Here is a 72,089-nt window from a genome sequence, read left to right as displayed (position 1 = left end):
CTCCCAAAGAAGTTGGATAATGGACTGAAAATTCGAAAGCAGGGTTTTTCGGTTATTGCATTTACATTATCGAAGTACATGCAAACACATCAAAATTAATTCATATTATTATCTGATTACTCCCAATTATTGGATGTTTGAGGTAATATAAACAGGCTCAGTGTAGCATTTCCTGGAGTTCAGCAAATTTCACTCATTTTACTGCTGCTAAATTTATAGTTGGGTCAATATAAAACTGAGAATCTTTTGAAGTCCGTGGGATATATCTTGTATATATCTTTATTAAAAGTAAAAAAAATAATAATAATAATAATAATAATAACAATGAGGTTTTTTTATGTTCATTATGATCATGAATTTAAAAAATCACTTTATTAATAAATAATTAATAAATGACTGGATATGCTAAAATGTCAACTAAATAATCATTCAAATTTAATAACAACCACCTTCTAATTAGATAAACAATAATAAAATGAGCTTATTCAAAAATTGTTTTGATTGTGTTTTTTATTACGTTGAGATAATCATGACAGATATTTCTTTTTTAGCAACATATCAAATTTTATATGGATAATAACAAATTGTATCTGTGTCCAAGGAGTCACTTTCATCTAAGTGACCCATTAGAAAAACAGCTGTGAAGGAAGTGTGTTAATTCCAGATCACATGACCTGCTCCACATGATGTCATTTCCTCCTGAAGAAAACACTGGACAAGACTCTGACATATGTTCTTTCTCCTCTTTCTTAGTTATTTAATATAAATTAATGTGTGAGTCAAGTGTGTATTTATCACACTCTTATGTCAACAGTGTTACTACAATATCTGTATAAATAACGTTCACGTTTTCTCAGTTGTACATATGATATTTAGAAGAATCAATCTGTAAAAGTGTCATGTGGTGTTATAGTCATGTTGATTTTAGGCCTGAAAACAGCAAAAATGTCAACTATACCTGTCAAATATGTTACCCTTTAAAGGTAACTCAAAAAGTCCCTTAATTATATACTGACCCAGTTTCAGTTATGAAACACTTCGTCACGTTTGGAGAATATGACTCGTGACCGTTAAATGATCTGGTTTCAGGCTTGAGCTCATTTCTGAAGCTGTGCATTGATCAAAACATCCATTTAGACCAGCCAGAGGCATCGCTATCTTGTGAAATATGAAATATATGCACTGTTATTTGTTTCTCTTGCAGAAAGTCATATTTCTTCTTCATTTTCTACCTTTTTTTAATATCAGGCCTATATGTGCTTTGATAGTGTGTACATATTGCTTTTCATGCATTAAAAAAAAAAAAAAAAAACCTGAACCCTTATTTGTGCTTTGTGCTGCAGCTCATTGTTCTTTCAGTGCTTTAACACCTGAACTGTCTCAGAATTCTAAGCAGATGTTCACAAGCCAAGTGCTTTTCCCTCTCAACACCAGACTGGGAGTATTTCTGACAGAGTTTTACTGCAACAGATCACAGATGACAGAAACACAGGCATATGCTCATCCAAAACTATAACAGATAATTTTAACAGTCATCAGGATTTATGATCAGACTGAGCATATTGTGTTGTCAGGGGTCAACAGGACTGGACTACAGTTTAATATTCTAGTTTTATATTTGGAAGAAAGAAGGTTTTATGAAGTAAAAACTCAACGTGAATAAGAACTCTTCCCAACTGTCATAATTATAAGCTTGTGGTCTACTTTATCACATTTTTTTCTTTTTCAGGCTGAAGTAATGCATGATTATTTTTGTGAATGTTGCCACAGTTTAATCATGTATTTTATTTAGAAAAAAAATGTGTTGGTTTGTAGTATTTTCTAGTTTTACCTCAGATTTGGTCTTATTACTCTCACCATAAAACAAACACTAAAGTATCCCATTAAATAGAGTGAATACCCATACAGTACTTTAGTAAAACAAACATAATCATGATACACTAATATATTCTGGAAAAAAAGACACACACCTGCAGTGACTCTAACATTATGTAAATTAATTAAAAATATATTACTGAATATACTTCTTAGTAATAGTAAAGCTTTCTGTCATACTAACATTCAAGTTCAGATGTTTTACATTCAGATGCTGAACTATTTGTGACTACTGTCTGAGTTCTGTTGGGGAGAATACATTTAGGTCAACTGATCTTGGGAATTTCAATGATATTAACTCTTCAAGAGCGAAACAGTAGTGAACCCTGGGTAAAGAATGAAACCCAAAAGCACGACTCTGAATCAAAACTCCAAATTAACAGTCTTTGTTTTAAAAGAACAAAAATAGGAAGCACCAAAATGCTGCATTTCCACTATGTGGAACTGGCTCAACTCGACTCGGGTACCAGGTCCTATTCCTGGAGACCATTTCCATTACAGGATACTACTGACTTTAGAGTGCCTGAACATCATAGCGATGTGGCACGTTACTCCGTGTCGTCTGCTCAGAGAGTTGCTGATAAACTTGCTTGTTGCGTGTTGTTTCGTCAAGTTCATGCTGAATTTGTACACCGGCCACCAAAGACTGAATCTCCTCGACCGACCATGGTGTACTTTTGGGCTGTCATCATGTGGATTAACCTACCGCTATATTTACTGTCAACTTCTGCATCTGTTTTGTGTAAAATGGTGGCTCACAGAGACAACTGTCTGACCAATCAGTGGTCTGCAGTGTTTACACGTCACGTTTTAGTATCTGTTCCCCAGTCTTGGAACCTCGGCGGAGGTGATACCAAAAAAATAGTACCAGGTACCAGATTCCAGGCCGTTTTTCAAAATGGGAACGCAAAAAGGCTGAGTCGAGTGGAGTGGAGCTGGTACCACATAGTGCAGTGGTTCTTAACCTTGTTGGAGGTACTGAACCCCACCAGTTTCATATGCGCATTCACCGAACCCTTCTTTATTAAAAAATAAAATATGATTTTTTTCAAATTCAAGCCACAGGTATATGTTTTACTGGTGCACAAAATGAACCGTGCATTAATATCACTGTGTTCAAAGAACAAAACCAATACAGTGCATGAACTCACAACAAATTACATACCTTTTCACAAAGACATGACCTTTTTTAATACTACCACACTGAAATGGTTTTAATTTGTAACCTTATGTATTCCAATAATGAACTTATTGTATTTATGCTATTTATCATTTTTAACATTTTAACACACACCCGTCACCTTATTTCCATCAGGCTACAATAATAATGAATATTTACTGCAAATCAGTGTGACTGATAATACAATTTCTCCATCCGCAACGGTGCGTCGGTTGTCACATGATTGTAACTGACCAGTACGGTGACCGAAAAATGTAAACAAACGCTACACATGGCTGCCTCCGTGGTTAACAGGAAGTAGCAAATGTCATAACAACGATGTGGAAAATACTCAAATAATTCATCGTCAGACGAGTGGAAGAGATTATAAACACTTCTGGATGTGTTGTAGTGCTATAAGCAACAACAATACACCACGTATATTGGATGTCAATCAGAGAAAGAGTCTCCGAAGCCATTTGTTTACATACACGGACCTAGCCCGACACACACACCCGACTAATGAGTCGAGTGTGTGTCTTGGCCTCTGCCGACCCCTGAGACTGACTCACCGAACCCCTAGGGTTCGATCGAACCCAGGTTAAGAACCACTGACATAGTGGAACCTCAGCAAAAGAGTCAAAAAGTCTAAAAAACAAAAGACTACTAAAACACAAAATCAGTACAATACCATTTTGAATGAAAACACAAAATCACAAAAACAAACAAAAAAAATCACACCCATGATCATTTAAAGGCTGGATGATCGCAAAAGACCAATTACCTCAACCTTCGATAGCTTGGTTGGTAGAACAGAGGACTGTAATGAGAATGACAGGTATCCTTAGGTTGCTGGTTCAAATCTGGCTCAAAGGACAATGTTTTATGGGTTTAACTCAGCTGAGACGCAGTCAAACTGAACTTCTGAATGTCCTTTGAAATCTCGTAGGGCCAGCTCGTCACACCTGTTTGAGCATCCGAGACAGGATTTCACCACCCACCATCATTCCAAAATAGTGGGAAAATCTCTGTGGACTCTTTGTTTAGCTTGTATTTTCCTGAACAAATCACACTTATGTGGGCAGCACTAAATGCAGGATGTAATCCTTTAAGCAAGTTTTCGTTGTGGTATTGACATGACTGAATCTCCACAAAGGAAAATGCCACAGAAATAGGTGCAGTCACATTGGCCATAAAATCTGAACCTTTCCAGGAACGCTTGAGTCCCATACCAGGGTCTGGTCACATACACAATATATAAACAACAAGCAACCGCTGCCAGAGACAAGCCACGGGTATGGCCACGACTTCATGCCACAGGTATGCTGCGGTGCCTGGGCAATCCATGCCGACACATCGACTTTGGCTTCTGAGAGCGAAACCCCTGTCTTGTAAGCGTCTTAAGTTTCATCGTACCTCAACCCCCCCCTCCCCATTTAAAATAAAATGGATACAGCAAAATAACAAACACTTGATTTATTATTTTTTTTATTAGTCGAAAGATTAGTTGTTAGAAAATTTGTTGTTGGTGGCAGCACTAATTACAACCAGTCCATTTGTTTACATACCCAACCGAAACCTAAACCAAACCGTCACTCGGCCCTTTTTGGAATTCCATACAGGAGCAAGAAGCAATGAAGCAGTTTCCATGTTTGTTGCTGCTGTGGCCATACTGCAGCTGTGTGGAATTCCAAAAAAGACCGAGTGATGGTTTGGTTTAGGTTTCGAAGGGGGCACTACCTATGCAACGGATATAAGCTCAATCAGACCCACTCCTCCTAGACCCTCCTCCTCCCCCAACTGACTACATATCCCCCCCGGCAGGAGGGTCATGATAACGTAAAGGGGCATTTCCTCAAAAAAATGCTGAGAAACACTGCTTTAAGTACAAGGTTGTGACCACTTTTTACCTCTGCCAAGGAGGTTATGTTTTTGCCAGGGTTTGTTTTTTATTTGTTTGTCTGTCCGTTAGTGTGCAACATAACTTAAAAAGTTATGGACAGATTTTGATGAAATTTTCAGGGTTTGTTGGAAATGGGATAAGGAAGAAATGATTAAATTTTGGTGGTGATTGGGGGTGGGGGGGCCCACGGGGGGGGCCCATTTCCAACAAACCCTGAAAATGTCATCAAAATCTGTCCATAACTTTTTGAGTTATGTTGCACACTAATGGACAGACAAACAGACAGACAGACAAACAAACAAACAAACCCTGGCAAAAACATAACCTCTTTGGTGTGGGAGGGCCCACGGGGGGGGGCACTGATCAGCCTTGGTGGAGGTCTGCGCTCTCCAAGTGCTTCTAGTTTGTATATATTTTTCAGTATGCTGTTATTACTTTTACTTGAACATTCTGAGTAAAATGTACAACTGCTGAGACGGAAGGAGAAAATATCGATTCTCATAGTAGACTGTGGATAGATACTACTGTCGGAAATGACTGACACAAAGAGTGAATACTTTGTATTTACATGGGAAAGGGGTTTGATTATAATTGAAACTGTATTTTCCAGTGGAGGGAGTTGTGTAGATAAACAAACAACTGAGCAGAGGGATGTCAGACACAGAAAATGGGCCCGATGGCATTTCTGTAAACATGTAATGGTGTGTCAGTGTCACAGTCCCATAATGCATTACAGGGTGAAGATACACACCAGGGTCACTGACAGTGTTTTTATTACCACCAATGATGAAAATGAACATGATTAGCCAAACAAAGACAGATGAAAGATAATGGCTGAGAGGTGATGACTGAAGCCACAATCATCTTCACTTCGGAAAACTTTAAGAATACTTTGCAATTGTACGGACTTCAAAGACAGTATTTACGGTCCGGTCCAGTTGTCAGTCTGTCACACTCACACATTCACACTTCCAAGACATGACAGTGGTAATTTCCATACTTATTTTGCAGTGTCAGATACATTTTTCATGTTTTATTCTGTGAAATGATCCTCGAGGAAGCACGAAATCACGATTATCAAATCCAGAGACAAAACTAACGCTGATGGTTTTTATTTGTTATTTATTACATTCATGTTGTGTGTCCACACTTATCAATACACAATATGAGTCTTTGGATAAACAGGTGAGACACTTTTAACAGGTGCTTCTTAGTATATTCAACTTATCTTAGCACTGAAACGGAACCGAATTGGCTGAGAATTTCCTGGTACTTGTCCTTTTCTCTGAAACATGAATGGATATGTAAGTGGACCCTGGGGCGCCGCCAGCAATTATGGGCCCCATGAAAGCCAAACATTGTGGGCCCTTCACAAAAGAAAGTATTTGTCAATCTGTTGGGAGTTATATACGTGTTGGTGCGTTCCGTTAGTGCCCTATCTAACTAATTATCCTAACTAACATAAACTGAAAGTGAAACTTAACCCGCTTTGGATGTCAGACTCCCAGCTCTACCTCTGTTATCTGGAGCTTAGGCTATACGAAATTTTTAGAACTTCTAACCTGTATCCACTGAGCCCCCTCCACTGCTCTATGAGCCCCCCCAGGAATGCTTGGGCCCCATGAATTTGTCATGTGTACCCCCACTTTACGGCACCCCAGAGTGGTCCAGATCTGGTGTACAAGTCATTTACAGGCATTCTGACTTGTCTGGGAACAAATTCTATAGCTAAAGTGGGCCTGAGCTCCGAAGTGTTCCTCACAGACCAGTGTTTAAGACATGTTCCAATGATATACATTTGCATGAGCGTTTCCACAAACTATTCAGTCCTTTTCAGAAATGCCTTCAGTCCTTCAACATCTTCCTCATTGTGCATTAGTTCAGTTCAGCTCTAGCTGCTTCAGCCTTCTGCATTCACAGTATTCTACTGGTAGAATGGTCTGGTTCCTGAAGGATAGTTTAGTATCCAGTCCCCCCCCCCAACATGAACATTCAACTCCATCCAGAACCATTTCAGTCTGACCTTCCAAAGCCCTTGGTTTGGACTGAACCAATGCTCCAAATCAAACAGATTACCCACGTCACAGAGTTAGCCCTGTGGCTAATGTCCCAGAGCTAGCCCTGTGGCTAATGTCAAAGACTTAGCCCTGTGGCTAATGTCACAGACTTAGCCCTGTGGCTAATGTCAAAGACTTAGCCCTGTGGCTAATGTCACAGACTTAGCCCTGTGGCTAATGTCAAAGACTTAGCCCTGTGGCTAATGTCACAGACTTAGCCCTGTGGCTAATGTCACAGACTTAGCCCTGTGGCTAATGTCAAAGACTTAGCCCTGTGGCTAATGTCCCAGAGCTAGCCCTGTGGCTAATGTCAAAGACTTAGCCCTGTGGCTAATGTCACAGACTTAGCCCTGTGGCTAATGTCAAAGACTTAGCCCTGTGGCTAATGTCACAGACTTAGCCCTGTGGCTAATGTCACAGACTTAGCCCTGTGGCTAATGTCAAAGACTTAGCCCTGTGGCTAATGTCACAGACTTAGCCCTGTGGCTAATGTCACAGACTTAGCCCTGTGGCTAATGTCAAAGACTTAGCCCTGTGGCTAATGTCCCAGAGCTAGCCCTGTGGCTAATGTCAAAGACTTAGCCCTGTGGCTAATGTCACAGACTTAGCCCTGTGGCTAACACAGAAGTGTTTCCTAAGTGTTTGACTGAGCTACCAACAGACACTAGCGTCCAATCCAATGTTCACATGCATCTGTATAAAGAACAGAATCTCTGTGGAGAAGGAAGAGGGCTAACTGCAGCTCTGGTTTCATTCCTTTAACTCTATCCTTAGTTCTATCCATCGGTTCAATGCACAGGTTTCCCTCTGTTTTAGTCGGTGCTCTATCACTGTCCCGTTTAGTTTTCTTTTTCTTTCTGCCAGTCCAGCTCCAGTTCCAGTGTCCACCATTACAATGAAATAAATCCAAAAATCCCTTTCTTTAGGAAAAAGGACAGATCTGACTCCTCACTCGTTCAGCTTACGTCTCACTACTAAACTCTGCCAGTCACTGTGTTGTTGTCATAGTGACGGAAGTCTGCCGTAAAGCAGTCCAGTCTTGTCCAGCCCAAACAGGGAAGCTTTAAATAGCATTTGGAAATAACCTATTTTCGTGCTGATAATCTCATTTTAAATTGCAGACTACGATCAGGCATATATATAAAAATGAGACTTTTTCAAGATCGCACAAAGTCTGTACAGGACCTCTAAGAAAAATAATCCTAATTTCAAGAAATTATTGTGAAAAGATACTCTATACTGCAAACATTTAAACATTTTTTACAGTACATTAAAGAGAAAAATGTGGCGTTTTCATTATTTATCGATGATTATGATCTGATGCACTTAAGACTGAAATTGGTCTGAACTAAAATGATTTAACACTCTTCATTGTTTAATACCTTTTTCATTTTTGCATTTCACCAAATCATCCCACGGGCTGGATTTGATCTTTTGGTGGGTCGTATGTTTGACACCCCTGCTCTAGGGTGTAAGGTGGACCATATATCAGGAAAAAAAACGAAGATCTGAGGATGACTGTTCTCATGTGGGAGATTTCATAGGATTCTCAGCAGGTTTAACTCTCAGCCTTTGTTCCATCAGCTCCAAGAAAAGTATTAAGTGAAATCATACAACCTCTTCTCTTCTTTAATCCCATCGGTCCATGTTTTGGCCTGAATCTGATCTGTAATGTGACAACAATAAGAACACCAACAACAAAGCCTTGTGTAGAAGATGGAGGGTTTAGCTTTTCATGCCAGAGGCCTGCATGCTGAATTTTGCTCTTCAGTTTTTAATTGGCGCCTCGGTTCGGTTAACAGCACTTTCCTGGGTAATGTCTGAACTTTGAGACAATCACGGTGACAATGACCTTTTCTAGATGAGATGGGAGAGCAGGTTTTAGAATCACACACAGAGTTGGAATAACACATACACTGAAGCATGTTCACACATACAGAGAAAGATGATATTTCAAAGGTTATTGTCGTTTTGACCTCATTAGGTGATTAATACTCTGATTAGCTAAGTATATAAGTGTCAGTCTGACAAGCTGTTACACTGAATAAAGGAATATATTTAATTGCAGTTTAACCCTTAAAGAGCCAAACAGCCACTGGCAACCAAACGCATCTACTGATCCAAAATGTTTAATAACTTCTCATCCACTAATCCTATCAATACATGTCAATAATTAGTGTCAAATACAGTTTTTCATCTTTTCATGGTCATCAGATATGACCATATTTGGACGCTCAGAGGGTTCGTAGTTACCATGGAAACAATGTCGCTGATTTATCAGTAAACCTGTTGAGTTTGATGAATGACAGTGGATGGATACACTTGTTTTTTACAAAGAAAGTCACTTTTTCTGCACTTTTCTCTGTTTTTGATATAATAATCCTCAACTTTAATCTGAGCTTTTACCAACATCTACATGATCAGTAAATGAAATTAAAGGAAAACACCTGATTTTCACTGAAAAACCACAAAATACAGAAGACAATATTTGAATAAATAGTGATAAATCACTTAAGGAAAGTTAAATATAGGGGTCAAAAAAACTATTTTAGAACTGCTGCACAAGTAGCAATGGGTCTTGATGGGTTAAGATTGCAGGGAAAATATTAGGTAAGGTTCAGCTCACAAACATTATGACTGGTCCGGTGAAAAAATAAAAAAAAAATGAATGTCTTTGTAGTCATGCTCCAGAAACAAATTGCTGACGTGCAGAGGGAAAATAACATCATAATAAAAATCAATCTTGAAACTTGCAAATAGGTTGCTTGTATAATCAGATCACATGTATTTTATTTACACTTCCTCTGCTTGTTTTTGTCTCTTGCGGGTGCACTCTTAGCCTTCTCATTTGGTTCCATTGGATTTTCACACCATCAAACTGACATCTTTGCCTGGGAAGTCCAGGGTTATTTCAGCAGGACAATACCAGGCCTCATTCTGCACTTTCATCAGTGTGGATTCACAGACTTCATGCACTAGACTGTCCTGCCTGTAGTTCATGTCTGTCTCCAATTGAAAATGTATGTAACGCAATGAAAACCACAGCTAGATAATGACAAGTCTTATGTACAGCAAGAGCATCTGCAAAAAACATATATATACTGTATATTTTTTCCAAATATCTATTAAAGCTGCAGTGATTGATGGTCTTTTAACATCACATTTGCAAAACTTTCATAGCCACCTCATGACAAGCATTTGGCTAATCACAGGAAGGGGGCTAAATATGTGATTGACAGCTGTAATTACCAATGACTGAACTCGACCTGGATGTGATTCTACTGTGTCTCAATGTAGAAGTTTGGAAAAGTGGCTTCAGTTTTCTATAACAACTCAAACTGCTACGAGGTTCATCTTCAGGTTTTGTTTTTTTGTTTTTTATCTAAAATGAGAAAATCAAGCTGCAGGACTGTAATTAGTTCCTGTATTTTTGCAGATTTTTAAAAATTTTTTTTTTATATAAAATACAGTAAAATCAAAGTTATGAAAGCAGTAAAGCTACCAATAAATGGTTTGTAATAAATTGATGTAATTTACACAGCGTTGCAGAAAAATATATGTGATTTAACATATTTTCTGAAACTGCAGTAGTTACATTTACAATAATTATACAAATTTAATAATTTAATATTTGTATTGCCATATTTTGCCTATTTTTTTTTTTTTACATTACATTTCATACATTAGCTTGTCTGACCACTCATATGTAAACTGCTTGGTTCACATTGATGTCTTGACATTTCTTCAGATAGATTTACTTGTGTATCAGCCAGCATTTGGGGGTGAATTTGTGGTGAACATTGGGAGAATTCCAATCTCACATTCTTTCCCTTGAATTTCAGGTCTTGCAGGAAATTGCAGTTTAACACAGTGGTAAACTTCTTGTGAGTATTTCACCCCCTGGGGATGCACCGATGTGACTTTCTCAGCCCCAGTGCTGATAGCAGTGCTGGGGTCTTATTGTTCGGTCCATACCCGATACCGATCCGATATCACTGTTGATTTAGAGCAGAGGTTCTCAACCAGAGGAGACGCTCTCCTGGGGTGGTGGTGGGGGTGACATCATTGTATGTGCGTCGGTGATTACTGTTGGACGTCACAGCGGTATAAATCACTCTGCACATACCCCTCCCATTGTCCGGCACATCTTTTTAGCTTTATCTACAGAGCTGTATAACCCCCACATCCTCCACATGCAGGCCCATCCGTTAATTTTAGAATTACCTTTGGCATGCATGATGTAGCCGTATCGCAAAAATTTAAAGGGGAAAGATCGTTCTTGTGGATCGGCTGCTTTTACCGATCCCCGATCTAGTTAAAATGTTGATATCGGGGCTGATGTCAGATCCCAATATCAGATCAGTGCAACTTTAATGTGTTCATGAGGGAGTCAGTAGAAACACTGAGTATCTGTCATGGTTCCGTGTTCAGTAAATCACAGATTTTAGAGTTTAGTACGAGGCAAGAAGTGGAAGAAGTGGAGTCTAACGAACTGATGCATGATATATTCTGAAGGAGACAGTAGTAGACTGTAATTTACTGCACATATTTAGCTCTATATTCAGTAAAATGTACTATATACATATAATATGTGTATACTTTGGATTCACAGACACACACATCCTGCTCACTGTGACTGAATTTGCATAAAGAACGCAGACGCTGCTCCATTCTCACATGTACAATTACAGAGTGCTTCTGTTCTAAATGAATGACATACTTGACAGCTCTGTGTGTTTTTACTTCAGGCCTGTCTAATGTTCCCATTTGAAGGAAAAACTAGTTCAGTCATGTATTGCAATATGAATGCAAATTCAGAGCACTAAAATCACATGGTGACAGGGTAAAAGTGAGTCAACTGCACGCCATGCATGCATGTTCCACAGGCAATTTGAAGATGATTATGTGGGTTATTAGGTGTTGGGTTGATTTGGTTTGGAAGGTGTGGATTATGTGCTTTATATAAGTAGTTCTATGTGCAGCAGCATCAATAAGACAATATTTCACCTGTTTCTTAAACCATAGAATATGTTTACTTCAGCACCACAGACTGGAGGTTTTAGATTTACGCTTTAGCTCTGGAAACATTCTCATTTGTACTAAGTTCTGGTATGTTTTCTCAGCTCTAACCAAGTCATTGGTCATCATTTAATTACACATGGACCTAATATCACATATTAGACAACTACATTTCCAAAATGATGTGTTATTAGCACAAACTTGAAGTCCATTTTACATGCAGATTTGTATGCAAGTTTCAGTCTTCAGTGTCAAACATTGTTTGAGTCATTGTAAATACCAAGTTAGATGTGCACAGGTTTATTGTAAGATAAGATAAGATAAGATAAGTTAAGATGAGACAACATAAGATAAGATAAAATAAAATAAGACAACATAAGATAAAATAATATAAGAAAAGTTAAGATAAGATAAGATAAAATAAGATAAGATAAGATAAGATAAGATAAGATAAGATAAGATAAGATAAGATAAGATAAGATAAGATAAGATAAGATAAGACAACACTTTATTTATCCCACCGTGGGGAAATTTCACAACAGCAGCAAAAATACAACAAACAAAGAAAAGAGAAAAGACTGGTGGAAAAACTACGAATGAGTGAAAAATTTAATATAGCCAGAAAAATAAGAAATTTGGTATTTATATAAATATTTGTGAAAATATTTAATTACAAGTAAAATCCAAATGAAATATTCTTTCCATATTTACATTGTGGTTGCACATGCTCATGGTGTGATACAGGGGCTGTTGTACTTGTAATAACAGCAGTGAGCTAATCCAAACAAAGACATGACTTCAGGGACATAACATGAATTATTCATCTCAATCTCAAACTTCCGATAAAGTATACTTTCAGGTAAATCTGTAGCAGTAATTAAATATAATGTTTTTCATGCTGATAAGTTATTCTAAGTCTATAATAGCTGAAAAAATAACACACAGTACAAACTGTTTGTGCATCTGTTAAATTCTTTGGGTTTTCTGGACGTTTCGGTCAGTTCTGTTTGTTTGGTTTTCTGCCGTGTCTCTAAAAAGTGTTACTGTTTTCTACAATTCATAGAATCATGTTCGGTATTTGACTTTTATGAGTCCATAGTGAAGGTAAAATGTTTTATCACATGACATTCACACCTGTTGGGTTCTGAATATATTGTTCATCACAGCAACATCATTAACTTATATTCAGAATAAAGACTTTTGTAACTGTTCCTTTACCTGCCAGGTGTAACACACAGATACCAGACATGAATCCTGTCACACAGATGCCTGAGTCACATGTTCGCTGGACTTCTGTTCTTTTCAGCCCTTTCATCATGGTCCAAGATGAGACTTTGATGATCCCCTGGCCTAAATAGGTTGGTAAATTGCAGCACCAAAGTGTCCACATAAAAGCAGGACTGGACACACACAATGCATCCAATCATTTCAAACCTAGGACTTAGTGGTACAGTCCTTCACAGAAAAGCGGAGATTTGGACCATTTTTGTTTCCATCATAAATTTCTAAATGAGCTGAACTAGAGGAGGTGGCAGTCGGTACTGCATTAGAATATATCACAATGGGATGTTTAGAAAATACTGAATGCACATGTTGAAGGGCTCATGTTCATATAAATCCACTTTTCTTAGTCTGTGCTTCATTTCTTTGTGTATTTGACTCTAATAGTTCAGACATTTTGAATTGGAACCCTCCAGCTGCTGCAAAGCTATCTTTAAATTCATTCTGGCAAAAATCCAGTGGATTTCTACAACCTGTTTGAATTCCTGCTTAATTTGCTATGTTTTATAAGTAGTTATGTCACTACATTTGCACATTTAAGGTCCAGACTTCAGACGAACATTTCTCTGAGTTCGACATAATAGTTTATCAGCAGCAGCTTTTGTAGTTCAGACTGAAACTATGTCCAAACTTGGAGCCGATTACCTAAAATGTTCAGTTGTTGGTTGTATTAAGTGGCTGAACAGGACAGAAAGCACAGCCAATAACCTGCAGGGGGCGGGGCCTGAAGTGTCTCCTGTGCATTTAAAGGGCCAGCGCTCCAAACCACCTTTGTGGTGTCATTAGTTAGAAATAGGGTTGAAGATGGACCTGTGGAGTTGAATGAATGAAGAATTCAGAGCCAAGCAGAGCATTTACACTTTATGGAGACCACAGGGACATGAGGGAAAAGGAAGAATTCAGAGCCAAGCAGAGCATGGTATGGCTAAGAAACAACCAAACATGTCAACACTAGCACTTTAAAGGGACAGCTGGATGTTTAGTTTAATCCTTAACATGAAGGCACAAATGTCGTTTTGTACTGTATTGTAGAGTATTACACTGTCCTGTTTTGTAATCTATTACACTGCCCTGTTCTGTTCTGTGCTGCACTTATTCCACTCTATTTGCTTTGTATTGCATGGATCACTGTTATTTATTTAAGTGGGGACTGCGGATGAAAATTAGCACTGACGCTAACTCTGGCATATTTATATGTTTATACTGACATGGAGACTATAAATACAGGGTGGGGAAGCAAAATTTACAATATTTTGAGGCAGGGATTGAAAGACAGTGTATGACCAATTAGTTTATTGAAAGTCATGAGAATTTATTTGCCACAAGAAAATTTACATCATAGAAAATGTTTTTATTCTATGTGTCCTCCTTCTTTCTCAATAACTGCCTTCACACACTTCCTGAAACTTGCTCAAGTGTTCCTCAAATATTGGGGTGACAACTTCTCCCATTCTTCTTTAATAGTATCTTCCAGACTTTCTCGTAATAGTTTTGCTCATAGTCATTCTCTTCTTTCCATTATAAACAGTCTTTATGGACACTCCAACTATTTTTGAAATCTCCTTTGGTGTGACGAGTGCATTCAGCAAATCACACACTCTTTGACGTTTGCTTTCCTGATTACTCATATGGGCAAAAGTTTGTGAAAAGGTATGGATAATAGTGTTAGGTATGATTATGACATCAATATATGTTTGGTTTCAAAACAACTGACAAAGTGCCTGCTGAGAAAAAACAACTAAATGTTCATTATAAATTTTGCTTCCCCACCCTGTATGTTCATTAATGTGCACTGCCCCGCCAAAATAAAGATACATAATAATATAGTAATGCTAATTTACAGTTTATGTAGGTCACAGGGAAATGTTTTGAAATGCATAATTCCATTTTAAAAAAGCTAAATATCACTCCTTTAAAACAGATCATTATTTATCTGTGCTCAGCCATGCTGTAACATCTGCTGTGGAGAAGAAGGCCAACACGAAACCTGGTGACGTTCACTCATGTTCGCTTAGAACAGGGGTCAGCAACCCTGGTCCTAGAGAGCCACTATCCTGCATGTTTTAGGTGTATCCCTCTTCCAACACACCTGCTTCAAATGATAAGCCTATCATCCAGCTCTGCAGAAGCCTGATAATGACCATCAGGTGTGCTGGAAGACGGAAACATCTAAAACATGCAGGATAGTGGCTCTCTAGGACCAGGGTTGCTGACCCCTGGCTTAGAAAAAAGAAGCTTTACTTGGTGCCTACTGGGAACCAATTTCCAGTACTTTAAAAGAACTTAAGTTGCTCCTCTGGGATGTTTTAAGTTGATTCTGAGCGGTTACTTTGGATGAAAGCAGTTCTCTGAGTTAACCTTTTGTCAGAACTGGTGATGGAATAAAACCTCCACACCTGTTGAACTTTGGATAATTTTGAGTTTTTTCAAACAGTCCCATATCTTACCCACTCAGGAAAACCTCGCATGATGTTACCATATAAATCCTCCTGAGACCCAGGAAAGTGAAAGTTTTAGCTTTTTTTTTTTTTTTTTTACATTGAACAATTCTCCTTATTGGAAACTGTATAATGCAACTGTTTGTTCAGATACATTTGTAAAATTATTTGTGTTTATTCATTTTTTAATGCAAAGTACTTTGCAATGGACTGATGGTTTTTTTTTTTTTTTTTAAATTAAAACTGTCAAACTTTTGTCCCCTATAGAAGACAAAAATGTATTGCTGGGTCTCAGGAGGATATATCACAGTATATGTTGTTTATGCAGGACAGATTAGTGCATGATTTACTGCACATACTTGACATTTGAAGGATTATTGCACATTTTGGCAAGTAATTTGAGGGTTTAAAGTAGCGTATGCTGTTTTGCTACATGTTCTTCTGTCTTTCTTTCAGTCTTTAACGCTGAGTGACATTTGTCAACCCACCAATCTTACACTAGTAGTTAATCTAATTGTGAATGTATGGTGGTTTTGCTGCTGTAAAGGTCAAACAAAATGAAAATATAATTATTTGTATCCGAAGTTCCCACATGTTGGAGTCAACCTTTCCCACGCTGCTCATTTACGTTGACTCTTCTTTAAAAAGCAGGTAATGTACATCATTACATTTAAGGGATAAGGTTATTTTAAGGGTTAGGTGTGTGTGCATGTGAGTAGAGACTAGAGCATTGTGGGAAATGTCTCCTTTGAAGTTCCTCTCCTTCAAAATAATGAGACTCTTGAAGTGCTGCTCACTCTTCAACCCACCCTCACATGCACACACAAACACATCTCATTCTCAGTTAAAAATCCATTTTTCTTGCCTTTATTCTTAGTCCCATTTCTTTCGGTCTTTCATTCCCACCTGGCTCTTTGTCGTCATCGCACATCCTGGTTTCAAAGGCATCGTTTCGTTTCATTGTCCTACTTGAGGGAACTGCGGAGTGGAGGCTCTTCACTTGTGTGGGTTGAACCTGGACGGAGCCTCCAGTCGTCTATCAACTCTTTTCTCTGTTTGGGTGCTTCTATGAAACTGGGTTCATTTTATTATCTGGCACTTTTCCAGCTTTTTAGATCCAATAATAATAGAGAAATGTAGACTTATTTCCCCCCAGGATGGACCTAATGATGACTTCAGATAAATGCAAAAAAACATTATTCTCCTGCTCTGAGCCATCCCATAATTATTGAATTTTTAATAAAATATTGGGGCCAAAAATAGGACCAGAATTGGGACAGGAAAAGCTCCCTAGGTGTCAGTGCATTCGATCTGGAAAACAAGGCTGTGAATGGTCTTATATACCACTATAACTAAAGATACTGTGTTCAATTTGTCGATCCTAGTGGTTTTTCTAATCAACACGTGGGATTTTCATGAATCTCAGTCTCATTCCAGATTTTGTGTGTAACCCATCGTGTCCACTGGTGTTACATGCAGAACCTGCCCATATTTTGTTCAAAGTGTTTTTATTACATAGAGTCATCCAGAAAAGCATAATAGCCATGCTTTATGTTTTGTTTTGTTTTTTTTTTAATCCGAACCCATGAACATTCCCACACTGTTGCACCATAAAAAAAGATAATTGACAATAATAGTAAATAAATAAGGAACACAGATATTAGTCACAGACTCGTATTAAAACTACGGTGGAATATGTGAGGGATCGACCTCTTTTATGTGATTCAGAACAGGTTGCCAGGTACTGATAAACTTATTGGCACATCCTCTTATAGAATATCAAATTTTTTCCAAAGTTAAATGATGGAAAAGATCCAGAAACCAAGATTTAAATGTCGGAGCAGAACCTGCCCATTGAAACAGAAATAAATTACACATGATTTTACAACAGTGGTCATTTTTGTGAAACACTCTGCTTTGCATAATTAGTTCAATTCCCAAAATGTACCTATAGATATATATGAAAAAATAGCAGCGTATAATTTTCATGTCCTTTTTACCATGTTACATGCAGATTTTTGTTTTAAATATAATGTGAAATAATATACAAATGTGTTTAATCTGAAAAATAGTTTCTCTTTTATCTCAGTAAATATGTATTTTTAAAGTAGACCCAAAGTGCTTCCAAACTTGCTTCCTAACATTCGTCTACATCTGGTTTGAATTTGTAGCCCCATGCCCTGTTTTTAGGAGCAGTTTCATAGAAGAACCCTTTCAGGTCTTGTCACCTACCTGGGCCCTGTTTTCTGAAACTATCCGTACTATAACTGAGTTCCCATTCACCACAATGCTCACAAGTCATATTTTGACTCTGGATTCTGTTATTAAATTGCACGTCATAATGCTGTCTTTGTTTTAACCCATAAAGACACAAACACCCACTGGTGACCAAAATTAAATAAATAATAATAAGCTATTGATCTAACTCTGACAGGATGTTTTCTTTTTAGTGCCATATACACTGATGCTATTTCTAGTTTCTGGTCAAAGGTCCTTTTTTCAGACTTAACTCATAAAGAGCCAGTTCTGCTTCTGTGGCTGTTCCCAAGTGAATTTTTCTACATTTTTAACCTTTCCTAAGTGATTTATCACCATTTACTCTAACATTATGTTCTGTATTTGGCATTTTTCAGTGAAGATCCAGTATGTTCCCATATTTAATTTATTGATCATGTAGATGTTCATTAACCCATAAAGACCCAAACTACCACTGCTGACTGAAATCATGTACCAATATGAAATGTTCAAAAACTTCTGATGCATTAATTCTATTAATACATGTAAATAATTGGTGTAAAATACAGTTCTTCATCTTTTCAGATATGATCCATTTGGACATTCAGAGGCTCCGTAGTTACCATGGAAACACTGTCATCTTCTACAGCATTGATTCACCAGTAAAACCCATAAATGACAGTGGACAGAGACACTTTTTTATGTTCAGTCACTGATATCTTTGCTGAAAAAAGTCTTTTTTTCCTTCAGTTTTCTCTATTTCTTATATAATAACCCTCAACTTTAACCCATAAAGACCCAGTGCTACTTTTCTGGCCATTCCAAAACTAAAACTGGACCTTCAGAGGCTCCGTAGTTACTGTGGAAACACCAACAGTGGATGGACACACTGGGTTTATGTTCAGTTATTGCTATATTTTCCTGAAAATGTCACTTTTTCTGCAGTTTTATCTGTTTTTGATAAAAATGACTTTCAGCTTTATTCTGAGCTTTTATGAACATTTTCATGATCAGTGAATTAAATACAGAAAATTCTAAAATAATAAAATTAATTCCAAACATTGATGAACATTTATGCTTTTTTCTCTTAATTAGGCCTTTCTGAAGAAAAAATACAGGCACTAAAACTCATACAGACTGATGATGATGCATTAGAAGAGAAGAAAATCCACTTCTCTGCATCCTGTATCTTTGTTCTCATTTCACTTTACATCTATTTACCATAAAAAAATATTCCTTTTCATTTATTTCAACCTGCTGCAATTACCACTAAAGACCATGTGAGAGTAGCCTGCATGTGTTTATTGAGAGTAATTCCAGGGAATAGGTAATGGAGTTTGGTGACCTGTAACTGAAGATGGAAATATTACTGCAGTGGAGTGATGCTTTTAAGGACGTGTTGGTGTAATTATTAATGTGGTCTTTGATGAGAGTTTGAGTGGAAAAGTTGCTTTTATTGCTGAAATACTAACAGTCCCTTCCTCAGATAGTCCGTCCAACTGTTCACACTGCATTAACAACCTGAACACACACATAAAAGCACATATCAAACTCCTTAATAGCTTCGGACCATTTTCCAGGTGGATGTGGTGTGTTTCTTACAGAAGTACAAGGCTGTCTGAAGAGTGTCTGAAGGTTACGTCATCTAAACGCTGATGTTTGTGTCAAATGTAAATTGCTGAGTTTGTTTCATCAGTTAATACAGGACATGAAAACTGAAGCTTTTTATTTTTTTTTACCATTTAAAGTTAAATTAAAGATCTAAATATTCAGAACCTAGCACTCGCTGTGTTGTAACATTGTATTTTAGAAGAGCAGCTCATTACCAACATCCTTTAAAATGCAGTTTTAATTCTGTGTTCACCTTTACTTTATGAGTAGAATTTGTAAGATTGTAAGTCACATTTTGTCACAGGTCTCAACTTTTGCAGCGTAATACTCTTTCAACAGCAAATTCTTCATTTATTATTATTATTATTATTATTATTATTATTATTATTATTATTATTATTATTATTATTATTATTATTATTATCTAAAAGTAAGAGTTCATGGATTTGTATATGGTATAGTGTTATATTTGATATTTTGCTGCTAAAGGTCTGGAAAGAATCTATGGTTGTTGGAAAAAGAAGAAGAAGACCTGAACTCCTAAAAGTAGGTACATGGTAAAAACACAGTTAAATAAATAAATAAATGAAATCACAACGATGCAAACAACAGTAAAAACAAAAAGCAAGAAAAATGGTGTAAAAAAAAAAAAGTCAGTCTCACTCACCGCTTTGTTTTACCCCCCCATTCTACAGTCTTTGGGGGGGTGCACTGAGCATGCTCAGATGTCTATGGAAAGAACCAGGTCTATTCTATCAGCATGTTTTGAAACTTTTCCTACTGAGCAAACGGTTGAATTTTTATGAATATTTAAAATAACTCATACATTCAAAGCGCTCACCACAGACACGTCAGGGTTAAAGGGTTAATTAAAAAAGTTTGTGAATATAATGTACACTCTTGATGGTTCCATTAAAACTTTATAATTTGAAAGTTTTGTCCAGATATGGTACTTTAGATAAACAGATGCATTAAAGAGACTGTAAAGTAACAGAATAAAATCACAAGTTTGTGTTTTTTTAATGGAACAATGCAACAAATGAATGTCCTTCTGCTGTCTTTACTCAGCTCCATCAGAGATTCTACCTTGAACTGACGACTTTTATCGCAGTCGTATTTTTGTAACGGTTGAATCTGATGATCACTGAGCTCCTGACTCATCTCAAAAGACAGAAACCAAAAGCCAGTGCAGGATTAGAGCAGAAGTGGAGATGACCATTATGACAAGACCCTGTAGACCACATGTGACCGCAGATTGTTCGTCATTGTAACTGTTGCTGTCACTGTCTTGTAATGTATGCGGAAATGATCAAAAATAGTCACTTGCCCAATAAAGAACACATTTCTAAGACATTTCTGGTTTTTCATATTTGTTCAGGTTATTCACTATTCATGTGCGTTATTGAATATTTTGGTATCAATCCGATACCAAGTAAATACAGGGCCAGTATCGCCGATTTCGATACCGACACTTTTCAATAATTAAAGTGGATGTATTATCAAATTGCTAAATCTCTATTAATTTTCATGACCTTTAAGTGTTTTGTGATGTTTCCTTTTTTATTATTAAATAGTTAAAACCCAAAACAGAATTAGGACAAAGTTTATAAGTGAATAGAAAATACTTAATAATCAAAATAAGTTTTTTTTTCACAAACAGAACAGTAACAAAACATTTTCCCCGTACATTGTCATGTCTGGAATTTAAAAAAAAAAACAAAAACGAAGTGTACAAAATGATCACCAGAAAACAAATTATTTTTCTCCTCAGGTAGTGTTCAGAAACTCTGATAGAAGACAGATACAAACCCACAGCGATCTCACCACACTAGTATCGATCTGACACCGATACCGACTTGGTGTCAATACGATCAATATTTGGATCGATCCGCCCAAATTTTTTGTGAAAGTTTAGTTTGTAAATATAAACATTTTCATGTAATTTTACTTTTTTTACATTAAAACAAAGGGAAAAGTTGGAGTTGTCATTAGGCTCTTTATAGGTTTCTTTGATAGTATTCTACTGGTGCGACCCAGTTGGTCTTTACGTGGCCCTGGACCAAAGTGATTTTGACATCTTTGAGTGTTAATATCTTAACCTTTTGAGACCCAGGTCCTCTTTAGGGGGCAATAATCTCACAGGTTTACTTAAAAAAAAGGATATCCACGACAAAGGAAATTCAATCAATCAATAAAAAAATACAGAATAAAAAAAAAAGGTTGCATCAAGCTGTTTCCTATCCAAGACAATTATTCAAGGTAAAAAATCCAAAACTTTTCCATTCCAAGGTCTCAGGAGGTTAAATGTGATTTTTACATTTCACAAATTCATCCCGTGGTCTGGATTGGACCCTTTAGAACCCTTTAGTCCTATTAGAACATGCACATCTCAACTACTTCAACACTAGTTCATGGACTGTGGGATCAACAAAAGCTTAACTGAAGCTGTTGGATTCTGATGGACTGACCCTTTACTACGACACTGTCACTGGTTTTTAATTTAAATTACAACCTGTCTGCATTTCTTGTGCTTTATTATCGCCGACAGCTACAAGATAAGTGTGACAGCGTTACGCTCAAGGCGAGGCTGGAGTGATAAACTTCAGAATTTCATGCTGACAATCTGTAATTAATTAATAGACCAAGAACAATGTCTTCCTGAGCTGTGGAGGTGGACGGACCCTCATTATTCTGTTCAACTGTGATGACAGAACAACCAGAAAGAAGAAATACACCTGAACAAACTAGTGCAGAGTGACGTTTATCATCATCCTGTGGGAAAACAAGTGTTTTACCAAAACTCTGTATATTATTGTCGTAGGATAAGCTGTAATTCAACTGCTCAGCCATACTGCGCAATTATTCTTCTTACGTAAATATGTACAGTATATGGTTTGTAAACTTTATGTATGTATGTATGTATGTATGTATGTATGTATGTGTATTTACACTATCTTTATGCTCAATGCGCATTTTCTTTACCCTACACTTTTTCCTATTACTTTATTAATCAAGTTATTGTGAATTTCCTAGTTGTGGGGTCAATATAGTACAGTGTTTTTCAGCCTTGGGGTCAGGACCCCACATGGGGTCGCCTCGAATTCAGATGGGGTCATCTGAACTTTCTAGTAATTCATAAAAATAATAATTAAAAAAAAAACCAACTAGTAATAAAATTCTATGGTGAGTTGAGAGAGACAATCCCAGTCCATAAAAGACAAACTGAAGCTGAAACTGCAGCACTGTGGTTCTGTTTCTGTGTGGTTCTGTTTCTGTGTGGGTCTGTTTATTTGTGGTTCTATTTATCTGTGGTTCTGTTTATTTGTGGTTCTGTTTATCTGTGGTTCTGTTTATTTGTGGTTCTGTTTATCTGTGGTTCTGTTTATCTGTGGTTCTGTTTATTTGTGGTTCTGTTTATCTGTGGTTCTGTTTATTTGTGGTTCTGTTCATCTGTGGTTCTGTTTATCTGTGGTTCTGTTCATCTGTGGTTCTGTTCATCTGTGGTTTTGTTTCTGTGTGGTTCTGTTTATCTGTGGTTCTGTTTATCTGTGGTTCTGTTCATCTGTGGTTCTGTTTCTGTGTGGTTCTGTTTATCTGTGGTTCTGTTCATCTGTGGTTCTGTTTATCTGTGGTTGTTTCTGTGTGGTTCTGTTTATCTGTGGTTCTGTTTATTTGTGGTTCTGTTTATCTGTGGTTCTGTTTATCTGTGGTTCTGTTTCTGTGTGGTTCTGTTTATCTGTGGTTCTGTTCATCTGTGGTTCTGTTTATCTGTGGTTGTTTCTGTGTGGTTCTGTTTATCTGTGGTTCTGTTTATTTGTGGTTCTGTTTATCTGTGGTTCTGTTCATCTGTGGTTCTGTTTATTTGTGGTTCTGTTTATCTGTGGTTCTGTTTATTTGTGGTTCTGTTCATCTGTGGTTCTGTTTCTGTGTGGTTCTGTTTATTTGTGGTTCTGTTTATCTGTGGTTCTGTTTATCTGTGGTTCTGTTTATTTGTGGTTCTGTTTATCTGTGGTTCTGTTTATTTGTGGTTCTGTTCATCTGTGGTTCTGTTTATCTGTGGTTCTGTTCATCTGTGGTTTTGTTTCTGTGTGGTTCTGTTTATCTGTGGTTCTGTTTATCTGTGGTTCTGTTCATCTGTGGTTCTGTTTCTGTGTGGTTCTGTTTATCTGTGGTTCTGTTCATCTGTGGTTCTGTTTCTGTGTGGTTCTGTTTATCTGTGGTTCTGTTTATTTGTGGTTCTGTTTATCTGTGGTTCTGTTTATCTGTGGTTCTGTTTCTGTGTGGTTCTGTTTATCTGTGGTTCTGTTCATCTGTGGTTCTGTTTATCTGTGGTTGTTTCTGTGTGGTTCTGTTTATCTGTGGTTCTGTTTATTTGTGGTTCTGTTTATCTGTGGTTCTGTTCATCTGTGGTTCTGTTTCTGTGTGGTTCTGTTTATTTGTGGTTCTGTTTATCTGTGGTTCTGTTTATTTGTGGTTCTGTTTCTCTGTGGTTCTGTTCATCTGTGGTTCTGTTTATCTGTGGTTCTGTTTATCTGTGGTTCTGTTTATTTGTGGTTCTGTTTATCTGTGGTTCTGTTCATCTGTGATTCTGTTTATCTGTGGTTGTTTCTGTGTGGTTCTGTTTATTTGTGGTTCTGTTTATCTGTGGTTCTGTTTCTCTGTGGTTCTGTTCATCTGTGGTTCTGTTTATTTGTGGTTCTGTTTCTCTGTGGTTCTGTTTCTCTGTGGTTCTGTTCATCTGTGGTTCTGTTTATCTGTGGTTCTGTTCATCTGTGGTTCTGTTTCTCTGTGGTTCTGTTTCTCTGTGGTTCTGTTCATCTGTGGTTCTGTTTATCTGTGGTTCTGTTTATTTGTGGTTCTGTTTATCTGTGGTTCTGTTCATCTGTGGTTCTGTTTATCTGTGGTTCTGTTCATCTGTGGTTCTGTTTCTCTGTGGTTCTGTTTCTCTGTGGTTCTGTTCATCTGTGGTTCTGTTTATCTGTGGTTCTGTTTATTTGTGGTTCTGTTTATCTGTGGTTCTGTTCATCTGTGATTCTGTTTATCTGTGGTTGTTTCTGTGTGGTTCTGTTTATTTGTGGTTCTGTTTATCTGTGGTTCTGTTTATTTGTGGTTCTGTTTATCTGTGGTTCTGTTTATCTGTGGTTCTGTTTATTTGTGGTTCTGTTTATCTGTGGTTCTGTTCATCTGTGGTTCTGTTCATCTGTGGTTCTGTTTCTGTGTGGTTCTGTTTCTGTGTGGTTCTGTTTATTTGTGGTTCTGTTTATTTGTGGTTCTGTTTATCTGTGGTTCTGTTTATTTGTGGTTCTGTTTCTGTGTGGTTCTGTTCATCTGTGGTTCTGTTTCTCTGTGGTTCTGTTCATCTGTGGTTCTGTTTATCTGTGGTTTTGTTTCTGTGTGGTTCTGTTTATCTGTGGTTCTGTTTATCTGTGGTTCTGTTCATCTGTGGTTCTGTTTCTGTGTGGTTCTGTTTATCTGTGGTTCTGTTCATCTGTGGTTCTGTTTATCTGTGGTTGTTTCTGTGTGGTTCTGTTTATCTGTGGTTCTGTTTATTTGTGGTTCTGTTTATCTGTGGTTCTGTTCATCTGTGGTTCTGTTTCTGTGTGGTTCTGTTTATTTGTGGTTCTGTTTATCTGTGGTTCTGTTTATTTGTGGTTCTGTTTCTCTGTGGTTCTGTTCATCTGTGGTTCTGTTTATCTGTGGTTCTGTTTATCTGTGGTTCTGTTTATTTGTGGTTCTGTTTATCTGTGGTTCTGTTCATCTGTGATTCTGTTTATCTGTGGTTGTTTCTGTGTGGTTCTGTTTATTTGTGGTTCTGTTTATCTGTGGTTCTGTTTATTTGTGGTTCTGTTCATCTGTGGTTCTGTTTATCTGTGGTTCTGTTCATCTGTGGTTCTGTTTCTCTGTGGTTCTGTTTCTCTGTGGTTCTGTTTATCTGTGGTTCTGTTTATTTGTGGTTCTGTTTATCTGTGGTTCTGTTCATCTGTGGTTCTGTTTATCTGTGGTTCTGTTCATCTGTGGTTCTGTTTCTCTGTGGTTCTGTTTCTCTGTGGTTCTGTTCATCTGTGGTTCTGTTTATCTGTGGTTCTGTTTATTTGTGGTTCTGTTTATCTGTGGTTCTGTTCATCTGTGATTCTGTTTATCTGTGGTTGTTTCTGTGTGGTTCTGTTTATTTGTGGTTCTGTTTATCTGTGGTTCTGTTTATTTGTGGTTCTGTTCATCTGTGGTTCTGTTTATCTGTGGTTCTGTTCATCTGTGGTTCTGTTTCTCTGTGGTTCTGTTTCTCTGTGGTTCTGTTCATCTGTGGTTCTGTTTATCTGTGGTTCTGTTTATTTGTGGTTCTGTTCATCTGTGGTTCTGTTTATCTGTGGTTCTGTTCATCTGTGGTTCTGTTTCTCTGTGGTTCTGTTTCTCTGTGGCTCTGTTCATCTGTGGTTCTGTTTATCTGTGGTTCTGTTTATTTGTGGTTCTGTTTATCTGTGGTTCTGTTCATCTGTGATTCTGTTTATCTGTGGTTGTTTCTGTGTGGTTCTGTTTATTTGTGGTTCTGTTTATCTGTGGTTCTGTTTATTTGTGGTTCTGTTTATCTGTGGTTCTGTTTATCTGTGGTTCTGTTTATTTGTGGTTCTGTTTATCTGTGGTTCTGTTTGTGTGTCAAATGTTCATTGTGGTCAGTTTCAGATGCTGCAGCTCTTTCATAATTCATAGTTTCAGTTCTTGTTTGTTCAGTATTCATTGTCCTCCTTGTAAATCACAGCTGGACTGACTGGACAGATCCTGAGCCTTTAATCGACACCTGGATTTACTGCACCTGTCCGTGATAATCGACGTTAAATAGACTAAATGTCCTCTAAAATTAATGTTTATGTGCAACATAGTATAGCAAACTATTACATGATCAAAACCAAATTAATTTTACCAAAAAAAATTTCTCCATTCTGGGGTTGCAAGAAATTTGTGATGTTAAAATGAGGTCATGAGCAAAAAAAAAGGTTGGGAACCACTGGACTATTGTAATGGATTGGCGGAAGGATACGGTGGAGAGACAAGGTTATGTGACAAGGAGAGTTGAAATGTAAGTGAGAGCTGTGGACGGCTAATAAATATTCATCCTGTGGAGTTATTCCCTCTCCAAATATTGCTTCTCTATCCACGACCTCCTAATATTGGGTAACAGCTAAACCCACAAGTGTTACAATAGTTTCATCTTCTCTCATCTTCAAACATGGGCCTGCCAATGAAAACAACAGAAACTTACTGTGAAAGTCAAAAGAAAAAAAAAAAAAAAAAAAAAGAACCTCACTGCCCTGGAAAATACAAATATACATTAAACAGTCTCATTACCTATTCGTTAAAATGTAGATGTGATTAAAACTTTGCATGATTTACATATATGAGTGAATAAATACATCAGAGATAAACTGTTTATTTCAAAGAGGTTTTATGGGTTACATCACAGCATGAAACAGTGGTGTAGTGGTACTCTCAATTTTTGGCTTCTTCTTCTTTTTTTTTTTTTTTTTTCTTAAGTTCAGAAAAATGCCATTTTAGAAACAGTGACATGTCAGACTACTCTATTTAGTTTACCCACAAATCCGTCAGTAGTATTTGTTCACTATTATAAAATGATCATGACTTGATCAGGAACAGTTTGTAGGTTCGACTGGAAAGACAAGCAGCTGCAGGAACGGAAATGGATTCAACATGAGGCAAACAGAGGATAACGTTAGCCTTTCATAATGTTAGCCTTTCATAACGTTAGCCTATCATAACGTTAGCCTTTCATAACATTAGCCTTTCATAACATTAGCCTTTCATAATGTTAGCCTTTCATAATGTTAGCCTTTCATAACATTAGCCTTTCATAACGTTAGCCTTTTGTAACGTTAGCCTACTGGCATAGCTGAACTACTGGCGACAAAATCTCTCGTCTAAATGTGCACTCATATGGTCAGTAGTTTAAAACAGTGACTCATTCTGAAACCACCTTCAAACTGACCTCAGAATTATGGATTCCATGAAAGTAAGTTCTCTCCATATGTGTCTCTCACTTGAAATACGTTTATTCTGCCTTTATGTTCGCATTTCTAATAATCGCGCATCTCTCAATGAGTCGTGCAGTGACCTGTCAATCAACTGGGGTGGCACTGGGACCTGAGGAGGTGTCCAATCAGGTTCCAGAGGTAGACAGCGCTAGTTAGCAATATTTTCCTCAGCATGACCCGCCCTACTCTGCCTCTGATTGGCTCATCAGTCCTCATGCCTAAAATTAACCAATCTAATCAGTGAAGGCAGCAAGTTCTAGCCAATTAGAGGCAGAGTAGGGCGGGTCATGGCTTCACCATCCTACAGGAAAAAATGGACAATTTGACTCAGATATACGACTGAATGGTGCACATCAGGGGGTTTAGAAGTGGGTATACACAATATGTGGGTATACTCCATATACCGCTGTATACCCTGGACTACACCTCTGATGAAAGAAACACCCAAACAAAAAAAAAAGAAGCTTTTACAACACAACAAACCCAATGACGGTATGCACTGAAGCAGCACAAAAATAAATCAAACCTGTGACAGTCAGGAGAAGCAAAAGTAATGGCAGAACTTGGGACAAACACATCTACAAGACAAAAAAAAATACAATGATTATAACGGTGTGACTTCTCTGAGCAGATTTGTTGGGAAAAGCACAGATCATGGCGTTCATAACAGCTTATTTGCAGCTGTGAGGATAAAACCTCACAGACATTTTTTTTTTCATGCTTACTTTTCTGACATGTTGTCATGGTGTTTGTCAGGCTTTAGTTTGTAGTGTTGAAATGTCTTGTAATTCCTTACTTGGTGCTGCCATTAAAGGCTACAGAATACTTTTAAGAAGAAACAGACATTAGCCAGTCATGTGCCTCAGTGTGGTCCAGAAGCATGTTGGTTTTTATCACACTACAGTGATTCAGAGACACTTTACAGACTGTAAATAGCAAATATGAGTGAGTTTTGTGCTGTTTATGACCTGATAACAGTTGGTTTATTGGGTGTGTTTACTTTTTTAGCAAGTGTGGTTTAGATGTTTTATGGGAAGAAGTAGGATAATAACACACTAAGGATGAAATGTTGAATTTCAGAGAATTTCAACGAGTGCCCTATAAAGGGTTAACAGTGATTTTGGAGTTTTTGGGTCAACTTTGTCAGATGGATGCATGGTCCAGTCAGTGTTTTTCTGATTATTTTGCTTTAGTTAGAGATTTGATGGCATGAAAACAGCTGATAGACAGTTGTAAAAGCACAGACTGTCATATTCTGCCTTCATTTCTACACAGTATTATTTAACTGTATACAGTTTTCTATCCACAAACCAGAAGGACACATGGTTGTGGTGTTTGGATAAAAGTAAATGAATACATCTATAAAAAGCAGCATTTACTTAGTAATACAATCAAACCTGTTCTAGTATATCTGTGTGTGGTGTTAAATTATGGGATAGATTCATTCAATTCAAAACCACTTATAAGAGAATGCTTTATTTATATTTTGCTAGCACAGTTAAGAAACGCATAGGTAAGAGATTATATGTGTATTTGTATGTGTGTATGTGTACCGTATAATCATATGTATGTGTATATGGATGTGTTATTGTGCTGTTCTTCTGTCTAGGATTGTCTGGGTTGTTGATTTTTTCTATTATTATTTATGTTTGACTTGTTCACATATATGTTAAATTTCACTGCATGTTTAGAATAAATCAGTAAATCAAACCTAAGAGGAGTATACCATGTCTGCATTACTGTTATCTTTGCATCCCTGTGATTGGTGGATGGTTATTTTTATTATCATTAAATTTTCAGTACAGCGTCTGCAGCCTATATCCAACCTATATCCAGTTTATAGTTCCAGCAGATGTGTCAGTATCTGTTGGAACAGGTTGAAGCACATGAACTGAAGCACTTTGTTTACAAGCTCCAACATGAGCATGTGCCCCCCCCCCCCATCCCTCAATTGCTGCAGTCATTATGATGATTGCTGCTGTTTATTTGGGCCAAACAGCAGCAGTTATGACAGCGCTCTTCCACAGAACATGGTTAACTACTTGTCCAGGTCGAGTATTGAAGAGCTTCTATTTTCATGCTGCCCACTGCTCTGGAACAGCCTCAGCCTCGGCCATCGCTACAGTTGTGGGAACAATTGAAAACAACACTGAAAACACTCTAGAAGTAATCCTATAGGCCTATGCAGCAGTATGAGTACAAAACAGGAGCTATTTAGTGTTTCAGTTCATATCCATATTCAATATTTGTGCTCAGTCTGACTCATTTTCCTGTTTTCTTTCTTTCAACCCCTTCTTTCTCATGAAGTGGATCTTTTGCTTTCAGCAACAATAGATGATTTATTCAGCAGGAACATGATATCAGACAAAGACAAGACACAATGAGAGGGATGTCAGTCTTCATCTGAAAAAAAAAAAAAAAAAATTATATTTACCCCTTGCCTCCCCGAAGCAGTTTGTTTGTTTGTTTGTTAACACTCTATCAGCAAAACTATTGGTTGAATTCATACTAAATTTGGTTTGTAGATTGCTGGTGACCAAGAATAGAGATTATTAGATTTTGGGAACAGTAGGCCAAAGTTAAAATTTTTTATGAATTTTTAAAATCTTTTTTTTTTTTCCATTTACTTATAATGGGCAAAATATTTAAATGTCTGTAGCAGCAAAACTATTAGTTGAATTCATACCAAATTTGGTTTTTAGATTGCCAGTGACCCAGAACAGATGTGGTTACATTTTGGGAAAAGTAGGTCAAAGTTCAAATTTGTTATGAATTTTTAAATCTTTTTTTCCCCATTCACTTAAAATGGGTGAAATTTCAAATGTCTATAAAAACATCAATTTTGTTTCAATTTACTTCAAACTTGGCACATATATAGAGGTAACTGATACATTGACATCAGCACATGCATAGACATGATGACATCAGCTGGATCGATGACAAAATAAGATACAACACGTGTGAGGGGCGGGGCTTGTTGTGTCTGGAACCACTTGTTTTCCTATTTATCAGATTCTGCAGTAGTTTTCTTACAAAAACACAATTTCTGACAGTAGAGCACTGCACACAAAAGTATGAACACAATATATCATATATCCACTGTAAAAGTAGGTCATTCAAACCTGTGTAAACGCTTTTAAAATGACACTTGACCCAAACAGCCATAAATATGTCTGTACACATCAGAGTAGAAAACAACATGAGCCTTTTTCCTTTCATGTGAACACAAATACAATAAGGAAGTGTGTGTCTGTTTTCAAAGCTCATACAGTCATAATAGTATCACATGCAATTACTTTGACCCTATATCGGGCAAGTGGCTATATTTGGTCATTTCCACCTGCATTACAAGACAATTACAGTTCCAGTGAGGACAGTGAGTCCACAATCTGAGGTCCAATGTGGTCTCCAGGGTCTGTCAGGTCCACCTCTAATGGGGTACTCATGTAAGGACTGATGTTAAAGGGGTCATGTGGATGTGGACAGGGGTCTGGACCAGCACTAGTGTTGATCTGATGTTCTAAGTACATGTTCCTTTCCATTTTGATGTGTTTTTCTTGTATTTTTTATATATAGCCTACTTCTTGTTTTTGTCTTTTGGCACTTATGGGTAAGGAACCAAATATAGTAACTTCATTAACTTTGATTTTCTACATGACAATAAAAAATTGAGAAAAATTTCACAAAACTAATAAAGTCTTGTTCTGTCCTCCAATAACACGCTATGGTTGACATGTTGTACAATGCACTGTGCTATTATAACACTGTGCATAATGTGAGAAGTCTGATTCATTCATTTGTGATTAAAGTCTAATTTTCTCATAAAATCTTTCTTGTATTAGTTTTTTTTTTTTTTTTTTTTGAGAAAGACTACAATACGTTTGTGTTATACAATATTTTTTACTCAATAGTCTCAAATGTTCTGTGTGATTTCATCATTATACAGTTTATAAAATATTGACAAAACTTCCAACATCACCCTTGAATTTTACATGTACAATAACACACTTGTCCTCAGTTATTTCACATCAAAACCATTCACAATAATAACAATTTGCATTAGTGACAGTTTTGACATTAGTTCCATAAATGAACTCCCCCCTACTCCCCCCTCTCCCCCAGTCTCTATCTATATCGCTCTCTCTTTTTCCCCTTCTCTACCCTCTCTCTTTAACCCCAACTGGTCAAGGCAGACGGCCATCCTCCAGGAGTCTGGGTCTGTCGAGGTTTCTGCTGTTAAAGGGAAGTTTTTCCTCGCCACTGTCACCAGTCACAAGTGTTTGCTCCTGGAGGATTCTGTTGGGTTTCTGTAAATTGACTTAGAGTCTGGTTTTGACCAACTCTATATATAAAATGTCAAGAGATAATTTTTTTTGTGATCTGGCGCTATATAAATAAAATTTGATTGATTGAGTGATTTAATTGGTTTTCCCCTGTAAGTCGCTTTGGAAAAAAGCGTCTGCCAAATGCGTAAACATAAACATAAATGATGCAAATACATTCCCTTCTACATAAATAGTAATGAATTTGAGTCTCATCTGCGTCTTGTCTTTTCTGGACCTCTGGGTCCATATGCACTGTCCACACATAAAAAACACTGTAAAAGTAAAATGGGATTTCTCTAATGTTTATGTTACAGAAAGTCCTCAGTACCCACACACATACAAATGTAAATGCAGATGAGAAAAACATAACATGCTGTTCACTTTTAATCCCCCTCGGCCAAATATAGTGTAAGTTTCTGTTGAAAGTCACTGCCCTATAATTTAGATTAGATTGTCTTTGTGTAAAACTTATTACATATATATTTATATTTGAAAGTACTCAGATATTATAACTGCATAAGGCCATTTGACCTTGAAAACTTAGGTCGAGGTCATCTATTTTCAATAGGCTTCTGCTCCATGCCAAGATGCATCCACAGGATAAATTTGGTGCAGATATGTCAATGCATTCTTCAGATAATGTGATTATGGACAGACAGACAGACAGACAGACAGACGACACATGGATTACAATACCCCTTTGGCCAGAAGAAAAACAAGCCATCATCAGTCTATCAGTTACAAGTACGGTACTGTAGAGTCTGATGGCAGTGGCCATGAGCTCATTTTCACCTCTCTTTTAACTCTGTTTTAAGAAAAAGCCCGTTTTTAAACCTAGGTCTTCCAGTTGATAACTTTCCTAAAAGTCTCTCTTTGCATTTTGGGGATTCTGAACTAAAAGATAGTTAGAAAAAACAAAAACAAAACAAACAGTTTTTACCGAGAATCACCATTCAGTCATTTTGACTTCCATTACTCCTAATGCAAACATGTTAAATAGACTTCATGTATTGATAAGTAATTTATACTAACAATAATTGTACAGATTAGACATATAGGACAAGGTATAGAGGCTGGTGCAGACCTAAGAAGTCTTCAGTGGACAGGAGGATGAGGGACGAGTGAAGAAGAAAAAAGGTATTCCACACACTGTCCAATCCACTTGCACAAAACTGTTATATAAGATAACAGCGTTTCAGTCCTCTGAACCAAAACCTTGTTAACTTCTATTACAGTTTTTTTAAGTGGATTGGACAGTGTGTGGAATACCTTTTTTTCTTCTTCACTAGATAAAACATATAGACATTTATTTATTGTTATTTATGCACCGCCATCCTACTGTAAAGTGACATTATCTATCTGTCTGTCTGTCTGTCTGTCTGTCTGTCCGTCCGTCGTCCTTCTGCAGTTGTGTAATGAATAATGCAACAACCACATGCAAATGAAAGAGGAAATGCAGTATTTTACCAGTGACTTCATTTTTCAGTCCTGCAGCTGCTGCTTGGTCTTCATCAGTTTCTGACAATATGATGGGTAGTTTTTCCACCAGTCATCAAATCAATACAGTATGCACTGTGTTGGACAATCAGATATGGGATTCCTAAATGACTTTGTAATTTAGTTGAGTTTAATGCATTTATTTGTCAGTAGCCATACATGAAAGCATCAGTCTGATAGAAGAAGAGAAGCATTGTATGAGAGTTAACTTCTAGATAATTCACATCTGCAGTCACTGAGAAAGAAGACAGAAACACATGTGCCTTTAGAGCATAAAGGTCACATTAGGAACAAAATAACACTAAGTTGAGTCACTTTTCATAATTCTTTGTACACAGAATGAGTAACTCAAATGAACAAACAACTGTCTTTTAAAAATATTAGCCAAGATTATAACTTTTCTATCCTGTCTTTCTCTGGTTGACAAATTAAATTAATTAAATTACCCCAAATGTATAATTTTGCATGTGTTCAATAATATTTCTTCTGCAGAGAAAAACGGAGGTCTTTTTCCTCCTAAAGTCTTGACGTTGTTCAGTCATCAGCTCATTAGTTCCACTCAGTGACTTCGTACAAAGCTGTGTCAAACTTCTCTCTTCAGCCTGTAGTCTGCCTGTCAGCGCCTCTAAAACACCAAACTGTTATTAGAACAACAGGACGACTGCAGTCAGAATTAGTGGCCTGTCAAACACCATTACAGCTGTTTATTCAGAACTGGAGAAAAGCTGAATGTCTCAGAACATCTCAATGAATTTAGCAGAAATCAAAACAGGAAATGAAAGTTACTCTGTAGAATTTAGTGTCATTCGTATTAAAGTCTCCCTCTAAACTAATACTTGATTGGGATTGTGGCAGATTTCTGATTTATTTTAACTTGTCAAACGTGTGTTTTTTTTCTTTGACATGAAATGTATCATGTAAGTGGCATTTACATTACGTTAGACATTCGACTTAATGTCTTTCATTTATCAGGTTCTGTTCTTTTGTCATTTTTCAGACCTGGAGGTTCCCATTTAGTCCATGTCCACACGAAACTGCGTCTTTTCCTATCCGATCTTTTTCTGTCATTTTCAAAAAAAGTGCTCCGTAAACATGGAGTCGTTTCAGGAAATATCTGCGTCCACACTAAACCACTGGAAACGACTGAAAACAATGTCGTACAAATGCCAGGCCTGTATGTGGTGTTGTAATGCTCTCGGAAAAAACAGAGAAGACATGGAGCATGTGCATAAAGCTGACTGGGTTCCAGCATTTCCTCCTGGTTTCCCCTCTCTGTGGTAGATCTAAGAGCATAGAGTGAATGTTGTTGCTATGGTTGTTTGTTGCACACTGTAATGAAAGAGTAGCCGAAGATTTGGATTCAGTATTGCCAAAAACATTAATAGCTGTTGTAGCACCACTGGCACTACTCTGTAGTCTGCTGTTGTTGTTGTTGTGAAGTGGGGTGAAAGGTTAGAGAGGCGGGGCTATGACATCTTCGTGTTAGAAAAGTTGCGGTTTGGTCGTACGGACGAAGACACGAAACCGATGATTTCAAAGTTCTCCACTCTGGGACCTGGTTTCAAAAAGTTGCATTTTCAGTGACTGTACTGTATCCAGTACAAAACTTTTACAGATATGACCAAAACTGTCTTCGTATAGACAGGTCCTTAGACAGGAAGTGAATTACACTCTATGGAAAAGAAATCTTGGATTGTGTCCAACCATCATCTCGACTCCTGTCAACTGAGAAAATGCAAAAAAACCAAAAAGAAACAAACAATCAAGATCAGCCCCCCCCCCCCCCCCCCATCACCACCAAAATGTAATCATTTGTTCCTTGTGCCAGTATCAACATTTCCTGAAAATTTCATCCAAATCCGTCCTTAACTTTTTGAGTTATCTCGCACACAGAGAGACAAACAAACCCCGACGAAAACATGACCTCCACTGTCCTTGGCAGAGCTAAGAATAATCCTAAAAAGAATAGAATAGAATAGAATAGAATAGAATAGAATAGAATAAAATAAAATTAGAATAGAATAGAATAGAATAGAATAGAATAGAATAGAATAGAATAGAATAGAATAGAATAGAATAGAATAGAATAGAATAGAATAGAATAGGCTTTATTGTCATTGAAAAATACTATTGTATAATGCAATGAAATTTGGTTTTACATTCTGTAAGGTGCTCAGGTAAAAATACTCACATCAATTATGCAGTCAAGAATAAAAATATAAGTATAAAATAGTCAAGTGAAAAAGACACACACACGCACGCACACGCACGCGCGCGCACACACACACACACACACCCACATGTGCGCACACACCTACACACACACACACACATACACACACCTACACACACACACACACACACACACACACACCAAACGTGGATAATGGATCATGCTGAGGTTAGCCCTTGTTTGACGCGTATAACATCAAGTATGTAAATATAATGTGTAAATGTTGTTTGAAAGGATGTGCAAATGTATTTTTTTTCTCTAACTTTGTTCGAATGATGATGATTATTCACAAAAGGAACTCTTTTTAGTTTCAGTCAGATGCAGAATACCCAACATTATAATGGAATGAGAGTGAATGAGACAGAAGAAGCGTGAATGCAGAGCGTGTTGGTCTTTCAATCAATTTGTTCTAATGCATATTCATTATCTTTTCCATTTACAACGTGTATAATTTTTATATCTTAAATAAGGCGTGCGTTAATATCTCAATTAATGCATGTGAAATGACTGCGAGCCAAGCTGGGAGACTAAAATGTAAAACTGAGAACAAAAAAGCAAAGCACTACACTGAAATGGAATTTGCAAAGTAAATAACTAATGTATATATGAAAAGTTTTCTTCTATGAAGTGCTTTTGAATCAATCTCTGCCCCACCAGGAACCATTCAGAATAATGGAACTGCACTCCAAACAAATGAGGAAAATAAATGGTGGAATTCTCCAGGGGATGGGCCCATAGCTGAGGGTTGTGTGTTTATGAGGAGGAATATTTCTGATGCTGTGAGTCTTTCAGTCCAAATGTCAGAAAACATACATCGTACCTTTAGGCTTCGTGTATATGTGCGACTGACTGACAGGTTAGTGTTGGAGGCGGCAAACACAAACTGGTGCAGGTTAAATATGTGTGTTTAGTTGAGTGAGTGTTGCCGTAGGGCTGTCTAACACCTGACTGACAGAAAATACAGATAAACAAACAAAAGCACCACCTCGGGGCCCTGTCTGTTGGTTGTCACCTATAAAGCAGGTCTGTTCTTGTTCCTCCTGAGCCCTGGGAGTCCGTCTGAAGCTTTGACTTTCTGATTGACGCTGCAGATTAAAGTGCCACTTGTACCCGAGTACCTGTCCTGTTCTGTGAAATCCAAGCATCGGTACAATCGACCACACAATGGAAATGAAAAATTGGTTTTGAATGTGTTGAAAAATAAAATCCAGTTGGATTTCTACTGATATTAAAGGGGTCATATTTTGCTAAACCCACTTTTATTATGCTGCGCTTCCACTACGTCAGTATTTTTCAACCTTGGGGTCCAGACCCCATGTGGGGTTGCCTGAAATTTAATTGATAAAAATAAAAATAAAATGTACTAATAAAAATATATGGTGAGTTGACAGAGACAATCCTGATCCATAAAAGAAAAAACTGTGAGTGTGAAACTGCAGCACTGTGGTTCTGTTTGTGTGTCAAATGTTCATTGTGGTCAGTTTCAGATGCTGCAGCTCTTTCATAATTCATAGTTTCAGTTCTTGTTTGTTCAGTATTAATTGTCCTCCTTGTAAATCACAGCTGGACTGACTGGACAGATCCTGACCCTTTAATCTACACCTGGATTTACTGCCTCTGTCCACAATAATAGACATTCTATAGACTAAATGTCCTCTGAAATTAATATTTATTTACAACATAGTATAGCAAACTATTACATGATCAAAAACAAATAAATTTTAGCAAAAAAAAGGAAAAAAAAAGTCTCTGTTTTGAATGTCTGGGGTCGCCAGAAATTTGTGATGTTAAAATGGAGTCACGAGTAAAAAAAAAAGGTTGGGAACCACTGCTCTGTGTGGAACCTGCTCGACTCGACTTGACTCGGCCTTTTTGCGTTTCCATTACAAAAAAGGACCTGGAATCTGGTACCTGGCCCTAGCTTTTTGGTCTCTCCTCCGCTGAGGTTCCAGGGGGACCAGATATTAAAAGGGGACACTGTGTAAACACTGCAGACCACTGATTGGTCAGAGTCGTCTCTGTGACCCACTGTTTTACAGTAAATCTGTCAGTAGGTGAATCCACATGATGACAGTAAACTGTAAAACTACACCATGGTCGGTCGAGGAGATTCAGTCTTTGGTGTCCGACGTAAAAATTTAGCATGAGTTTGACGAGACAACACACAAGGAACAAGTTTATCAGTAACTCTGAGCAGACGACACAGAAGTAACACGCCGCATTGCTGTGACGACGAGGTACTGTAAAGTGGGTAGTATCCTGGAATGGAAGCGGTCTGGAATAGGACCTGGTACAAACGGTCTGGAATAGGACCTGGTACAAACGGTCTGGAATAGGACCTGGTACAAACAGTCTGGAATAGGACCTGGACCAGAGTAGAGTTGAGCTGGTTCCATTTAGTGGAAACACTGCATTAGTCTGTGGTTCATTTATTTGTGTATTTGGACACTAATAGTTCAAAAAGTTTGAATTTGAATCCTCCAGGTGCTGCAAAGCTATCTTTATTAGTGATGTGCGATGTTGCATGTTTTGGTACCAATCCGATACCAAGTAAATACAGGGCCAGTATCACCGATATTGATACCGATACATTTCAACAATTAAGGTGGATGCATCATCGAATTGCTAGATCTCAACTAATTTTCATGATCTTTAAGTGTTTTGTGATGTTTCCTTTTGTATTATTAACCTCCTCAGACCCAGTTCTGGGTTTTCTGTCCACATTTGTGGACAAGAGCTTCACAACTTTACACAAAAAAAAGAAAAGAAAAGAAAACTGTCCAACACAAAGGACATTCCATAAAAATTTTAAAAATTGCATCTGAAAAATTTTTGCATCATGATGTTTCCAGTATAGGCACTGATTTAATAAAAAACAAAAAAATCTGGTACTTTGCTGACATTTCCTGGGTCTGAGGAGGTTAAATAGTTAAAACCCAGGACGTTGATAATAAAATACTTTATTATCAAAATAGATTTTTTTCAGAAACAATAAAACAGTAACAAAACAGTTTTTCCCCATACATTGTCATGCCTGGAATTTTTGTCTTAAATGAACAAAGTGCACAAAATAATCATGAGAAAACAAATTCTTTTTTTTAGGTAGTGTTCAGAAACTGCGATACAAAAATTAAATAAATATTATCTGTACCTTACAGCCTTTTTACACAGTATTCATCTTGCTGTTGTCTCATTTTCATCCTGAAAATACAACCACATGGCGCTGCTCTTCCATTCCATTTTTCTGTTCTGTGTCTCAGTCTGTGCATGCGTTGTGCGTGTGCTGGTGGGCGGGGCCACCTGAGCGCACCTGTCGAGTCATGTGACGGCACACCATCCAAACACAAGAGGGGGGGGCGGGGGGGCAAGGCGTCCCTGCTCCGCACTAAGACAGAAGCGACGAGTTCGTCGACCTGGTCGTCACCTCTATGACGAAACTGCAGCGGTGCATACAAGAGAAAAACTGTGGATCTCATCATGTTCGTATCGATTGTATTGATATTTGGATCGATCCGCCCACCACTGGTTTGAGGGAGGCTGACATAACGCTATAGAAGGAAATCTGTGAAAAAATTCTGAATTGAATGGGGTATACACATATAAACAGGAACAGACTCATTTGTACGGGTCATGTGTAAAAACTCAGTACTTCATGTATGTAAACGTGGTCACTGTCATGTGATTTCCTCAAATACTAACATGTTTCTCTTACACTGACCCCGTGGACTGTTACGGCCAGAGAGACGTTTCAGGTCATGACGCAAACCCATATGTTTCGATCAATAATGTGAGCAATTATGGACTCAGTACAATCTAATTATCCACCTAAATAAATAAATAAATAAATACATAAATTCCACCCAGATGCACCACTGAACAACAGAGGAAATACTTCCAGCCTGAGTCCATCACACTGTTTAACTCCACCTAATAACCACATAATTATAATTACACACAATTATATTTTTGCACACTAATTATGTATATTTCTTTAATTATCACATTGATAATATATGGTCTATTTCATATTGTTGAAATTGCTGTTCTAATTTTGTGTCTTAATAGAGTGTTTTAAAAGCTATATTCAGTCTATCTATGTATATTCAGAGCTGTATGTTTGTATATTTACAGCTTTATATATGTATAAATATTTTTTAGGGCTGTCAAAATGAAGGCGTTAGCATGGATTAATCCAACATCATGATTAATCTGATTCTAAAATTTTAATGCAATTAACCCATCTGCAGAATGACTCTGGAAATGCATTTGGGCAAATGTGTCCAAGTAGCGTTCCCATCGAGCATGCTCAAATGGGCGGTTGATCCGGTAGTGATAGGCAGCACAACCAACCGATAAAGATGGAAGACGATAAACAGCACGTTAGTCCTCTGGATGGAAATATGAGGACAAAAAAAAACAAGACGGAACAGTTGTTTCCAGTTGTTTTGTTGAAACTGTTGATGGTGTTTCATTATATTTATATTCCCTTCTTTCTTGAGGCTGTTTGCTCATTGACAATGAAACGCGATTAACCCATAAAGACCCAGTGCTACTTTTGTGGTAGTTCCCAAATGAATTTTTCCCTCTAATTAAATTGTTTTAAGCAATTTCTCTCTATTTATGATAATCCTGTGTATTTTGTGTATTTTCAGTGAAAATATTTAATTCACTGATCATATAGATGTTCATTAAAGCACAGATTTAAGTGGATGTTATTATATCAAAAACAGAGAAAACTGAAGAAAAAGTGACTTTTTCAGCAAAACATATCAATAACTGAATGTAAAAACAAGTGTCTCCATCCACTGTCATTGATCCCTGGTGAATCAGTGTTGTAGAAGATGATGGTGTTTCCATGGTAACTACGGTAACTAAGATGACAAACTGTATGTTACACCAATTATTTACACGTATTGATAGGATTAGTGGATCAACAGGTGTCAAACAGTTTAGATCAGTGAATGTGTTTGGTCACCGGTGGATGTTTGGGTCTTTATAGGTTAATATAAATTAAAAATAAATGATATTTCATCACGATTAATCAAAATTAATACCTGTGATTAATCTTATTAAAAATTGTAACTATTTGACAGCACTAATGTTTTTCTTTTTCTGTTGTATATATAATTCTTTCCTGCTACTTTATTATAATTGAATGGAGCGACTGTAACACCCAATAATTTCCCCCTGGGATTAATAAAGTTTTCTGATTCTGATGATTTTGATTTTTTTTTTTTTTTTCTCAAACTTTTTTTATTTGGTTTTGCAGGTGTATACAAATGTCTCAGAAAAATTACAGAGATAATTATACATTTTACATTTTCCTTAAGAAAAACAAAAGACCAAGATAGTGATTACTGAAATATTAATGTATACCCAAACAGCTCTTATAATACTAGAACCACAGTAAAATAAATAAATAAATAAATAAAATAAAATAAAATAAAATAAAATAAAATAAAATAAAATAAATAATAAATAATATAAATGAATACGTAAACAAACAAAGGTAGGACTAGGACAGAATCAACAACAAAAAACAAACAAACAAAAAAGAAACACCATCACATCAGTCAGGTATTAATAGACTACAATCAGCACATTGCAGGTCTGAGCAGTGACACATAATTCTCCTCACACCAGCAGTAGCATAAACAAAGACAATCTTTGTGTCAATCAGGGGTGAGTGAAAGATCTGTCTTCTTGACCAATCGAAGAAATGGGTACCATAGTTTTCCAAATTTACTGGAGCAGCCAATTAAAGAGAGTCTGATTTTTTCCAGTTTAAGAAAATAAAGAGTATCTCTAATCCAATGGGTATGATGGGGAGGTGTTGATGATTTCCAATTAATTACAATTAATCTTCTAGCTAACAGAGCAGCAAAAGCAAGTACATCCCCTTTGAACTTAGAGAGGTAAGGGGGAGAAACTCCAAATAATCCGCACAGGGCATTTGGCTTTATTTTCTCCCCAACTACCTCTGACAAAGTATTGAAGATTTCAGTCCAATATTTGTACAGAGAAGGACAATGCCAGAGCATGTGCATTAAGTTTACAGGAGATTGTTGACACCTATCACAGGTTGGAGATACACCATCATAAATCTTAGCCAATCACTCCTTAGTATAATATGTACGGTGTACAATTTTGCACTGAATAAGACAATGTCTTGTGCAAATAGAAGACTTATGTACGCGTCTTAAAATCTCTGCCCAGACTTCATCTGACAGTGCCACCTCCAGGTCCTCCTCCCAAAGCGATTTTATTAAGCCTAAGGGCTCTGGGCGTAAAAGATTAATTTGACTATAAATATACGAGATAGAGCCTTTAAAAGTAGGGATTGGTGTCAGGAAGCCATCCAAGGCTGAGTCAGGGGGAAGATTTGGAAAGCTAGGAAATGTGTTATGAACAAAGCTGCGGACTTGTAAATATCTAAAGAAATGATGTTTTGGGAGCGAGAATTTATCTGAAAGTTGCTGAAAAGAGGCAAAGATGTTATCAATATATAGGTCTTTAAAGTTACAGATACCAAACTTTGTCCACTTTAAGAAAACACTGTCTATGAGGGAAGGGGCAAAAGCATGGTTAGCTGCTAGTGGTGCATAAATTGAAAATGTCTGTAGGCCAAAGTGGCGCCTAAACTGGATGATTTTGATTTTTAAATGAATAAACACACTGTGTATTATTTTAATCAACTCAGTATGATGAATTTGTTATTACTCAGCAAATAAAAGATTGATTGATTTCTTGTTCACATTTGCTCTGAGAAAAAAAAAAAAAGAGGATTGTTGTTGTTAATCTGTTGTTTTATATTTGTGTAAACTGGTTCTAACCAGAGCAGCATCACCCTAGTGTACATTTAACAGTCATTCTTTAGACACACACATTCACTTAATCAGGATGTTTTTTTGTGTGTGTGTGTGTTTTGTTTTTTTCATGTTTTTTTTTTTTTTTTTTTGCGAGCTGATTAACAGTATTCCCCCAACAACAGTGAAAACCAGTGAATCCCTTTGTGGTTGTGAAACACTCAACCATAATGGGTGCATTCCATCACCAGTAATGGATGTGTTCACCTTGGGTGTGCCAGTGAAGGGTTAACCTCACCACACAAAGCTTTCACTTCAATATGTGAAGAGCTTGAAGTATCGCAATAACAAATCAGATGAGGCCGCCTTCATCCGTTTCTCTGAACTCTGCATGACCCTTATTAAAGACACAAAAAGCTTAGACCTCATCCATCTGAGCCGCAGATTAACACCAGGATGGACGGTGGACGCCACGCAGATGCCTGTTGTGTGGGAGAAGGAAACAACTGAACTGAATAATTGGCTGAAACACTGGTTCCTGCAGTTTTCCTCATAGGCTGACATTACATGGATAACCGTTACAAAGCATTTAGATATGAGTTATAAGATGATGCATCATTTAAGATCACAGATCAATAAACAAAACACATGTGCAATGTATCATGAACTGTGGCTTCAAATAATGCTGTGATGTGATGTGTGTGATGGAAATGTGTGTGTGTGTGTGTGTGTGTGTGTGTGTGTGTGTGTGTGCGTGCGTGTGTGTGTGTTCATGCGTCCATCAAAGCTTAGACTCCACTTGGAAAACAGGACCTGTCACAGAAAATGGCATAAAAACATTTGCAGTTCTTTGAAGATCCTCAGATGGGATGCACACGTTGTCAGACGGTTGATGAAATGACAGAAGTAGAGCTTGTTGTTGCACAAAGGTTGTGTCCATTTGTGTCATCTGTCTGTCTTGTTTGTTTATCATTTACACGAACATCCCAGTGAATTACAGGATTCAGGATCTCCACTTTTAGGGATTCCTCATAAATGAAGGACTGATTAGAAGAACAACAGATTAACACTTAAAGACTCAGTGTTACTTTAGTGTCAGTTCCCAAACAAACTTTTCTCTCTATTTAACCTTCATTAAAGCTGAGTATGACTTTTATCTCCAATTTTTCATCAAATCTGTAAAGAGTCATGGCCTACGTATCATGAATTCATTAGTCTTGTTGTGATTATGCACCTGAATCACTTCCCTCGTGGTGAACATTTCAAAGTGTGATCTGAGGGTCCAGGGTTCAAGTCCCTGTTCAGCTTTAAAGGGCTCATATTCAAATAAATCCACTTTTCTTAGTCTGTGGTTCATTTATTTGTGTATTTGGACTCTAATAGTTCAGACAGTTTGAATTTGAACCCTCCAGCTGCTGCAAAGCTAACTTTAGATTCATTTTGGCAAAAATCCAGTGGATTTCTTTAATATTACATGTATCTGTGATTTTGCCACCAGTGATGTAAGGTTTGCTCTAATGGCTGTGTGTATTTTCTGCTTTCTTTTTTTGTCTTTTTTTATTTGTAGCAGCGTGCATTTTGAGAAGCAGAGCTCCATGCTGCTGTATTATGGCTGCACTTTGCAACAAATTTCCGAAATTTCCGAAAATGCTTGAGTGACCTACGGGTTCTGTTTGTGAACAAATAGTTTGTTTATGGTGGAGTACACTTCCTGTGAGGGAAGAGATTCAGGTGTGAAATTATGGAAAGACTTATGGATTCGTGACACTTAGGCTATGACTCAGGTTTTACAGATTTGATGAAAAAATGGTGACGAACGTCATACGCAGCTTTAAGTGATTTACCACCATTTATAATGACATCCTCTGTATTTTGCTCTTTTTAAATCAAAATCAGGTATTTTCCATTATTTAATTCACTGATCATGGAAATGTCCATAAAAGCTCATATTGAAAACAGAGAAAATTGAGGAAAAAGTGACTTTTTCAACAAATATATCAATAACCGAGCATAACCCCAGTGTGTCCATCCACTGTCATTGATCCAACTTCATGGGTTTGACTGGGGAATCAATGTTGTAGAAGATGGCGGTGTTTCCATGGTAACTACAGCCTCTGAACGTCCAAATGGGTCATATCTGATGACCATGAACAGATGAAGAACTGTTTTTTTACACCAATTATTGACATGGATTGATAGGATTAGTGGATCAACTAGAATTAAACAGTTTAGATCAGTAGATGGCTGTTTGGGTCTTTATGGGTTAATATGTCTAAACACAACATATCATTATCCTTTCACATACACAAAATCTATTTTACTGCCACATTTATACATTTTCACTTGTTATAGATGTTTGTAAAAAGAAAATCTATATGTAGAGGAGAATGTACATATTGGAGAAAACAACAGTAGATTATGTTTTGTACAGCTCCACATAGATTCAGGAGATTGTTCAGAAGGAAACAACTCCCTTGTTCCAGTTGGAGAGGATTTATTTATTTATGTGACACATGCAGTGAAACATTTTCATGGGCCCCTGCAGACAATCAAATGTGTGTGTTTTTGCTTCCAAACACTCCTTTCATTGGATAGCTTCCACAGAACATTTTAGGACCCTGAAATAGATTATGATGCTGCTAACTATTGGTGCACCAATATGTCAGCCAGGCATCGATACTGGTGGATATTGTTATTGAAGTATTTCATTTATTTGTGATTTTGCCACCAGTGATGTCAGATTTGCTTCAATAGTAACGTATTTTTCTACTTTCTTATATTAGTTTGTTTGTATTGTTTTGTTTTGTTTTGTTTTGTTTTTTCCATAAATGTGTGTGTTCATTCAAATCCAAAGGGATGAAAGGCTGAATGACTAAAATATGAAACAATTATTTTATCTATAATGAAGATGTCTTTGTTTAGAAGAACAAATAACAAAAAAACAAAAAACAAACAAAAAAAAAACAGTAACATCTGTATCGACTGTCAGCTAAATCTCATTTTAAATCATTGCATTCCTACTGCTTACCCTGTTGTTTATTCTCCCTGGTGTCATAAAGGGAATAAAAACTGACACTTTTGGAAATGATGACTCAGTAAGACTCTAATCAGTAAGTTTCTATCCTTCCAGGACTAATTTTTCTCTTTATATTTTCATTTTTTCATTTGTTGGAGGTTGTTTTTACCTGTCTTTTCCCTGCACTTGCTTGTTGTGTTTTTGCTGCTGCTAACCAGACTGATCTCATGAAATCGCATTGTACGTCATGCCAATTTTCATGGCATTTGGCGCGCTATACGTACGTTTTTTCATCCTTTCATGTATTGTTCAATGCCATTTGATCGCACGCCAATGTACGCCAAGATCTCCAGTTTACAAATCCGTAACCGCTAACCCTAAGCCTAACCCTAAATCTAACCCTAAACCTAAGCCTAAATGCTAATCGCGCTAACTGCTAATCACCCTAACTGCTGACCCAAACCCTAACCCCTAATTCTAACTCCTAATCATGCTAACCGCTAACCCTCACCGCTAATTGCACTAACCGCTAACCCAAACCCCAAACCTAACCCTAACCGCTAATTGCACCAAGTGCTAATCGCATGCTATTTTATGCGCTATGAACATAAACGTGGAAAGCTGCATACAGATAACATGCCAATTAAAAGTGTCGTGTTATCTGTACGCAATTCATGACGTTGTGCTAAGTGTGAAATTTCCCCACGGTGGATGAATAAAGTCTTATCTTATCTTATCTTATCTGGTGCTTCTATTGTACTTTTCTGATCCCCTTTCTTACTCTTATTTGTCTATTCAACATAAATTGCCGACTATTTTTCTTTTTTTTTTTTTCCCCTGTAAGTCGCTTTGGAAAAAAAGCATCTGCCAAATGCATAAATGTAAATGTAAATGTTCTTCCACCTGTTTTGACCCTGAAACACAGTAAAACCAAACCACCGAAGAAAAGGAACACAAACTCACAGCAGCTTTAATGAACCTGAAACAGACAAATGCACGTTTACCTGGAATAATGTCTCAGGGGTTAAAGGGTTAAATAAGTATATTGACTAAGAAACTTAATTTGTCAGTAAATCTTCTATTCAACACACTGAACTTGACCTTCCTTATTTATTATCATTATAGAAACATACCATAAATTGCAGAGTAAGCGTAGTAAACCACCATGTTAAGTGGGATTTTAAATGCCTTGCTCAAGGCCACAGCTACCTTATATAAAAGACACTGTACCTGAATAGGGATTTGAACCCTGGACCCTCAGATTAAAAGTCTGATGCTCCACTGACTGAGCTATCCAGGCTCTGAAAACACATCAACAAATTATCATCATTTTTTTCATTTCATTTTGTATCTATTTCATATCATTTAATCAACAAATGTTTGAGATATCTGGAGATTATTCCTGTAATACAGATAAAATACTCAAATGAAAGTGCTGATTTATAATGAAAATGTGTCAGCGTGATCATCCTCCTCTGTGGGCTCCTTGTTTCTGAACTCATGAACTTTGCGCTGATGCTTATTTTCATTATTATTTTTCTGGGTTTGGGTTATTTTTTAACCCATAAAAACCCAAATATCCACCATCAACCTAAACCATCTACTGATCTAAACTGTTTAATACCTGTTGATCCACTAATCCTATCAATACGTGTAAATAATTGGTGTAAAATACAGTTATTCATTTTTTCATGGTCATCAGATATGACCCATTTGGACGTTCAGAGGCTCTGTAGTTACCATAGAAACACTGTCATCTTCTACAACATTGATTCACCAGTCAAACCCATGGAGTTGGATCACTGACAGTGGATGGAGATGCTTGGTTTATGCTCTATTATTGATAATTTTGCTGAAAGAGTCCATTTTTTTTCCGTTTTTTCTATTTGTGAGATAAAACCCCTCAACTTTAATCTGAGCTTTTATTAACATCTACATGATCAGTGAATTAAATATTGGAAAATACCTGATTTTCACTGGAAAAACCCCCAGAATAAATAGATAATATTACAAAAGTTGGTGATAAATCACTTAAGAAAGGTTAAATATAGAGAAAAAGACATTTGGAAATGTTGCACTGGGCCTTTAAGGGTTAAAAGAATCCTCTAAATATTAATGAAACTCAGTTTATTCCTACAGTGGAAATAAATGTCATCAGCAGGAGCAAGTGCTAACAACAATAGTCGCTTTTCCATTGACCCTCTAATTGCCCAAATATAACTTGCGCATAAAAATGTACCAAATGAAAAAACGACAATTTTGCCAAAAGTCTCAATTTTCGATTATAAGTTTTTGCGCTGGTTAGAGGTGGTTTTTCAGGCATAGTGCAAATGGTATATCACACAAAACTGCAATGGAAAGACCTTTATCTGCAACCAGAGTCAGGTGAATTAAAAAAAACAGACGTTGACGTACGTTACAACAAGAGAAGAAGAAGAAACGTGTGTGTATGTGTGGACACACCAGGAAACCACATCATTTTTTAATTTAGTAGGAGATAGAGGGGGAATATAGAAGAATAATGAATATATCTGTAAATCAACACCATATTTATGTTTGTTGCCATGTTTATGGAAGGACTTCTCGTGTCATCTCGCGATAATAAATAAAAACAAATCATTGCATTTGTGATTTAATGGAAAAACTGACATTGCGCACTTCTGTTTTTTTGACATTTAGTAAATATCGGTAAAGTTTTGCACAGATGTCCGATGGAAAAGGGACTAGTGTCTATCAACTAAAATAATAAAACTGAGAGAATAAAGTTAGTTTTTACTGTAAACCAGTAAATGTATAATGTGTCAAACCTTCTCATTTCCTCACAAATATATAGCTCTCATTGTACAAAAGGCACAGAACATATACCTGCAGTCCTCCTGAATATTTCATGTTAAAAGTGTAGAGCGCTGATATATTCCAGGTAATACCCTCGCACTGCTCGTTGGATCTGAAGGTTTGTGTAATTAAATATTAAATAGGCTTGTTCAATTAGGTATTAAATAAATTATTAAAGCAAATACAGCAAAGACAGTAACATAACTTTATGATATTTACTTTTTATATGTTTGTCATTGCTGATTGCATGTAATAAATGCCCTCAGATGCATCACTAGGTGCATGTTCAGTGTAAAAACACTAGTATCTAAACCCTCAGAACTGGAATAACTGTGGTGCCCACATCGGCTCCATCCTCTCCCACTCATATCCTTGACTCAAAACACTCCAATCCTCTCACATATTCTGTCTTTGCTTGTGCGGTCTGAAAAAACAAAGCAAAAACAAAAAAAAAAAAAACCCACCCTAACCGATTATTGACTCACACTACCCGATGAAATCAACAGTATGGGTGACACATTTGCCTCCTGAAACGTACGTGTACAGCCACGACGAAAAACTGATTAGCAAAACGCCGACTGGTTATATAACGCACAAAGCTTTTTAATCGCACAGTGACATGAAATACAGTGTTTATATTATAAGTGTGCATTAAATAAACATTTCAAATACTCATTCCGATAACTAATAATTATTTTTCTACAAACATAATGAACAGAGAAGGAAGTTTAAGCCTCAACCAAAGAAAGAGTTTGTGAAAACATGATATTTCCATTTCAAGCTACAGTTCTGTGATTTAGTGTAATGTAAAATAATGTTAATATTTTTGCCTGCAGGTATAAAAAAAAAAAACAACTAATGATTTTGACAAAAAAAAAAACAAAACATCTAAAATGTTGTATCTGCTTAAACACATGTGACAGTCTGCGTCAAGGTTCAGTCAAGGCTTCTGATTTGACGTTGTGCTTCTGAGTGCTTATTGTTTTTCATTTGGCAGTTTTGGGAAAGGACTACTACACTAATAAACCCTGTCGACATCTATATGTGCTACATCTAACTTTATACATGGGTGCTTCCATGAAACTGGGTACATTTTGGTACCTAGCACTTTTACTTTTTTACTAAAGGAAAAAAATATTTTATTTTCAACAGCATCACAAGGAAATGATAGGTCCTACAAAACCAAACCACAGAAACGGACCACAGTATTTAATGCAGTCATACCCTGGAGTGAGCTGGTGGCGTGTCCAGGGGGTACGGACCCTGCAACTGATGGGGGTCCAGTACCCATGTGACCCTCCAGAGGATTAAACCTGTCCGAATACGAAAACTGAACTGACAGTACCAGAAAAAAAGAACACGTCTGCTTCTATGCAGCGGAGCGGTCGATATGTCAGAAGCGCACTGGACTCATTTTTAGCTTACCGGCCGACAGGCCGTAAGCTATTGTCATCATGCGGCGTCCGTTGGCGGCATCGTCGTCTGTCGTCGTCTGTCGTCGTCTGTCGTCGTCTGTCGTCGCCTGTCGTCGCCTGTCGTCTGTTACAAAAATTTCAATCGTCTTCTTCTCTGAAACTACAATTCCGATTGACTTCAAACTTGGTATACAGCTTCTTTATGATGATGTCAACAAAAGTTAGTGAAATAATTTGGATCTGGATCTGATTCTGGATTTGGTGCCACTTTGAAAAATTTCCCCATTATAACAGATAGGAAGTGGATGGATGCAATAACTCAGTAAATATAAATGATATCCAGTGTAAATTTCTACAGTCCAGCCCTGATGGGGAGATGACCAAAATATAATGTCCACGTCCTGATCAGGATCTTCTTCTGGATCCGGGAACTTACGGAAAATTTAACATGGGCTCTTATGGGGAAAACATTTCAGTCGTCTTCTTCTCCTAAACTCCAGTTCTGATTGACTTCAAACTTGGTATACAGCTTCTGTATGATGATGTCAACACAAGGGATTGAAATTATTTGGATCCAGATCTGATTCTGGATTTGGTGCGACTTTGAAAAATGTTCCCATTATAACAGATAGGAAGTGGATTGATCCAATAAATCAGTATCGATGATATGAAGCTGGAATTTGAATTTTTTACAGATCTGATTGGAATATGACCAAAACGTGAGCTATTTCTGTAATAGAATAAATACACAGAACTGGGTGAGAATAAATAGCATCTGGATACATTTCCCAAAGCTTTGAGTTTGGCCGGTAAGCTACAGGGCCATTGGTCTGATTTTTACTAGAATTGTCTGATTTGAACTGGATGTCGATATAAAACACCTGTAAACTTTCAGCAGATGGCTGAAGAGCTGGACACAATAGTCACATTTTTAACAAGCTGTCAAAGCAGATCCAAGTAGATTCCACATTAACCCATGAAGACCCAGAGCTACTTTTGTGTCAGTTCCCAAATTAATTTTTCTCTTTATTAAACCTTCCTTAAGTGATTTATCATTGTTCATTATAATATTATCCTCTGTATTTTGTGAAAATCAGGTATTTTCCCATGTTGAATTTGCTGATCATGTAGATCAGACATCACCAAATGGTGATGGACCTCGGTCCAGACCTGGACCCGGACCCAGTGATGGTTCTGGCTAGACCTGTGACCAATCTGTGATAAATTCAAGAGAACAGATCCTTTTCATGCAGTATTTAGTCCGTCATGGCAGCTGCAGACAGCAGCTGCTGCTACTTCAGTGAATACGACCGCAGCTTCACTCAGATGAGCCAATCAAATGGCTCATTTACTCTGCATGTGCACCATAGCAGAGGAAGACACAGTGACGACAGCACGTCTGCTCCAAAACAAGGAAAGTTGATGTGGAAAAGCGTTGTTTTTTTGGGGCGCTTTCACACTGCGTACCCCAGTCCGTACTGTACTTGGATACATTCACACCTTTCCTTCAGATGTTGCGTTCACAAACATGTACCTGAGAACGAGTGGGTGTTACAGGACCGAAACAGTAGGTGGGGCTGTGGAAGCAATTCTGTAGCCATCCTACAAACGTGGAAGTCAGAAGAAGACCAACCCTTACCTATCTGTTATGAACCTGTTTGAGGCAAAGGGAAGAAGAGTTTATTCACCTCTGTTTGCACTGTTTTATTTATTTTATTCTGAGGTTTCTGTTTTCTTTAATCTGAAATAAAGGCCTGAAATGTATTTGCCGTATCAGAAACAGAAAAAACTGAACAAAAATTGACTTTTCAACCAAAGATATCAATAACTGGATGTAAAAATACATGTCCATCCCAGGTGTTTTGTGTCAGACTGCAGTGGAAGCTCCTCTTCTCCTAAAATGACTCCCATTAAATGCTCAGATCTGTTCAGTTGTTTTCATTTCATTGACTCCAAATGTGTTGGAACACGTTCATCTCACAGACCAGTTGGTTCAGAATCAGTTTGATCCCAAATCAGTGGACTGGATGTTGTTCTGTTCACTTCTCCTCCATTCCCTTGTCTCTCTTTTCTCATTCCATCTCTGCTCAGTGCATTTGTCCGTAGACGCTCAGTGTCCATGCACTTCAATGGGACTGAGTGGAACTGCTTTAAAAACCACTACAAACTGGACCAGCATTGGACACATGACACCGTGTTGTCCCACCCCTGGACGCTCGGTGTCTCCGGGGGCAAACGGAGCCGTGGGCGGAGCTCGGCCGGGCCGGACACGGAGCTTCTGCGTGCCGATCGGAGGACGGGTCCAAAGGCTGAATGCGGTTTGATTGACAGCTGTTTTCAGATCTGCTCCTTCACTGACGCAGTTCAGTTTAATACCGTCACACATTCTGCTGTGAAATCAGAGAAACCAAATGAACTTTTCATGTACTGACCTGGAAAGAAAACACAAATACACAAGGAACAGAGGAACAAATTTATATTTAAATAGCTTGTCAATTTTTTTGATGTAAGCTGACAATGAGCTTCCCCTGTCTGAAAGACGAGCAGTCGCCACTGGTGTCCATCCACTGTCATTGATCCAACTCCATGGGTTTGTCTGGTGAATCAATGTTAGAGAAGATGACGATGTTTCCATGGTAACTACTGAGCCTCTGAACGTCCATTTTACACCAATTATTGACATGTATTGATAGGAATAGCGGATGAACAAGTATTAAACAGTTTATATTAGTAGATGGTTTAAGTCACTGGTGAATGTTTGGGTTATTATGGGTTAAATATACATTAAAACAAAAACTTAAGTCTGTAACTTAACATGAGTCCATTTTGGTTTTAACCCGTAAAGACCCAGTACTACCTTGGTGGCAGTTGCCAAATAAATTTTTCTGTGTATTTAACCTTTCCTAAGTGATTAATCATTGGTTATTATAATGTTATCCTCTGTATTTTGCTTTTTTAAAATGAAAATCAGGTATTTTCTTATGTTTAATTTGCTAGTCATTAAAATGTCCATAAAAGTTCAGATTAAAGTTGAGGGTTTTTATATCAGAAACAGAAAATAGAAGAAAAAGTGTCTTTTTCAGTCCAGTCTCTCATGAACTGAACATAAACCCAGTGTGTCCATCCACTGTCATTGATCCAACTCCATGGGTTTGACTGGTGAATCAATGTTGTAGAAGATGACAGTGTTTCCATGGCAACTACGGAGCCTCTGAACATCCAAATGGGTCATATCTGATGACCATGAAAAGATGAAGAACTGTATTTTACACCAATTATTGACATGGATTGATAGGATTAGTGGATCAAAAGGTATTAAACAGTTTAGATCAGTAGATGGTTTGGGTCAGCGGTAATTGTTTGGGTTTTTATGGGTTAATTATACATTAAAACACTTTAATCTGTAACCAAACATATGTCCATTTTGGTTTTAAAAGGAAAAAACATGATTTTGTGTATTCTTCCTTATGAAAACAGGCCTGAAACACTTTTTTTTGTGTGTTTTGGGGCTAAACTTCACAGCTACAAGCCTCTTTTTGTCAGAAATGGGTACTTATACAACAGCATCACATTTGCATTTGAAACAACAGACACTTAAAAAGCTGGTTTTAACAGACAAGATGTATGTTAAGGGATAAATTATGTTATTTTCCGCTACATGTCTATTTTAAAAGACTGATGTATGAATAAATGAATTCTGAAGAGTCTTTTTTTTTTTTTGGAAAAGATGTCCGGCCAATCCCCTTCCAGAGTGCACCTCGTACTTAAAGACAAATCTGAGCAGAGTCTGGAGGGACCATTCTGCTAAATCACACAAAAATACACCATTACAGATAATGAGTCCTTCAAGAAAATATGGAGTCTGAATCCACATACTGATCTGCTCCATCTACTAGTAGGACCACCATAGGGTACAGACCTGTCTTTGGCAAAATATTAAAGTTAAAATAAGACGAAGATTTTAATTTGCTGGATATATGTATATATATATATATATATATATATAGTTATTATCACTATAAGGAGTGATGTGAGGAAATTAATGAATGGATGTTAATGTGTGAGTGATGCATATTTTGTTTTTATGATATATTTTTATAGTTATTATCACTATTTATTACCATTACTATTTATTAGGGCTGTAAGAAAATATCGGTTCTGCAATATATTGCGACATTTCATTTACAATACTGTATCGATATTAAAAAGTACTGTATCAATATTTTTAGGTATTTATTTCTATTTATTCCTATGCAGATATTGTGGACGTTCATTTTAGTTTGTTTGTTTTTTTTTGTTATTATTCTTAAACACTGTTTTATTAAATAATGTTTGTTCCTTTGTTGGGATTGAACTCAAATACTGTTCTGATGTTAGTTGTGAACTAATAGAATCTGAACATTTGAACAGGATCTGAAACTGGAATGTCTGTAAAACAGAATTTCAGTTTGAACGCAGGAACATTTCATCAGATCCTGCTGTGATTAAAAAAAAAAAAAAACGTGTTTAGTGTTTGTGTATATTTCTGGTAGAATTCCATTCTTCCAGGAATAATCGAAAAAAACCAAATAAAAACTGCCGTTTTAACAGGATTGTGATATATCATGATTTATCGTATTGTGCTTCTAGTATTGTGATTTGTATCGTATCACCAGATTCTTGCCGATACCCAGCCCTACTATGCATGAGTCCACGTCCTGATAGTGCTCCTAAATTTCATTGTACATTTTGTATAATGACAATAAAGAATCTTATCTCTTATCTATGAAACAGGCAGACAAAGCCACCGTAGTCAAAGGAAAAATTAAAACAACAAATAACAACCTGCATTTTTCTCTCTCAAAACTTTCATTTGACTTTTCCTGTTGTTGTAAGGTAAAGGTACGTCACTGAAGAACACTGCAGGTGTGGGGTAGGTGGTTCTTTTGCACATGTTTCTCAGGTGCATGTGCAGACTAACCACCTGCTGTGTCTTGGTTCATCCACCGTCCTTTAACTACATAGATAACATGCTTTCCCACTGAGCCACTGTGCATCAGTCTACACTTATAATCCACCTCCTGTTGGGTCTGGGAGGGGTGATGGATATGTTCTGATCACTGACATGAAAAATTGAATTTATGCTGAAAGGTTATAACGGTGAATTATGGACAATCTATTGTATGATAATAACTATCATGAAGCTGCCATGATCTGCAGCTTGAATAGAAGAGTTTTCTCCTGAGGAGAACGGAGAAGGAGGGCGGTGAGTTTGACTGATCCACCTGCACCGGGTAGTGCAGAAACTGATTATAAAACAATATATAAATGAAGAAATCATTGACAACATGGTCATGTCATACGGTCAGTAAATCAAAAGCATTTAACCCATAAAGACCCAAACATCCAGTTTATGGAGACCACAGGGAAATGTTTGAAAAGGAAGAATTGTTTAAAAAAAGCAAAATATCACTCCTTTAATGGTAGATTTTACTGAAAAAGTCCCTTTTTCTTCAGTTTTTTTTTCTGTTTTTGATATAATAGCCCTCAGATGTGATCTGAGCTTTAATGAACATCTACATGATCAGTAAATTAAATATAGGAAAATACTTGATTTTCACACAAAAAAACAAAACAAAACAAAAAACCCACAAACACAAAATACAGAGGATAATATTATAATAAATGGTGATAAATCACTTAATAAAGGTTAAATATAGAGAAAACTTCATTTGGAAACTGTCACAAAAATAGCAGTGGGTCTTTATGGGTTAAGCCCACTGTTCCTGGGTGCACAAGTACACTAATGACCCCTTAATATACATCAAATCCAAGAAAATATATAATTTGATGTGTACTTTTTCCTCACTTTGTGGCTCTGCTTTTATTAAATGTGTTATAAAAGTAAAATATATCACTTAAGATGCACTGGTTTATTCTGCACGTCTGCTCTTTTAACGTGAAGAAACACAAAAACAAACAAAAAAACATGGAGGATTGCTCTCATCTCCATATAACTGCTACACTACAGTTTATAACTAAAGTTAGAAACATTAAGAAAGAAAAAAAGTTGAATGCTCTGTTTGTCTTATGAAGTTTCCAGCTCCTGTTTGTAAGTAAATAGAGGTGATTTATTCAAAGCAAAGGGGCTAATTTGTGCCTCAAGAACACAATCATAACTAAGCCTAACTTGTTTTTGATTATGTCTTTATGCTAAATTTCCTGAGAGAGGCCCCGCAGGAGAATTATGGAAAAAAAAAAAAAAAAAAAACTACTAAGATACATTAAAACAGTCAGGAACCATTTCATAATCCCTCTGGTTAACAAATTATCATTTACGTCAAACTCCAAAGGCGTTTTACCTGAAGCTGAAGTACCTTCAGTCCATGGGGGATAAGAACAAGTCTATTAACCTTTCAGTTATCCAGAGCTCTGTCAACAAACCTGAGGAATATTAATTAAAACACATGACTAGAATTAATGTGGCTTTGATGATTAATCTCCTGCATATTCAGTTCCATGGCTGTTTCACCTTGGCTTTGGACACTTAACGTTCACTTTTCACTGTAAACAGTAGCTTCTAATACCCTCCATATTCAAACCCATTGTTTTAAAGAAACTGCAGCACACAAGAGAAGTGAAAAACAGAATTTGTCGTTTGAAGCAAATATGTCCTCTTATTCCTCATACATCCCATCCTGTATGTGCACAGAAAAAACAAAAAACCTTAACGCTTGCACATGTAAATGCCATAATCCAGATCCTTAATTTGCATTTGTTTTCATCTATTTACAATATGAAGTTCCAAACTTTAGAACTGACAAACCACATATCCAATCACACTTCATTTCAAAAGTAAAAACCTCCAGGTAATCCGGTGAGAATGGAGAGATTATGCCATTTTTTTTTAAAGGTGAACCCACTTCCCTTATGAAACAAAAATATATGGCAATATACTGAAAAATATAATGCATTATATTAAAAAATACATTTCCATATATGGGAAAGTAGTGCATATATTTTCCAATATACTGCAATATATGCTTTAATCATATATTGATACATATAAAACATATATTGCAATGAAGACAAAAACTGCCCTAAATTTTTATATATAGTTTTATTGAAACTCAAATTCTTTCCATTGACACAAGTTTACATAAAGCAGATATTTATCAACACTTACATTACTTGGTATGCATAATAACATATTTCATGAAAATATGCACCGTGATATACATGAAAAAAGTGTTAACTGATAAAAGATGCCTTCTTAGTCATTTTGGCAACATAGGATGAAAAAGATGTACATATATATACATGCATATATTTTGAAGTGTATTACTAAATATATAATGACCTATATTTCCATATATAAGTAAATATGTTGTCATATATGTTTCAATATATGGAAAGCGGCAATTCCATATGTATTTTTCAATATATTGTAATATAATACAAAATGTCTTGACACAATATATAATTCTGTATATTTTAAATATAAATATATATTATACAGTAATATATTTTTCAGTCAGTAATATACTGACTGTCAATATATAGAGAAATATATTTTCTTTGCATAAGGGTTTATTATCCCTGTAGAATAATTCTGTCTGCATTTACTGCATGCTGTTACACACATAGTCCCTAGCTTTAGCTTTAGCATTAGCACATAAGAGCAGAGAGCTGAGGACTGACTCCAGATGTTCAGTACATTTCAGTCTAAATATATGTGTTTTTAATGGGAGGGGAACTTAATGGGAAACTCACACAGCACAGGTGTCAAACATGCAGACCACAAAGGGTCCAGTCCGGCCCCTGGGATGAATTTGTGAAATGCAAAAATTACACTGAAGATATGAACAATCAAGGATGTTTAAAATAATTTAGGTCATTTCAATCTAAAGTGGATCAGACCATTAAAAGACTATCAGAATAAACTATAAATAATGAAAACTGTAAATTTGTCTTGGTTTTAGTGTAAAAAAGTAAAATTACACAAAAATATTTACATTTACAGACTAGCTTTTACAAAAAGTGTGAATATCTGAAATGTCTTAAGAGAAGTCTGTGGAATTTTAATAATATTCTGCCTGTTATTTAATGTTTTGTGTATTTGTAGATCCACTGTGATCTGTAAGTTGTGATTCCCATGTATAAATGATAAACTAAGGCGCAATATTGTTAACATTGCACTTATTTTACTAAAGAATTTTCAGGTTGTTCATATTTGTTCATGTTATGTTCAAGTACAATTTGTAGATGTAAACATTTTCATTACGGAATTTACTTTTTTCACTCAAAAGTTCTTATTCTATTATTTATATTATTGTACTGGTCCGGCCCACTTTAGATCAGATTAGGCTGAATGTGGAACTGAACTGACAGGAGTTTGACAGACCTGACACACAGCATAAACACAACATGTAAACTCATCACAAGTAGGTTCTAGTCTGACTGAAAACAGTTCCCTGACCAGGAATCAGACCCGGGCCGCGGCGGTAAAAGCGCTGAATCCTAACCACTAGACCACCAGGGAGACGAACACACCTGCATTCTACCTGAAAATGTTCCGTGAATAATTATGAATACTTGCATGTGTTTCAGTTTTGTCCAGGTGTTCTATATTCTTCCACAGGTGCGAAGGGGCATCATGGAAATACAAACATGAGCTTTGTAAAGAGGAGTTAATAATATTATTTATCTAGTTGGTTTGTTTTATGTTATTAACTCCGCCAATGAGGTTATGTTTTTGCCAGGGTTTGTTTGTCTGTCTGTTTGTTTGTCTGTCCGTCAGTGTGCAACATAACTCAAAAAGTTATGGACAGATTTGGATGAAATTTTCAGGGTTTGTTGGAAATGGGATAAGGAAGAAATGATTAACTTTTGGGGGTGATCCCGAAGAAATCCTGGATTCTGGATCACTTTGAAATTTTCGTTAACATTGTGGTAAATGGGGCCAAAATTTTCGTTTCCGAATATCTCGGTTAATTATTGACCAAAACTCATGAAATTTAACTCAGGGATTGACAATGGGGTCCTCTATCACATTTCAAAGGCTGATCCGGCTCTGATCCAGAAGGCGGATTTTATTTTAAAAAATAAATGTAGCATTTGTATCACCGATTATGTGGGGCATTTTTGCGCTTGGCGGAGGTCTGCGCTCTCCGAGTTGTTTTCTAGTTTTGTTTAGTTTAGTTTAGTTTTTTTCTCTTTTTTTTTGTCTTTAATAGCTTTGTAGGTTTGTTGTATAATTTGTTTTGTTTTGGGTTTTTTTTGTATTGTGTCTGTGTGGTTCCTTATGTCTAAGTACATGTTTATGGAAATGTATAATTTCATTAAAAAACTAGAAGCACTCGGAGAGCGCAGACCTCCGCCAAGGCTGATCAGTGGCCCCCCCCGTGGGCCCCCCCACCCCCGATCATGACCAAAATTTAATCATTTCTTCCTTATCCCATTTCCAACAACCCCTGAAAATTTCATCCAAATCTGTCCATAACTTTTTGAGTTATGTTGCACACTAACGGACAGACAAACAAACAAACAAACAGACAAACAAACAAACAAACCCTGGCAAAAACATAACCTCCTTGGCGGAGGTAAAAAAAAAAAAAAAAGAAATACAAACATGATTGTAGCTATGAAAGTACATCACTACTGGAGCAACAGAGACAGCCAACTAAACATACTTAGATACAATTTAATTTAATTATATTTTTTACCTTTACTAACTTATTTATTTATTTTAGTGCAGTTTTTAATATTTTATCGTATATATGGGTTGTTTGGTGTTTTTAAAAACATTTCCTGTGTTTTATTTCGTGCTGTGCATTTTGCAGTTTTGTGCGGTAACAGCTGGGGTGATTCACTGAACGACAATTAATAAATCCGAATTTCGGGGAAATACTACCCCATGTGAGGCTCAAACTCACAACCTTCAGATTACGAGACTGACGCGCTGCCTAGTGCGCCAACAAGGAAGGTGATGAGTTAAGAAAAAAATACTAAACCGGCACCTGCACTGAAATGAGATGTGCAAAAATTTAGCCTTTACTGGGAAACTCAAAACATCCATCCACCTGGAGCCTCATGGAGAAAGACCTGTGTGGATTTCATAGGTAAACCTGGCGTACGCCCAAATCCAGAAAAGTCTGTACGCACAAAAAAAATCCAGATGTATAAAACTGAGCGTATGCCTGAATCCAAGTACATTTCCTTTATACATCTCAATTCCTATGGAATTGAGTGCATATGTTGGAGTACCTGACTCCTCCCTCTCCACGCCCACATTTAAATATGCAAATTAGTATAAACGGGGTCTGCAGATGGGATTCCCTCTGGGATTCACCTGCATGATCAGATGATGATGTCAAGGTGGACACGAAGCAGAGGACAAAACAGGCGGAAGGAGAAAAGAGACGAACTGAGACTGTTTGAGCAGATAGTGGACGATACTGTGGGTGGCACTGGTCTGACTGGACTGACTGGGATCAGCCCCACGGTAAATCTATATTTAGTATTAGTGTCAGTCACACATGAGTTCATTCTACAGGTCATACAATAGTCTGATCACAGCTGAATTAGATAAAGGTTCATGTGTGATCATGTCAGGAAATCAAAGAGGAAATCACAGACTGTGACTCCTGTTTAATCACTCCAATTATTATTTTCCAACAATGAGACAGCAGACGGTCAGACGCAGAATCATCCTCCTGTCACAGAGGCTTCTGTTGACTCCAGCGTTAGCCGGTCCTCCGGTCCGCCACAGCCCACTACTGATGCCCATCTGACCGGTGTTCTGTCGACACCTGCATGGGTCTGCACTGACCCGAGTCACTAGAGGACAGAGACAGGACAATGGGTGGAGTCAATGAGCAACTGGACCGATGATTAAATGTTCTCACAGACATGAACACAACATTAAATGCATTTATCAATCAGTGAATGTTGTGTCCTTGTCTCTTCGTATGGTTGTTGCTGAATGTCCTCCTGGACAGGATTGGCATTGATGGGTCCAGGGTCTGGTTGGTTCTGGTTCTGGTTCTGGTGGTGGATGTGCTGCTGTGGCAGTAGGGTGACGTGTCTGTGTGTTCATAGTTCATCTGTGTATCTCTGATGTGCACATCAGTCAGAGGAATGACCTTTTTCACGTCATTAACAGTTTCCCAGTGTCTCCAGTGGTTCCAAACACTAGAAACGTGCGTACTCCAGCTGTGGAGTTGGTGTGAAGGACCACACATTTCAGTCTTTATACATCTGAACGTGAGCGTGGAAAAGGGCGTACGCCAGGTTTTTGTGAGTATGCTTTTGTGATTTTGTTTAATGTGTCTTTGTTTGAGAGGCATCTTCAAACTAAATAACAAAACAATAAAATATATAAGAAATACGACAACTACACCCACATACACACCATGCATGTCAAGTTATTTTATTATTCATGAGTGAGTGTAAGGGGTGAGTGAGTGGTTGGTGGTGGGCAGATGTGGCTACAACAGTAGTTTGCCACCAATGTGTATGGAATGAATACAAAATCCAATGAAAAGTGTCACTGAGTTTCCAAAAAAGATATATAATACTAATGCTACATCTTCATCATCATCATCATCATCATCATCATCATCATCATCATCATCATCATCATCATCATTACTATATTTATTGTTATCATTCAGTATTACCATCATCAGTATCATTATCAGTATTATTATCATTCAGTATTATCATTATTTTCCAGACTCCACATTCCAAGCAAGTCCTTGGAAATACCTTGTTAAAATTATCTGAAAACTGTGGGCTGGCTGTTGCTTATTTTCATTCAATAAATGTATCTGACTAATTAGACTGGACTCAGATTGCACCTGTTCTGTGTATAGTAGGCTACTGTAAAAGATGTGCATTTTCTACAGTGTAAAATATATATCTCTCAGTCTCCAAAGTGAGGACTATTACCATGTGTTACAGTTTTGTGGCTAAAACTCAACAGTTTATGGAAATAAAACATAAGTAAATATGTGTGAGTGCTTCAGCAGGACTCAGACTCAGGTGGACACCAGCTGTTAGAGTGTGCTAGTCTGGGAGCTCATTCCATGATGTGACGATGATATTGAATTATTTACTCACTTACCATCGGGTTTTGGCCCCAAAACTATAGTTGTTGAAGAATAGGACCAGAGCGACAAGTGAATGTTTTGGGCAGATAGTGGGGTGGACTCTCATGTACCTGGAATCACGGAGCTTCCCTTCTCCTCGTTCATTCTCCAGACCAGGGCGTGTGTGCGTGTGTGTGTGTGTGTGTGTGTGTGTGTGTGTGAGTGTGTGTGTGTGTGTGTTGCAACGTTGCACAGGAGGAAGGGGTGGGGCGTGACACAGATGAAAGGGCATTATGACCAGGTCCAGTGACAGCCAAATTAAACCACTCTACACATTTATTATCACTGATCAAAATTTTAGTCATGAAAATTTTAGTCATGCAGTTTTTTGCGAAAAAAAAAAAAAAAAAAACGAGTAAAAAGGGCACTTGTAGGCAGAGGATCAAAGCGGCAGGGGCTCAAGCCCCCCCGGCCCCCTGCTTTGCACGTGCCAGTGGTAACTCATCTCTGTTGAAGAAAATGCACCCTGTTAAACCCGTGTTTATCAGATACTTTCCATTCATCTGCGTCTATTTCTGCAGCTTCACTGAGGGCAGGTGGGTTAAACTCCTTTAGGGATGTTAAATACTGTATTAAACTAACTTCTTCTGTGTGTTCTGTCATCTGCAGCAGGTACTATTATTGACAATATAAATCCAGAACTGTACATGGCTCAGAGCTTTGAACAAAAGGTCGTTCCATCAACCACCAGATGTCAGCATGAAAATCCTACAACTCAACCCGACTGGTTTTCTAAGGAACAGACAGTTTAATATTCCATGTCTTTACAGCTAGGAACCATCCATAGGGCTGCTGGAAATTCATGCAGACAACTACAAATTTCCCAAGGGTTCACATACTTTTTTCTTGCCACTGTATCTATACACACGACCACTTTAACCCTTTATCAGGCAAGTGACTATTTTTGGTAATTTCCACATGCAGTACAAGACAGTGAAAACAACAGTTCCAGTGAGGACAGTGAGTCCACAATCTGAGGTCCAATATGGTCTCCAGGGTCTGTCGAGTCCATTGTGGTCTCCAGGGTCTGTCGGGTCCAATGTGGTCTCCAGGGTCTGTCGAGTCCATTGTGGTCTCCAGGGTCTGTCAGGTCCAGTGTGGTCTCCAGGGTCTGTCGAGTCCACTGTGGTCTCCAGGGTCTGTCGGGTCCACTGTGGTCTCCAGGGTCTGTTGGGTCCACTGTGGTCTCCAGGGTCTGTCAGGTCCACTGTGGTCTCCAGGGTCTGTCGGGTCCACTGTGGTCTCCAGGGTCTGTTGGGTCCACTGTGGTCTCCAGGGTCTGTCAGGTCCACCTCTAATGGAACTAATGTAAGGACTGATGTTAAAGGGGTCATGTGGATGTGGACAGGGGTCTGGACCAGCACTAGTGTTGGTCTAGTGTTCTAAATACATGTTCTTTTCACCTTACATGTATTTTTCTTGTATTTCTTTATATATACTTCTTGGATTTTGTTCTTTCCCACTTACAGGCAAGGAACCAAATATGGTAACTTCATTGACCTTGGTTTTCTACATGACAATAAAAAAGTCTGAAAAATTCACACAAGTAATAAAGTTTTGTTATGTGCTCCAGTAACACACTAAGGCTGAAGACACACCAACCTGACTGCTGATCATCACCAGAACGGTAGCCCGACTGATGAGTTGGTTCTCATCTCCCTGACGCGGTCAAAAAAGTGTGAAGAACACTCCAAATCCACTATCAACCTCAGCGTACGTTCTGCGCTTGTGCAACATGTAAAACTGGAAAATGACATAACCTCTCTGTAAACACAGAACTCACTGTCGTCAGTCGTTGTCAGCAGAGAATGTTGTGTAGTCAAGAAGGGTTGTTGTTGTTGTACTCATTGAAAGGATGGCTAGAATAAGTTACTAGTTTAATCAGCTCTAGGACTTCTTCTAGTGGAAAAAGAAAGATGTCACAGGCAAGAACTTAAGAAGAAATTGCACTATGCTAACAATGCTAACAGTATTCATTTCATGGAATGAAAGAAATCCATAGTCAACACTGACTGTCACTCACTCATTCAGATCTGATCTGTGCAGTGAATGGACTGTTCTAGAAGACAGTAACAGTGTGAAGTACTTTGGTACAGCTGTGTTCACATGGAAACTTCTCCTTGACCGATTCACTAGTCCAGGGCTATCCCTCCACCAATCAGATCGGTCCGACTGAACGACAGGAAGTGGCTGAATACACATCCTGAACCGGCCAAAAGGACTGGCGATGGCGTTAACAATGGCCGCTCACAGAGAACACACCAAGCAGAGCCACGTCACTGACGTGCCCGATGACGTCCGACTGCCGAAAATCGGGTTGGTGTGTCTTAAGGCTGAAATTCTGAATTTTAGAATATTTCTTTGAGCGCCCTATTAATGGCTAAAAGTCACCACCAAATGACACCTGTTGCTTATTTCAGTTGACTTATTCTTTATGATTTAAGCACCATTAAAGGTTGTTTTATACAGAATCCGAGCTGCTTTACACAATACTTTGATAGCTTCGTCTACGACTTAATGAAATGGGAACGTTCAGATGTTAGACGGCCACTTTGTGCTGTAATCAGTCAGACGTTTAGTTTAATGTGTCTCAGCTTTTCTTTATTCTTCATGTAGCTATCTCTATAATTTTGCATATAAATGAACAACACTATAAATGCCTTCTAGCAGACACTGTCAGGGGAGAATGTGCTCCATCATCACTATGTTTAAAGCACAATGAATTTCAACCTCTCATTATGTGATTTTTTTTTTTTTTTAAAGCTCATCAATATCATTCAAATGCAGCCTCAAGTGTCCTGTCTCTATAAGAAAACATATAATTCACTGGAGATGTTCTCAGTGTAAACCTGCTTATTTCTACTGACAGCCTGTCACTGGGTTTCTGGGTCTTATTATAACCTAATTAGAGTTGCCAAAATCAGACGCTGCAGTGAAAAAAAACAAAAAAAAGTGGTGATAGAGTCAGTGCAGCCCACAGCTCAGGTCCTGGTGGTTCACCCATATGCGACGGTTCTGTGGTTTAAGGTCCACTCAAAGTTGTCAGAAGCAGAGAAGGTGGAATTTTCTCTCACTTTCTCCCTCGGCCGCTCAAGTCAAGTGTATTTTATAGAGAAACAGGAGATGCTCTGGCAAAAATAGACGGCACCTCTGCAGGAAAAGCTCAGAAGTCGCAGGTGTTGTGAACTATTTCCTGCTCCCGCTGTCGTTCCCTATGTGGTTTGCCGCTCATCCAGCACCGTCAACCCAGTTTTCTCCTACATACACCTGTCCCTCAAGGTGAGTTCCACCTGAACCGTGAAATATCTGGATTCACTGCTGGAACTTCCACTGGAACACCTCCGCAAAGTCAGACTAACTTCAGTAACTTCAATAGAACTGAAAACTGTTGGAACTGTTACAACTGTTGTTGGTGTCTCATTAAATCATTCATACATTCACAACACAGATGCAATACTGCAGATTTCAGTTCCACTCTATTGCCAATATGTATAAAGAGTTTAGAGTTTTATTACTTATTACATATCATCATTATTATTTTACATGGTTTGTCTTTTGCACTATCTTTTGCACATTTTTTCTTGCACTTTATTTTGTTATTGCCGTGACCACTGAATTTCCCCATTGTGGGATTAATAAAGTCTCTAATAGTCTAATCTAACCTAACCTAATGTAATGTAATGTAATGTAATTGTTCGGACTTTTCAAAATTTTAGCCCTCCGAAAAGGCTGGACAGGCAGCACACAATGTTATGACTCGTGTGTATCCTTTTCTTATGTATTTATTTTACCACAGGATTTTATCACAGGTCATAAACCTTTAAATAGAAACAGACATATAGAAATTCATGATTACAATATACTCTTCACACATAAAACATAAACAACAAGCAAACAAAGTCATCTCTCACATAACAAGGCAGACTTAAACACAACACACATTAAACTAATTGCAGAGATTATATTAACCAAGTAACTACGTTACCCAGAAGGCTCAGTATCCTGGGAGCATGCGCAAAGCACGCCCTCAGCGCCACCGCAACATTTTTATGAATGGGAGCCCGTGGGCTAATAACTACACATGCTGACTACTACATAAACAAACCCGAAATGTGCTACAGCGCGACATCGTTGCAATGGATTACAAACTACGGTGTTTACCACAGCAGTTGCCAGCAGTGTTATCTTTAAAGAGTATTTAAGGCAATGTAAGATGTGGCTAGCACTGATTTTTTTTTTTTTTTTTTTTTTAATATTTATTGACAAAATATACAAAAATAACAGTATAACAGTGCCTTATAACAAACATGGCATTGTGAATGTGCATCGGCAACAAATGGGAACCATTAAATTTCAAGAAAGAGAGAGAGAGGGAAAAAAGAAAAAAGAAACAAAAACAGTCTGCAAGGGGAGGTTAGTTCATTGTTCATTTGAGTCCAGGGGAATGTCACATAAATGAGAGTGAAGTTTTACAGCATTGGGTCTTTTCATACATTTTAAGGATTTCATGTACAGTTTGAGTTCATTTTTGAAAACACAAAAGTTGGGTGGGCATTTTTGACATTTGCTTTTGTAAATACAGAATTTAGCAATACATAAAATCACATTAATACAAAGTTCTTCTTTTTTGTTATTTACCAGAACACCAAATGTTATGTCATTTCTTGTAAAATAATACGTAGATGATGGAAATATTTCTTTTAACCAATTTTGTAATTCTGTCCAAAACACTTGCACCGTACGACAAGAGAAAAATAAATGGTCTGTTGTTTCAATATCGGTATTGCAGAATGTACAACTGTTATCCTGTACATTGAAACGAAGTCTAAGTCACTCTTTTGATGGGTAGATATCATTCATTATTTTGAAGTGTGTTTCTTTGGCTTTGGGAGCTATAGGAAAGGATAAATACATTGTTCTTAGCTTTGAAATTGTACTTTTGTCAAATTTGAACAAAATGTCATTTTTATTTTGTAAACCAGGGAAAAATTCATCAGTAAGACATTTTCTAATAAAGGAATTGGCTAGCACTGATAATTAAACACTGACACTAAACAGCAGTCACACCACAGCCGAACTTCCGCATTCCCACAACCCACAGTCTAACAAACATAAACAACCTTCCACCGGAAAGTAACACTGACTTAACATGACAAATAATAACATACACAAACATCTATGAATGATTCAACACTGTTAGCAGTCTACATTAGCTGTTAGCATCTGTTCCATACCAGTGGGCTGTGTGCTCCTGCCGATGGGGAACTGACCAATGAACACATTGATTAGAATAGGCCGCGGCTGCCATATGTAACCTCAGGCAACCCCGCCTGCTCAGAAATATAATTTGCCAGACTTATTTAAACATAATATACACATTACTGTTACCAATAAAATTAGACAAAAATATGTAAACATTCAAAGAAACTTAAATAAACCAAACAATTACTATTTCCAGCAGTGAAGTTATTTAGACCCATTTACATAGTCTTAACAGTTCTAGCATGTTACCCAGTAGTCTTAACAGTAATTTAACCTAATCTAATTTAACCTAATTTAATCTCATTTAACCTAATCTAATCTAATCTAATCTAATCTAATCTAATCTAATGTAACCTAATACTCACTGGAACGTCCATTGTCAGTCTGTGGACATGTATCTGTTTTGTTTCTAGAAAATTCAACCTAATGTGTTATCAACAGTGGGAACCTGAGTAGAAATGTAGTTGTTAAGGTGGAACTAAACTGTGGTTTTATTCACAGCTCCGTTCTCCAACTTCTGAGGAAAATGGAACAAGGCGTGAGATGAACCAACAAATGCCACTCCAATGCCTTAGAATATTTTATTGTTATCTTTTTAAAGCTCCTAACGTTTAATGTTTTTGATCAATGCCTGAACTTGTGAATTATGTGATGAGCCCGATTAAAGTCAGAGTAAAATCATCTGAGTGTGGTTTATTTTCATTTTCATTCACCTTATCCCAGTGCCTGATTATTGGCTGTCAATAATGAGTGCTTTTTTATTTATTGTTTATAGTCACATTAAGCAGTTGGACAAACATAATTTCTAAGGTTGCTCAATATTTCAATGTATTTTTACAGCTTTATGGTGATATATAGTTAATGAAAGGGTGACGCTACTGTAAGGTGATTGAGTTATATATAATTTGGCTTTTTATTATTAGTCACTGTTATATTTTATAGATTGATTAAAAAACACATCACAAACACACTGGACCACCTCTAGGTAGAACTGACAGAAAGAAAAAGAAAACTAAGTAGAGTGGTAGAGCACCGACTAAAACAGAGGGAAACCTGTGCATTGAACTGATGGATAGAACTAAGGATAGAGTTAAAGGAATGAAACCAGAGCTGCAGTTAGCCCTCTTCCGTCTCTGCAGAGATTCTGTTCTTTATACAGATGCATGTGAACACTGGATTGGATACTAGTGTCTGTTGGTAGCTCAGTCAAACACTTAGGAAACACTTCTGTGTCAGCCACAGGGCTAAGTCTGTGACATTAGCCACAGGGCTAACTCTGTGACATTAGCCACAGGGCTAAATCTGTGACATTAGCCACAGGGCTAAGTCTGTGACATTAGCCACAGGGCTAAATCTGTGACATTAGCCACAGGGCTAGCTCTGTGACATTAGCCACATGGCTAGATCTGTGACATTAGCCACAGGGCTAACTATGTGACATTAGCCACAGGGCTAGCTCTGTGACATTAGCCACAGGGCTAACTATGTGACATTAGCCACAGGGCTAGCTCTGTGACATTAGCCACATGGCTAGATCTGTGACATTAGCCACAGGGCTAACTATGTGACATTAGCCACAGGGCTAGCTCTGTGACATTAGCCACAGGGCTAACTATGTGACATTAGCCACAGGGCTAGCTCTGTGACATTAGCCACAGGGCTAGCTCTGTGGCTGGATACTAAACTGTCCTTAGGAACCAGACCATTCTACCAGTAGAATACTGTGAATGCAGAGGGCTGAAGCAGCTAGAGCTGAACTGAACTAATGCACAATGAGGTAGCTGTTGAAGGACTGAAGGCATTTCTGAAAAGCACTGAATAGTTTGTGGAAACGCTCATGCAAATATATATTTTTGGAACATGTCTTAAACACTGGTCTGTGAGGAACACTTCGGAGCTCTGGAGTAAAATAGACATAGAAGCAGGAGTCGGACTTTCAAAGTTTAGTTTCACTTTCGTTTTCACCCCAGTTACTAAACTATGACACAAACTTTATGAAGTTTGCTTGTTGTCTCGTTTCAAACGTCATTTTGCACCTGCAAGTTACTGTCTGAAAAAAAGAAATGCAGTTGGAAAGAGGATCCGCTCTTCAGTTATTAGCTTCAAAACAAACGCACACCTTGGTCAGAATTATGCCCTTAGAAGGCCCTAGTGCTCATGGGAAATGGAGTCTTTGAGAAGTTGGACTCTTATCAGTTTGGGTCATGGTTTGTAGTTGAGGGGTGATAGTGGATCCTGAAGCCAGACCAGTTGAGAACTACTGGTTTAAACCATGTAATGTTTCTTCAGTGTCACAACCTTTATTTCATTGGACCACTATGTAAAGGTGAATCCATCACATCCCAAAGGTTCTCAGTGGGGTTCAAGTCTGGACTGTGTGACGGCAACAAATTAATCACTGCAGTAATTATCCCATGGAAGGATGTGGTCAATTTAATTTTAAGTCCAGGCAGCAACTTTTTTTTTTTTTGTCCAGGCTGTTCAACTTGGAAGACTGTTATTTCATGCATGTAGAATAAAGAAATATACTGCATATGTATATATTATATATTGTTTTAACCATAGTTTGTACTGTATTCCACAAATAAACAGTATCACAACAGATAAATTCATTTTTAGGAATACCTACACTAGGAGATGAGGTGCATTTAACACACATTATTCAGATTGTGTTGCAAACTGTACCAAGTACAAAAAGAATTGTTATAATTACTCCTGATGCTAATGAGGGACCACACATGCAACTTTGCAGATGCATAACTAAATTTATAATGTACCCACACATGATCATGTTGTGTGTAATTCAGTGTATCAAGCAGCTGGGTGTGTAAATAGTGTCCATTTAACAAGTGCTAATGGCACAGGGTGTGGACCGTTGTGCAGTTTTATGGGAGTTAACCGAAACGATGCAGACTCTGTAACGCCTCCATTCATTTGTATGAGACATTTACCATCAAACTGACCATGGAATGACGACTGGAATTGTCTGACTCATTCATCTTCTTCTGTTTTATAGCAATATAGTGGTTAATGTTTTCTTCCAAAGACTAAAATATAAAAAGGAGCTCAACGTTCTCTTCTCACAAAAGTCAAAAAACCTTTCATTGTTTATGGCTGTTTTGCAAACATGGCCTTCAATGGCAAATTATGTTTTTGTACACCAAAATCAGGGCTCTGACTATGCGCATACATTTATGTAGGTGGCATTACCTTCACACTAAATGAACGTCAGATTTACAGGTTTGTTGTATATAAATGTAATTTCTGTGAGACCCAGATGGTTGATGAATATCACACAAGGCTCCGGTTTTTCAAGGGCAATGAGAATGTCTGTCAGCTCCAATAATATAGGAAGGACTAGAAGTGTTTGAGTCCCACATGTATGGAAAATTAGAGCATTCATTCAGAGTAATAATTACTTCTGCCAAGGAACAGAGGGGGTTCTGTTTTTATCAGGGTTTGTCTGTTTGTTTGTTTGTTTGTTTGTTTGTTTGTTTGTTTGTTTGTTTGTTTGTTTGTTTGTTTGTTAGCAAGATGACTCCAAAAGTTATGAATGGATTTGGATGAAATTTTCAGGAAATGTTGATACTGATACAAGGAACAAATGATGAAATTTTGGTGGTGATCGGGGGCGGGGGGGACTGATCTGCCTTCGCTGAGGTCTGCGCTGTATGAGTGCTTTTCTAGTTTTGCATGTTTTCTTTCTTTCCTTTGTATTTGTGTGTTAAAGTGAGTGAGTTCACACTATTGTGGATTGTAATGGTTCAGATTGTAATGTAAAGTTTTATTTGCATTTGGTTTTATGTTGACCTTCAAGCACTTCCTTGTGGTGAGACTTGTTTTAGTGCAGCATCTTGCCTTGAATTCAGTGTTAAAGCTGCATATGACTTTCGTCACCAATTGTTCATCAACTCTGTAAACCATAGCCTAAGTATTCTTAAGTCTTTCTGTAGTTACTCACCTGAATCTTTTCCCTCACGGTGAACAATTTCAAAGTTTACTCCACCATAAACAATCCATTTGTTTACAAATGAAGCTGGTAGGTCACTCGGGCATTTTCGGAAATTTGTCGCAACTTGCACTGTGGGAGGCGGAGGTCCATGCAACCACATTATAATAATAATAATAATGGATTAGATTTATATAGCACTTTTCTATGAACGCATAGTCAAAGCACGTGCAGTGGATCCATTATTCATTTGCTCTCACATTCACACTCTGGTGTTTGTAGTTTCCAGACTGACGGAGGCTCCGACCACCTCTGAACATTCGTACACCAGTGTGGGTAGCATCATTGGAGGCAAGGAGGGTGAAGTGACCAGGGACACAACAGCAGCAACTGGCTAGGACAGAGTGGGATTTGAGCTGCCAACCCTTCGGTTAATGGACGACCCGCTCTACCATCTGAGCCATGGCCCAGGCCCCTCCCCCCACTCACATTATGACCACATTATGGTATTTATTCTCTGTAAATACCAGACGTTCAGAACATGAGTCATGGATGGGTTGTGATGACATGTCCTGTCAGAAAACACCCAGAATCTGTGGACCATTTCTTCTCTCTCTACTTGTTTTCTGTCTGGTGGTTCCAGTTCAGGGCCAGAGTGGCCTGTTGCCCTTTGGCAGATCAGACCATAGTGTAGGTAGGAGAAGAGTACAAATGCAGTCACTGAACCCATGCATCGCCGTGTTTTCGATACCTAAGCCAACGGTGAACTGGATCAGCGTCACTATGTTTGGACACATGGACCACTGGTTGTATTCTCCATATTCTTTCATATGAACTTGGATTTCCTGGTGTTAGTCGGTCAACTGCTGCATCCTGTTGGATGTACTTGACTCCTTGCCGCAAGTAAAGTCTTCTAATTCCAGAATCCAGTGACTCTGTCTTGATTCTTCGATGGTATCTCAGATTTTTTCAGCTTCTTGCTATTGCAGCTGTATGGAGC

General features: G+C 37.5%; 1 non-coding gene across 1 annotated transcript; it reads right to left on the bottom strand.

Moving 5' to 3' along the window:
* Positions 1–46,724: 46,724 nt before the first annotated feature.
* trnak-uuu (transfer RNA lysine (anticodon UUU)) lies at positions 46,725–46,797 on the bottom strand. Its single transcript has one exon. It is a non-coding gene; the product is annotated as a tRNA-Lys (tRNA).
* Positions 46,798–72,089: the final 25,292 nt, after the last annotated feature.

The sequence above is a fragment of the Sphaeramia orbicularis genome, chromosome 17 (genome assembly GCF_902148855.1).
Source record: "Sphaeramia orbicularis chromosome 17, fSphaOr1.1, whole genome shotgun sequence".
Taxonomy (NCBI): Eukaryota; Metazoa; Chordata; class Actinopteri; order Kurtiformes; family Apogonidae; genus Sphaeramia; species Sphaeramia orbicularis.
Note: the sequence above shows the minus strand (reverse complement) of the source record. Positions and strands in the feature narration are given on the sequence as shown.